A 72,089-nucleotide genomic window follows, 5' to 3' on the forward strand; every position below is an offset into this window, starting at 1 on the left:
AAATATTAGATGAAACTGATATTAAAAAAGACTATTGTAATGTTACTATTTCGATACTGTTACACTAATTTGATTAAGCATGATGATAGACTTAGAAAAATGTATAATAGTGGTATTCTTCAGGTGAAGGAGAAGGTGAGCTGGAGAAAGGAGGGAAGTAGAGGAAGAGAAGGGCAAAAAGCGGGAATGAATAGACAGAAGGGAAAGGGAAGAAGTTTCTGTTGTAACAGAAATCTCCTCAACTTTTGCCCTGGGCCTGTAATCAGCCCTGAAGGGCCAAAGCCACTGCTAGTGGTGATACCATTGGCCTGTGTTTCATGTGGGTACCGGCTCATTTACGGCTGTGGTGTTGACATGGTATGAGGTACATGATTTATTGCTACTGCAGGGTAAGTGATCTTTCTGTAAATAGGAATTTAAGTATAAGCAGTGTGTGCACTACATACACAGGCACGCTTGCACATGTGCTCCTGTTGCACACGTGACAACATACAAGAAAATCTGTCTGCACAGAAATCGATGCGAGTGTAGCCATTGATCCACACGGGACCACAGTTTCAGTCTGCTGAGCACATGTGGATGTACATTACGTACACACGTAGGTACATATGTATGTAATTTACTGTAGTCCTTTGCATCGCTGTAGAGGCACAGGGTGATATAGAAAGCGTCTTCAGTCTTTGCTTTGTTTGTATCATTCAGATTGTGTTTGCTTGTGGTAGCTGGTGATTTTAAATCTCTAGTACAGGGGAAATACTGCTGGCGTAGCTGTGGACAATGGACGAAGAGGCATGGCTGAGTTCTGGTGGCCACCCGTTGGTCTCAAAACTGGCTTTAAAACTGGCTTTAGGCATAGGCGGTGGTTAAAGACGCTGGTGGCTTCCCTTGCTAAAGGCAGGTGCTGTTCCCACGGCCACCGCACACCTCCCGGGAGGAGGCGGGGGTTGGGAAGTGAGCAGAGGTCGTCCGAGTCCCGCCGGGGCTCTCTAATCCTCCTTTCCACCCACGGCCCCTTGAAACGCCTCTGGTTCCTCCCAGCGCAGTGTCTGGGGGAGTTGCTCTACGGCTGCGGAGCTGGATGTGTTTTGTTTGCTTCCAAAGATGCTTCTGCGGAGTCTCAAGTCAGCTTTGTCTCAGCTGCTGTAGAGCAATAGGCAGGGGAAGAGATACAGTTCTATCGTACTGATTTGTTTTTCTTTTCTTGCCTTCTTTTTTTCACCCCCCATCCCTTCTTATTTACTGCTTTTGACAGGAAAATCTTGCTGCTTTTTTCTCTTGCGCATGCATGAAGTAACCCTATCAAAATAAATAAGGTAACTTGGGGTTTATGTGAGTAAAACTAAAAGGACAGTTTTGCTAATCAAGTTAGTTCTTGCTAATCTGAAGACTAGAGCTGTGTAAAGAATTTATTTATTTGTGTTTGTGTGCTGGCCAAACCAAAAAATCAACAACAATAAAAACATTTCTTTTGGTCTACCCAGAATTAAAATTTATCAGTTTTCTTGCCAAACAACAACAAACACACAGATTTGAAAGAAATGTCATTTCAGGCCAGAAGACATTTCAGTTAGGCTTTTCGTTAAAACTGAATATAGGTAAATCTCAAAAGAAACCCTTATTGCAAAATAAGAAGTGGAAAGTTTTTGTTTTGAAAACATCAATATGAACCTTCTTGATCTTTCAAAGTCTTTGTTTGGACTCAAGAATTTTTTTCTGCTCTAGTAAATATTGTCTTACGTGAGGAAATAAGTACTCTTTTTGGTACTGATGATGCTTCTTTAGAGAGGACTGGGAAGGTTAAAAAATGGTTAACTAGCAATCTTCTTAGATATAGCTGGAGAACGTACTCTTTATTTTTGGCTTTATCCAAAGCATCTAGGCATTAAACCAAATTAAAATATATAGACTACAGTGTCAAGGGAAACTTTTATCCAAACAAAATTTAAATAAATTCTTGCATCTCACTAGGTTAAAAAAAATCAAATAAACAAATAATCTTGCACATACGTAATTGTCTCAACATTTTGTCATTCCTCTTCCACTTTTAAAACAATAAGACCCAAATGTGGATAAAATCATCTTACTCTTCCCACTCAAAGTGAACAACTTTTTCCAAGTTCTTATGCTGAAAAAATGTGCTTCTTAGGAATTAATGATTAAAACTATATAGAATAAGTGTTTTAGTGCTCTAGTTAAGGAAAAATAAACAACTGCATTAGCTAATCTGAGTTCAAATAAACAGATGCATAAGCTAGGCTATTTCAAAGCAATGCAGAGTTGAACAGAGACCATTAACACTCCAAACATTTCATAAGGTTCAGCAGTGGTTAACCTCTTCAAAACAAAATGTGCCTAGATCTTGTGTTGGGTGCACTGAATGAGTGAGGAGTAACACCCCTGTGTAGTGGCAAGCTGTAACTGCAAATGTTCTGAGCACATACGCTGGTACGGAAAGAAGGCTCACATGAACTTAATTTTAAAGATGAAGAGAGCAAAAAATATGGTCTCATTTATTGCTCACTGCAGCCAGCAGAGCTGACCAGACATAGCAGTGTCCATTGCTCTCTTGAATCTCAGCAAAGAATTTAAATTTTGCAGGAACTTTAACTCCCATGTGCCAGAGAAGGCCGCTTTGAGATATTCCCAAATTTCTGTGACATGGTATTGACCCTTGCTTACTTATGGCTGTGCTTAAATGATATAAAAGGATCCATGGTTTGCTGTAAAATCTTGGCTATCTATGCACAGCTGATAACAGAGGTAGAAAACACAGAGTCTGTGCTTTGGTGCATCGTGGATTTTAAAACAGACCTCTCCAGGTTGTCCCAAATCCATGGGCTGTCCCCACAACAAATATGGTAAATTTTCAGGCTGCAAAATATGAGTTCATATCCCAATGAATTTATTTTTTATTTAATAGAAAAACTATTTGAACTAGCAAAGGACTAAAAGAGTTGCATATAGGTCTCAAACCCTGCAATAAATAAAAGGGTCTCATTAGGGTGCACTGGTGCTGATATTCAAATTGGAAATAAAGGATCTGCCAAAGTCCTAATTCAGCCACTCTTTGGAAACATTTCAAATTCAGACCAGCGTCGATTTTTGTATGAATTTTTGGTTCGACCGGCTTTCTTCATAGCTTTATAAAACAATTCAGATTTCTTGTGAAACTTTTAAAATTTTAGTTTACTGAAGGGAAGAGGGAGACATTTAACGCTTTCTGAAAAGCAACCCAACAAGAATTTGTTCCTTAGGAGTCCATCCCAGATTTTGCACGGAGTTCAGTACCTGCCAGGATAGGATTTTGGTGTTTTAGTCAGCACTGTGTGATTACACATAGAGTGCAGACATGGTCAGTAAGGGTTCTACTTGCAGAGGTCACTGTTAAAACCTTTACAATTGCCATTTGCACATTATAAACCACACGGTTTACAGTACTCCTCACACCATGAATGCTGCAGTAAAGATAATTAGGTAAAAGTCAGAATTGTAAAGATTTTAGCGTGCGTATTCCTTAATATGGAGTCTCAGTGCCGTGATTTAGGGAATTCGCAATAACTGCAGTGGTAAGAACTCCTGGCATTTCTTGTGGCTTAGGGCTTTTGAACTGGCTTCCACATTTGCCAGGTTTTAACAGACAATTTTAAAAATATGTCCTTGTATCAGAGAAGCCCAGCTGTGCTGAAGTGATAAAAGTGACCGGGGATACCTCAGATTTCGGGTGGCCTCTTTGAAGCACAGGAACGGGGCCTGGCCCTTCAGACAAGGAGAGAGTGGCACTTTTGGCAGACTGGGGACTCCCTGAGTTATTCTACGTAGGCGCTCACCTGCTTGCCCAAGGTGGGCCCTGGGTACAGCCCCACCGTACAATGAAATCCTGCGCTACCTCCACCTCGATGTGGTATGTCTGCATCGCCCTGCAGCCTGCAGTGAAGACAAGTCCTGAGTGTGTCTGAGCTGTATAAACATAACCACCATCTAAACAGTTCCATTGTTCAATACAGATTTCCACTGTGCTTGGAAGCTGATTTTTATAAAAACATCCTAAGGGTAATGGATGCCTAAAATACATCAGCTCCATTATCAAGGAGTAGATTATCCCAGCTGAATGCACAGTATCAGAGTTTCCTGATTTGTATATAATCCACATTCTTAACATTTTCCTGGAGTGCTGTTAGTTTGGGTTAGTAGGACTTATTGTACTCTCAGCGTTGAAAGATGAATAGGCCTATCGACCAAACAGCATAATAAATTTGTTAGGCTGCGTATGTCGTGCTCCACCTTTCCCTGTTTCTTCATTGTGCATAATGTAGCCTAATGCAATATGACAGCTATTAGCAGAAAAATGGTGCAGCAGCCATAAAAAAGTGATTTGTACCTTATTACCAAAACAGCTAAAATTAAGAGGCTGGTGTTCGGGAGGGCAGCAAACAAGTGAAACATGAAACACGGCACATATATATATATATATATATATATGTATACATATATGTTCATGAAACACAGGAAGCTGTGAAATGCTTAGACTGACAGTGAAATTTTCCCTGGGTATCCACCACAAGGTTGGACTAATAAAGGGGGTAATTGGTGGTGATAGTTGTGGATGTTCAGAATTGCCTACATGTCACAGCTGCTTATGCTAGAGTATCTGAAGTGTGTTAAATGCATCTCCTAACGTGAACCCAAAGATCCTTACTACCAGACAACATAAGAGAACCTAATTTAAGGTGGCAGCTGGCAGAAAGAACAACATACCAAACAAGAAAGTTATTGTTAGCAGCCACAGTGTAGAGTGTAGAGAGGAAGCAGTGGGATGGGAGAAATAATGTGGGCCATGGTTCCCTGTTTCATTTTTCTGCTGGTATAAATCCACTAGTTTAAGGGTGCAGTAATGGTTTAGGGAATTCTCCTTGGATGCTGCAACTATGAGCACCGGGGAAAACCACGTGCTTGGTTTACAATATACCTAGTGTAAGTAAACGTCATCGTGTAACATCTTGGCAGTTTTGCCAGTGAACGATGTAACACATTAATCTAAGACACGGTGAATTATAACCACCATGTCAGATCACTCCTTGGTTTCTGTTCAACATACACTGTGTATATATACTATAAACACATATGTCTATACACATATATACTCAGGCTGCTGCTAAGTGTGATGTTTTTGATTCAGTGGGTGACACTCTTCCTTCTGAGTCAGTGCTAAACTAGTCCTTCACACCACAGTGCTTAATGAATAGTGGAATAAGGTCAGGTCAGTGAGGTTAATAGCCCTACTTTTGTGAAAAGTGCCAGGGGATCTGGATCTCACAGCAAGCAGTGAGAACCTCGCATTAAATACCCTCTGCAAGGGAGCCTGTGCCCTGCGCAGAACCGTGGGCATGGGTGTTGCTGTACTGCAGAGAGAGGGGGTACTGCACCAGGTATTTGTGACTGAGTCTGCCCCCCCCATAAATATACTGGATATAGTGAAACTTCACTCTCGTGAGTGACAGGTATCATGATACTTTGGTATCATGATTTGAGGAACCATCAAAGGAGAAACCTTAGCCTGGTGGTGTGCACATGTTATCGGACAATTCAGATCTCTCAGCCCCTCTGCTGGTCTCCTCTGGGTGGGATAAGCAAGTACCGAGTGAGTCAGAGAAAGCGAGGCCTGTGGCAGGCATTATACCATTTTTAGTTCCCTTCCCTTGAACAGCAAGCTCCAGTCTGTTGCGGGAAGGGCTGTGAATCTGCAAGTCCTGGTTCCTGTGGATTTAGAAGTCCTGAGGGGCTTTCTAGCCAATGAGCAACTGGGAGAGAGATAATTTTGATAGGATCTTTTATGTTCCGATCATGTCCATGGCAAAGCGAAACAGCTAGGAAGGTTATTTTGTGAAGCCCTGCCGAGCTTTTGCCCTGTGCGACTCGGTGTGGCTGGAACCTCAGGAGTTGCACAGTGGTAGCTATATGGGCCCCTGTGAGACAGGTGCTAAAATATACATGTCAAAGGCAATTGGGTGACTACAGGATTCGGTACAGTTTTGCAAATGCCAGTGATGCATCAGTGTTGCACTAGAGAGGCATTTGCAACCACAGAAGGGAGAATGTGGATTTTTGCAGCACTGCCCTGTGCCTGGGGGAAGGAGCGTTGCCTTGCGCTGGGGCTGACTGACTCGCTGCGGCCTCGCGCTGAGGAGCTGACGCTGCTGCTGCCTCCATGGCTGGCTTTGGCTCTGCCCCAAGCCTCCCGCATAGCTGTAGCTGCTAAACGTGGCATAATTACTTCGGTCCACTGAAACCAGGGGTCAGAAGCCATGGAAAACCTCTACCTAACTCGGTTGGAATTCATAAGAAAAAGACTTTGCAAGGCCGGCAGGGTTCATCCCACTACATCTGTGGGATTGAAGTGCCTCATAAAAGTGTCTCTTTTTGCCATAACTACTTTCACAAGCTACATGGTTAGTCTATGGTGCAGTCAGGGTACTGTACTATTAAACATACCTTTTTCATCAGTTTCTGTGAAATCTCTGTATCAGAGGATGCAAAACACTACCTTTAAATCTTTGGCAAGTAACATTTGTAAATCCTTTTGTTAGTCAGTACTGAAAAAATATTTTTACATTTGTTTTAAACACTGTTCACTCACCAGTTGTCTCCTGAGAAGAGTGATCATTTCAGATGTCCGAACTAGATGGTCATAATAGTTCCAGGCACACAGGTTTTCTTGTCAGTATAATAAGATCTTACATTTATATGGCCTGTTACCTGAAGAGACTCCAGAAACCGAGCACAAACCATGTTAGCAATCACATCAGCTGTTATTAGTTAGTGGTATTTAAGGTGAAATGAGGCAACTTTTAAAAAGCACAAAGTAAGATTGCATAATAATTTAGGTCAAAAAGTGAATAACGTGTCACATAGCTGAGATGTTAGATGAGCAGAATATAGTGAGTGTGGAACAGCAAATACCATGTAATTTTCAAGAGCCTCAGTTGGTCAAATACCTACTCAAGCAAGAAAGGATCCAAAGCTCTTACATGACCACTGTCCCCTACAGGCATGACATAACTAGAAGGGCAAAAACACTTGATGTACTTGCCATTTAGAAGTAATCTAAATGTACTGGACTGTGATTGATTGTGATAAATCTCCTGGGTATTCCTTGCCCAAAGTATACCACCCCAGACTGGCAGTGTGCTCTTTTTTGCCTTCAGTTTAGATGCAAAGGAAGTGTATCCCCAGAAGAGGTGTTATTCAGTGAGTTTGCTGTATCACTGCCGTCATTCTAGATCCTTTTAGACCAGCAGTGTGTTGCAGCCAGATTAAAGGAAAATGTTAGCCCTGCTGCCAGAATCAACTTCTGTGGAGAGAAAGTTTGATGGCAAAGGACGCTATGCATTTTTATGGACACAGTTTAAAACATGTTTAGGGATACAAAGTAGAATGAGTGTATGTATATTGGAAAGCAGAAGAACTTTTTCTCTCACAAGCTGTAATAGCTTTAATAACTGCAATGGAAGAAATGATTCCTGCCCACTACAGACAGTTTTTTTGCCCAGTTTTAAAAGGTCATGTAGTATCGGAAATGGAAGCAGTGCAGGCAAATTAAAGCAGGCTGTACATCTTTGTTTATCTTTCCTTTTTGGAATGGCTGTGCAGCACATAGCAAAGAGTGGTGTGTGTGGCTACAGTCTCTGGCATTTCTTCTCTTATGCCAAATCACAGAAAAGTGTTCCAAAACCCAGCAAATTCTGCAAAATAGGCCTAATTGTAAGGAATTACAGTGAACTTGTTATGCTCTGTAATGGTTTTACTGAGCCATCATTTTTTAATTATATGCTATATTTCAGCTTAGTTAAGTGTGCTCCTGAAAGAGAATCCTGTCCTGAAGGATAGGATAGATTGTCACTAAAAGATTGGGAATAGGTATGTATCTGCTTAGACAAGCAGATCTTAGCAGATATATACCTATTATGCTTATCTAAGCAGATACATACCTATTCCCGATCTTTTAGTGGCAATCTATGCTTTGGTTCTGTGTCCTTCCAGATTTGCCCAGACCAGTAAAGGCACTAAATCCTTTACATTTCAGCAACTGCCTTAGTGGAGGCAAGGCTGCCTTTGAGGGAAGCATCACAGTTATCTTGTCTGTGACAACAAGACATAGGGCTACCTGTGTAATTTTGCATCTAAACAAATAAATATGAAGTTTCTGTCCATCTTCGGTTCCAACTCAGAATTGTTATACTGGTCATCCAAATCCTGCTCCGCTTGCTCCACTCTACATTACTTCCCTAGATCCTGCCTCTTCCCCCTCATGCCTGATAACTGCGCAGACAAGGATGGCCAGGATCAGCTTGAGAAGTGGCTTTAAGTGTTCCTCCAATCCCAGGGTTTTCTTCAGTATCACCCTGAACAGCCTTGCAGCAACACCCAATTAGGGAATTTCTTCAACAGAGCGAGCCGAATTCCAGTAGCTGTCTCCTTTGCTGGCTAGAAGGACCTGGGCTCAGATCCAGGCAGCAGAGAGCTTTTGGGGGAGTGCTGTGCCCACGCTCATTTATCTTCTCACTCAGTTTGTATGGTTTACAAGACTCGGAGCAAGAGTTGAGGTGCTTCGGTCTGCCCCTACTGCATAGGCATGCTTTTCAGTGGCTTTGAACACATCCTTTGGAGACACGACACCATCTGGAAATTGCTTTAAGGCAATAAACCTTCATCCCCTGCCCCTTCTATCCAAAGCGCTATATTGTGTGCCCAATGCCCTCAGCTCCACAGTTACACAAACTTTAGGTCACTGAGCAGTAACAAAGTGGTGTAATCACATAGCCAGCAACCTTCCAACTGTCTTCAGGTCTTCCTCAGTGAAGGATATTTCTATTTTTCTTTATTCTGTGATTTGCTAGATGCTGATTTCAGCTTTCCTTGCCTACATCAGAAAGAATCCTAATGCAATTACTCCAAATCTCCTCTGGTGTCACTAAGGTCAGGTCTGACTCACTTCTCTTATACCTAGTCTTTAAAATCAAATCTGTTCTTTTTCTCTTTAAAACTGTCATTATGTTCTACTGTACTTGAAAGTGTAGTATTACTTTGAAATGAGAGCATAAAAATGACATTTCAGGGTTCTATATTTGTCTGCCAATTATTTCTGTTGCAGAAGTGCTCATTTTATAAGTTAGAAAGCTGTCTTTTCTAACACCTAGCCCTGCAAAACTCACAGGATGTTATGGTTTGAGCTATCGGCACACCATCATCGGATTCTGCAGCCAGTGTGGTCTTATACTGTAAAGCCTCTGTCTGCTTTTGCTACCCTATTTCCTTCAAATCATGCCCTGGGTGACACTGCCAGGCCCTTTGCACTGCATGAGCGTGTTACAGGTCTAAGCAGTCGAAGTTATGCAAGGAGGACACACGCTGCAGAATAAAACCCAGCTCGGACTTTGTGTTGGATTGGCAGGGGTAACAAGTACTCATAATGTTAAAACTCCTCTTCTCTTGCTAGAGACAAATATAGACACATTTGAGGTCATTCTTCAGGGGCCAAGTTTGAGGCACAGCGCCTTTGGCGTGGAGATCTGGTCACCGTCTGCTAAATGCGCTGGGAAAGCCTTAATTTGATCTCAAAGGAGTGTCTCAGAAATTTAAAGCAGCACCTCTCAGTTTTGCAGAAGTGGCAATCCGTTCCACTGCTCTGGCAGGAAATGTCTTGCTAAGGGTGCACAGGCAGCAGCTAGTCGCTGAAGGGGTTAACTGAAGATGGTGGATGCAGCACATTATGGCACCAAGCAAACTTCCACATCTCCTTGCAGTCAAAGGTCTGTCTTTCATTTTCTTTTATAAAATGTATCAAACAATTTGGCATAAAAAGTACAACTTTTGTCATATTGAGAATAACAACGTGTTATAAGACAAAGGAACAAAGGCTGGAAGTTGAGGGAAATTAAAAAAAGGGAAGAAACAAAGAAAAAATGAAGATGTGAAACAGTTGTGTTTAGTTTGAAAAAAAATCCCTTCATCTTTCCCCTCCCTGCTTGTCTTTTTTTTCCTAATATACTTGAAAATGCAGCATTTGGAAAAATCTACATGTGTCTAAATTTAAGCTCTGTGTTACTTTACTCCGTGTTTCTTTATCACACTTTAGTCATCCATGTATCATTTTGTAGAAAGTGTATGTGGCAGGCTGATGCATGTCTTATTTTATAAATATTTATTACCCATTGGTGTGTTGCTATCTTTGAAGTTACATCCATTTCTCCTTTTCAGTCTATGTTCTCTCCTTTTCCCCATTAAAAAAAAACTCATCAAAAAATTTTGTTTATGTGGGAATAGTATAAGGATTATTTTAATTTATTTTTTAAGCCTCATCTTTGTTTTGGTTTGCGTTGTTGCTTTCCCCCTCCCTTTTCTTTTCTTCTTAGATAGAGTAGACCAGGAATAATAATGTAAACAACATAATCTCTGTTGCTGGTGTGTGAATGCAGCAGGGCAAACTTGGCCATTCATAAGCTGATTTACCCATAGGGCTCTCTCCCCCAGGATGTGTACAGCTTGTGCAACTGAAACAGGTAGGAAGAACTGCACTTGAGCTTGAAGGAAATACTGCCTAGCCTTTGAAGAAGGCTCAGAGATAATCATCACAGGCTGTAGTCACTCAGCCAGGAGGATTATACTGTTCTGTGATTTAAAAGGAAGGGATCTTAAAAACATATTAAAAAAAAAAGACTGGCTGCGTCAGAAGGATAACAAAGCTGTCTGATTTGCTGCAGAATAACCGTATTTTTGTCTTGTGGTATTCAGTGAATTCTCTCTATATGCATGGGATCAATGTCCACTCCTAACCTGATCCTCCATGTTGTTCTTCGAGAGAAAGTGTGGAATTACGCTCAGCTAAAAGTGACCTAAAGTAATGGAGAATCAGCAGTGAGCTTCTCCAATCAGCAGTTCAATGGCAGAAGAAGAAGGTCTTATTCTTCCCTCAGTCTGTTCCTTTAAGGGAATTGTGTGAGCAGGGTTTGAGTGAGCTGGACTTGTTCAGCCTGGAAGGGAGTGGGCGAAAGTGGGACCTAATTGCTGCCTTCAGCTACCTAACGAGAGTTTCTCTTTTACCCTCAAGTCTGCCATTCTCTTTCAGTACCCAAAACCAGGTCTGCATTTTCCAGCTACATCAACTGGTCGAATAAACCACACACCTTATCTCGCCTAGTAATTCCTAATGTTCTGCTGGCTTTCTTTACTGATGACGAGCATTTAGCTGACATGGTCATAAAACTGTCCATTTTAATGCCAAAGCCCCTTTCCTGAAGGGCAGTGGTTCAGAGCTTGCTGCTGTGCATGTGATGTTCGGATTGTTTTTTCCTACGTGTGTTACTCTACATTTATCTTCTGCAACTCCCTGCAATCTGTCATTGTCTTTACTATTTTGATTAACTTAATATTGTAAGGAAACTTTATCATCTGACTTTGGATCCCCCTTTTCAGGATTTTATGCTCATAGCACAGGTGTAATGCAGAGCCACACACTGATGACATCTCTCCATTTCTTTCATCCCTTTTGACTGCTAATTAAATATGAGAGTGCCGCCTTCTTTATCCCATGACAGCTTGGAAACTTTAACAGGAATCTCTGTAAATTCCTTTTGGAAAATCCAAGCCGACTGTATCAATGGGTTTTCCTTTCCACGTACTTGTTGATTCCTTCAAGAAAACGTAGCAGTTTCTGAAACAGGTTTTCCATCTACAAAACCCACGTTGACTCTTCCTGTGTTTATGTAATTTGACCTTTTAACTTGTTCTCGGTTATTATGGATTTTGCAAGGTACTCAGATATTTTTAACCTTCTGTATTATATTTTTAGAATTAACTTGCTGGAGTTTCTGTTCTTTTCTATTTTTCTCACTTACATAAGACTTTATTCTGCCGATTAACCATGTTGGCTTTTGGGGTCTTTTTACAGTAAATATGCATCTACTCTGTGCCTGTAATACAGTATCTTTAAATAGACTGCAAGCTGCTTTGAAATATTTTACCCTTTCAGCTGTCCTTTATAGTTCCTTGAAGTTTCTTATGTTGTTGCGGTGTCACCTTCTGAAATCAGACTGCTGCAGGGGAGGTGGATAGGCAGATGGATAGCTACAACTTTTATGGCCGCTCTAATAAACCTAAGTACAATGTAGTTACTGTTTCAGAATAATATTTTGATAATAAATTTTTGAGCCAGCTTCTGCATGGTAGTTTGCTTCTTCTCTAGTGGATTCCCTGCCTCGCTGCTCCCTGAAGAGGTAATTTGTGACAGCAAAAACAGTAGTCCCTGCATTACGCCCTGATGGGACATTTACTGCCTGGGTGTAATTGAAACCTCCTGTCCCAGTGTGCTGCAAGCCCTCTTGGTACCCTGGCTGGGCAGTTGGCAGGGCAGACCTAAAACTGGGCTTCTCCTGTTTAGGCCTGGAGTTTCTATCCATTGGGAATCTCTCTTATTTGTTGATATAATTAACTTATTTATCTGATCCCTCTCCTTCCTGCCCAGACGTGTGGGGGTGGTATAAAGCTCCTGGGCCTGAGAGAATTTTCTTAGGCTATGGAAATATGAATGGAGAAGCAAAGCTTGAAGCCTAAGCCTGGAGCCAATTTCGCCACAACAGCTGTGTACAAATGACCAGGCTGTCCACTGCAAGCGTGAGAAAGGAGTAGGATTTGCACTGAAAGGTATGCATTTGAAAGCATGACAAATATAAACCTGATTCATACCAAGGTAACTTGCCAGTGCTGGGGCAGGGTTGAATTGCTTTGGAGGGTTGTGTCATGTGCTAGAAATTTTAGAAAATTGAAATAGTTTGATTTGTCACTTGTTAACCAATCCATCTGCCAGGGCTTTAAGTAGGTTCGTGGCCTCTGTACACTGTCAGAGTGGCACAAAGGGTAAAAGTCTGGCGCCCGAACTTGGTGCTGTGTCATCTTCCTGCATTGCCCCACTTAGGAGGCTGGCGAGAAACAGTGCGATGGTGGGAAGCGCAGGGTCGGTGACCTGGACACCTGCAGCTCAGCTGAGAAGAACTAAGAGGATTTAGACCCTCAAATGGTCTCCTTAGGTGGAAAGACCTGGGAAACTGCATTCTGGAAGGGGGAGATTTTTCTACCTCTACCATAAGTTTGGGCTATCTTCCTGTTTTCCAAAGTTGCTCAACTTTGATCACTTTCAAATAGATTTGGAAAAGCACCCCTGTCATCTACTGCCTTACTCTTTGCTGTTTCATATTCAGTGATCTTCTTCAAAAAAATAGAACTTAATTTTATTTTCAGTTAAGCTAGCCCAGCTCTGTAATACCCTGCTGACTCCATTAAGATCAAGCTTAGGCCTGTAAACTGCATTCTCATGCAGCCGTAAGAGGCATTCTTGTATATGCATAACTTGTGGAGGAGCAGTCTGCTCACGAGCCCCTCTAGGGACCTCTGCTAGTATCTCTTGCCAACTTTCCTCGGAATGTTTTTCTTGTTTGAATAAAGCTGCTATGGTGTTTTTGTCTGCTGTTCTAGGAAATTCTGGAGGCCATAACTCTGGTGATATACACTTCTGCCTGTTCACAGACAGAGTAACTTTCTTATATAATAGAGACTGGATGATTCAGGCATATAAAATAATTGTTACGCTGTTTCCTGATGCGGAGTTGCAATGTTTATGCTGAATTTGCCATTGTGTCCATAAGTTATGGTGATGCTCTCCAAAGGAAAAATAAAGCTGGTAGGAAGGTGAGCTCCCCCTTTTCGGCTCCCTCTTACAGCCTGTGTAGGAAAAAGATATACTCTTTCTTCCAGGCCTTCCACTTTGGGTGCTTGGAGTTGCTGACTGCTGTCAGAGGGGAAAGGGAAACCTCACAGCTCCCTTGACCTCTCTGTCCTACGCGGAGGGTTTGGGATGCTCGAGCAGCTGACAATTTTGTGCACTATTTTTCCAGTCAATGTAAACCCAGCAAAGCTGATGAGAAGCAATAGTAGACAGAAGAAATGTGATTAAATGGTGAGGATGTGCGAGATAACTCTTCTGAAACTATGGAATGCCCAGAGGTCATAGAGGCTGGGTGGCAGGTATTTGCAAGCCATGGATTTGATCACAGTACTGTATTTCTCTCACCAGCGTAAGAGTATGGTCACTCTGAGCCCTAGGCAGTATTTTAAAATCAGTCTATGGTTGTATTTCAGGGAGACAAACTTGACTCGAGACTTGAGACAAACTCAAGAAAGAGATCACCGAGGGCAGCCACTGAGACTACCAAAACACTGACTCTCTTAGCCCTGTGACAAGCGTGGAAAAAAGTCACGATATACTCTGAAACTAGCACAGTGACTCAGTAGCCCAAGTAGCAGCGTGAAAACATTCCTCTGAGGTAGGAAATCCACACTGAGTGTAGAGGATCTGTTTTGCAACATCATTTGTTGTTATCTGCCTCTGTGTATTATTAATTTAGCCTAATTTGTTTGGGGCAGGGTTTTTTTTTTTTTTTTCAATTTTAACAGATTGTTCTGCCAGTGCAAAAGGCAGCTCTTAACTCTCTCCTGTTTTTTTGAGCTGCTGCACTTCAACAAGCCCATATAATAGCAACAGTTCTCAATAGCATTCTTAAAGAAAAATCAAACAGCTGGAGAAAATGGAAAAAATCTGCATTACCCCATGCAGTGCTACACTTAATGACATATCAGAGAAAGAGAACTCCCTGTTGTACACCTGAAGTATAAGTTTCATTTATATCAGGTTAATCAGTCATCATTTTGAATGAAATAGCGCTTCTAATTTTATTTTGCTAGTGCAACTTCCAAAGCCAGTTGGATTTGTCCTTTTTGGCAATAATAATAATAGTTATCATAACAAAGGAAAGAAAGCAAATATTCAGTCATGTCTTTAGTTTCTACTGAACTGTTAGGGACAAAGGCTTTCTCTAGCTAAGATTGCATTGATTTGTTGAAAACTTACTCTCGGTAAGAGGAATGCAAATCACTTTTCCAGCCTTTGCAGAAAGGCTTTCAAAGTCTGGTTATTGAAAGGGTAGCTAATAGCTGCTGTGGCCTCTGCTTGAGCGCCGTGCAAGTAATCCATTTAAAGATCAACCTCAAAATTCCTGTTCCCTGATTCTCCCTCCCCTGGAATGTAGCAGGAGCCCATTTATCACCATAGGAATGCAATGACTGGTGAAAACCCCTTGTAAGTACACTTTGCTTTCAAATACGAGGGTATTCAGATAATTTCTTGCTCAGATCAGGGATCAGCAGCCTCTGTAGGCCTCTTTGATCACTTCGTATGACAACTAATCAGTTTATAACCTCGTGTATGTGAACTGACAGCCCTGCAATTTTGTCTTGTTAATACAAATTATCTTTTTATCTGTGTGAGCATCTAATTCCTGCTAATTCAAGGGAATTGTGGTGATGGTAGTTGAAGACCCAACAGCCTGCAGGCAGAGAGGAGATGCAATTGGCTTTATCTTTTATACTCAATGCGTTTCACAAGGAGAAATGAACAACTTGAAATTCCATTACATGTAGGGCCATGAATGTGAATTTACGTTTGACACAGTCACACGAAAGAGGAAGGCATCATGCTGTCGATCCTAAGACGCCTCTACGTGTTTCTCCTCTAAGGTAAAACTTTTCTGTTATTTCCCCAGCTCCCCTATGTTTCCCAACCAGGAATGCATATTAAGGGACGATTACACAATGCTTGGTGAAACTCCCTTTATTTATTTCACTTGTGTTGTTGCTGTTGTTGTATAAGAAAGAGCAAGATAACAAAAAGAACAAAGTAAAATAAAATAGTAGCTGACCCAAACATTTTTAATACATTGAAATCCTCTTCCAAATGCAAAGACTCTTTCTTTCTTTCTTTCTTTCTTTCTGCCTTTTCTTTGCATTGATTTGCACAAGCGTTTTCTCTGTGAGCCAAATGCATCTCTGGTATAACTTCACTGAAGTCACTGGACTTACACCAGAGGTGTTTTTGGTCCTCTGTCCTAGGTAAATACAGTAGGAATAAATTGGTCACGCAGGCAGAGTATCTGGCAATAAGTGCGCTGAGTGGTCCTGGCAAACCAATAAGAAAGATCTAAAATAAAAATCCCAAACAGGTCTTTTATTTAACAAAGGGCCTAAAAATCTACTGGGAGCTGCTGAATACTGCCCACTAACTGTACAAAGTATAGGTAGCATGCCTTCCAAATATCAAAATATCAGACGGAATGCTGTGAAAATAAATAACTTCTAATATAAACAAATGAGAACATATCAAACTGTTACCTCTTTAAACATAATGTAAATAAAAAAAATACCAGTCCTTCTACACAATAAATATTAAGAAACCATTGACATAGTTGAAATGTACTCATATAAATTAACAACTTTAATTACATTAGCCAAACAGACATTGGTTAAAGCACTGCATGTAGTATGCAAAATAATAATAATAACAATAATAATAATAATAATAATAATAATATCAACAACAAAACAAAATGATAAAAACAAAATAGGCTTCATAATATCTTGGCTTTCATAATTTATATATATATGTATATACATATATATATTTGTTGTGTGTGTATATATATATTGTAGATATATATATAATATGTATATGTACATATACATATATATCTTCAATCCATCGTCAATGTACTGTTTTTGAAAGCATTTAAATAGAAAAAACCCATTGAGAATTAATACAAATTCACTGTATCTCAAGAAATAAATAGCTATATAACCCGGAAGTGTTGTTTTTTTCTGCCCATGAAAATGTTGCTTCTAATTGTTCATGAAAGGTCAAATTATGATGTTATTTATTCATATTGAGCAGCTTTTTACTCCACACGTGATGCAACGAGAGCACATGGAGAGTAAAGTTCTTCTCAGCCTAAGGAAAGTGATTAGCATCTGATTCTTATACTGATGCACAATTTTGACATGAGGTTTGAGTTAAAGAACTTAATAATTTCCACCACATCTCTTCTACCTACACTCCAGAAATAGATTCTGCTCACTTTGTTCCTACTTGCTAGGAAAGGAGACTCTCTGAAATCAACAGCATTGCTTACAGAGTAAGGCACTATTCCACATGAATAACTATAGTCCATAAAAATTTTCATTTTGCACGCAGACTTTACGGATGCCTGAAGTTCTCTAACTCAGAGATATTGCTGCTCACCTCTCCTTGGCCTTGTGGTGTTACAGTTAAATGAATCTGATTGCTTGAATCACAACTAAATACAAAGAAGCAGGTATTTATGATGGAGTACTGTTTTGCAATGATTGGTAAGAGACTGTTTCTACTGAAGTCAATGACAAAACTCCCACTTCGTTCAGTTCTGCAGTTTTGGGCCCTATATCAGTATTCTGCTGTGACATATAACTGCAGAATAATTATAAGCATCTGTAAGCATTTTGCTTTGCAAAACCCCAAGAATACAAATACATTCAGCCCTCCCAAAGAAACTTCTCAATGTGCATTTCTGCCAGTTCCTTAGGCCTTGTATGCAGTGAGCATCTGACCTGGGGAGGGGGAAAGACAACCAAATGTGGTCAACCATGAAGCAAGAAGATTGTGGAGGCACAGAACAGGTACATTTTGGTGATCAAATATATACTGAAAATATATTTCAATATTAACAGGAAATGGGTTATATGGAAAGGAATGTGTTAGTAGTTAAAGGCTTTTGGGGGGTATACTAATACCTGAAAGGAGAATTATTTCTGAGACTGCATGTCCTTGAAGAACTGGTCAAATATGGTAACAATTTCTAATGCTATTTTAAGTACATGCAGGTTTAATTAAACCAAATTATCAGGGGTGGGATGTTTTGCTGGAATCAGTCAGTCTTGATTAACATCCTGATTTCTTATTTTAATTTATCATATACTTTTTCATTTCCCCCTGCTTTAAATAATTCTGACCACAAATCAAAACCCCATGACTGAATCTAGAGATTGGAGGGAGAAACCTTTAAAATTTGAGAATGGTATACACACAAATGAAAGCTAAAAAGCAGGGCTTAGGAACAGTTACACCGAAAACAGAAGAAGGTTTTCAAATCAGCGAGTATCTATCATGTAACCCACTCACCACATCTAAAATCCTCTTTTCTTTCCTCACTCGGGAATTGTCTCATGCTAGTTTCATGTTTTCCAGGACCAGCCCCCATTCACCACATAAAAGCTTGCATCAAAATTAGCATCAGTATCAAACTCCTTTTTATAGGCTCTGTCTGCTTTGGCCAGGAAAACCATGAGCCACATCTTACTCCACTTGCTGCCTATGGGAGTTTTGCCATTGTCGCTTAGGGGAAGACACAGGAATTTCAGGTCTCCCATTCTCTCCAGCTAATCAAACTTGAGCATAATCTTTGCTGACGTGAGCCATCTCACCTGCTTCCCTCGCCACTAGAGTCAGAGACCAACCGTGATGCAAAACAGCTTTAACTAATCAAATCAGCCACTGCTGGCTAAGGTGCTGTTCATTCACAATCCTTCCTTTCCCCTCGCACTGTCTACAGTGAAACAAATCTGCGCCTCGATCTGGCTTACCTTTACTCCTGTGACTAGTTTTACTACTCTTGTAAGGAGACCAGGAGTGGTCAATGAGACTATTGACACCAGTAAGGGTTTTGCAATAACACACTTACAATTTTAAGGCCTGATGCAAAGCCCAGAGAAATAAAAGGTCCTCTTTTCAACAACCGTCATAGGCTATGTCTCTGCCCCTGCTGTTGCAGAGCCTGGCTCTGCTTCTAGAAAAATCAACAGCAATTCTGCCACTTGCTTCATGTGAAGCAGGGTCAGCAACTTGTTTTGTTTAAGTTATAAAGATAAATTAGTTGTGCATCTTCTTTTTTTATTTTATTTTTTTTCCTACTAGCATTTGGCATCCCTCCCTCCTTCTCCCCAGGAAGAAAATACAAAAAACCCAACAAACTTCTGTGAATAATTTAAATCAGAAAGCCTTGATATTTTACAGAATGCTTTAGTGACAAATTTAGTGTTTACCCAATTGTTACAATTTTTTTAAAGGGTTTTTTTTGCAAACTGCAAACAAGTCTGTAAAAAATGCATTGTATAAAAAGTACATAAATGTATAACCCATTAGCTGTACTATGCAATCTAAATACTGTGGAATAAATTAGATAGAAAACTCAGCTATAAGCATGTATGTTGATATTTATTCAACAGAGGAAAGGGCTTTTTTTTTTCTTTTCTGCCTTTTTTTTCTTTTTTTTTCTTTTTTTAAAAATCTCTATTAATACATACAAATATGGATGTGCGCCCACGCGCACATACATGTGCACACACACAGACATGGAGAACACACACATGCGCGCACACAAACAGTTTTGGCTGACAAAAATGAAGGCCCTGATTACACTGTTTAAACATGGTTCTCGCCATGAAGGTGCTAACATGCTATCCCTAGCCAATGTGACTGGGTTAAATTGTGCTATAGGGGTTTTTTTTTTTAATTTTTTCTTTTTTCACAAACCGTGCTCTCAACGAGGCGGGGAGCTGTGTTAGCGCTTCTTTCGGTGAGGGGTGTTTTGAAGCCCCCTCACCAGAAGGCACCTAACAAGGGCTCGGTCCTGCAAACCCGTGAGAGTCTGGAGCTTCAGGCTCAGGGTTATCGAATTCAGTGTAAACAGGGCCTCAAGGTTTCTCCCGTTCCCTCCTCTCATCTCCCCCTAGCCAAAGACAAATGTTGTAACTTTAACATTCTTTTAAATACGGCAGCGATAGAATTTTTTAACAACCTATCTACCTATGCCCTATGGGTTGGACCCTTCAGGTTAGGTGTTGACACTGAAAATTAGGTCTTAAACGCGCAACCCCCTTCAGAGTTGCCGTGCTAAAGGGTGGTGGTTGAGTCAGCCAGTCTTCCACTAAAGACGGCATTGAAAACAGAAATCCTACCACAACTTCCATTTTCGGTACATTTTGCCGGGGCGATGGTGGGCAGGGCCCAAAGCTGCTTGCAGTTTTACATCAGTACTTTCGAAGTGTACACCAGCACTTTAGGTTTCTCTCACACAGATACTATTTTGAACATGTCCCTCCCACATATTAGTAACAAACAGACAACCTTTTAATATACTGTGCTTTGCACACAAACATTCATTGTTTTAAGAACATTAAAGTGAAGCCAGAAGTGCTTATACCTTGTGTATACATACATATATACATACAGAAATATATACATATATATATATGTATATCGCTTGTATAAAGTTGTTTCCCAGCAATGCACAGGTGCTGTGCGGCAGGGATGAGTCTTAGTGTTGTACATGCAAAATGAGTACAATTATACCTAGATGGGCACTGGATCCAGGCACCTTGGATCCAAATCCCAGGGCTTTTCTGGGCTTTTGAAATCCAGAGCTAACTTCGAATTGCAATTTTCTGTTGAGGGCAGTATTTGAATTTATCTAGTTAACAGATATACTAGCCTGAATGTAATCAATCCACTGACCCTTAATTCAAACCCTAACTTATTACAGGTGAATGGTACCAACCACAAACAGACTTTTTAGAGGCTCGCACAAATGTCTTTGGTGTATGTGTCTATTCTTTTTAAGGTATAAAATAATAATAATAATTATAATAATAAAAATAGCTATTTTGTGTGCTGTAGCAGTTCTTGTATAGCTCACAATAAGTGCAGCTCTCAACCCTTCCCACACCCAACCACCCTCCCTTGCAAATGTTTGTTAAATAAGGATTAGACAGGTCAGACACCATTGTAGTGCAAATAGTAAACGATTAAAAATTTTTTTTACAAAATATAGAAATGTTTGGCTCCAGTAACTGGACAAACATGTTCCTTTCAAGTATCTCTCACTGAAGAATTTTGTTTTAAAACAAGTTACTTCCATTTAAAAAAAAAAGTCTTTCTGTTTTTTTTTTCTTTCTCTCACAGGTAAACAGTTTCAAACCAACTAGGTTGCATAGTTCTAATGTTGTAAGCACCTTTACAAAATGTAACTTTTATTCTTTCTTTCGTTCTTTTTATTTTTTATTTTGTTTTTTCTTCATTTTTCTTTTCTTTTTTTCCTTTTTTCCTTTTTTTTTTTTTTTTTTTTGTAAATGTAGTGCAGAAGATGAAGGTGTATACACCTGCACATTATTGTCCCTTTACCAATATAAGTAAGTATATGGATGTGTGTAGTGTATGTATGTATACAGATACGTATATAAATACATAGCCACATATATATCCATACAGACACTACACACGTACTCAGTTCCTTGGTAAATTGTGGGGGGAAAGTGCCAGTGAATGTAGTGTTCATACACATGGCTTTTCAAGGAATTTCAATGACATTTTGGACTTAGTCCAAATTGCTGCAGGTTAGATGAGCTGCTACCACGGCTTGAACTGATGGGTAACCAGGGGAGGGAACATAACTCCCCTTGTTACAGGTAATGTTTAATATACTATCTAATAAGATAAGGAGCATACTGAAAGGAAGGGGAAATCCCCGACCCATACCGCCATTCAAATGCATCTCACTCAAGCCCTGGTCATGAAGCTTTCTTTTTTCTTCCTTTGTATATCTTTAGTCTTTTCTGATCCTCCTCAGGTCAGCTTTTTTTTTCTCTCTTTTCTCTCTCTTTTTTTGTTTTTGCTTTTATTTCAGTTGATTGTTTCATTCAAAAAGGTTATACCATGTCAGGTCTTTCCTCTTCTTGGGCTTTTACAATATTTGCTTCTCAGGTTAACAGAGAAGGGTCTTGCGTGCACGTGTGCCTATGAACAGCCACACTCCTCCACAATCATATTCTGTATGTCTTTCTTAATGATGTTCTGGCCATCGTCGTAGTACAGCATGGACATGGGCCGCAGCTTGGTGGGCACACAGCACGACTTGAGGTTGGCAAAGGGGCTATGGCCCCGCATGCGGTAATGGTTGATGACAGTGGAGTGGAAAGACAACGATGAACCAGATGTGCCTGCTATATGGCTGGGGCACTCTCCTTCGCAGTAGTTGGCATGATAACCTGTAGGTGCAATGATCCAGTCACTCCACCCTATGTCCTTGAAGCTGACGAAGAACTGCTTCTTGCAGCAGATGTTGACTTTGCCGTCACACTCGAGGCCTCGTCTCCTCCGCCTGTGCTGGCGGTCCTCAGCGTGCCGGGCGACCATCATCAGGAAGGGCCTATGTGATTGCTCCTTTTCCTCTTCCCCAGTGAGTTCTCCGGCTTCCTTTTCTTTTCCTTCTCCGTCATCTTCCCTTTTCTTCTTCTTGCCCAGTAGCACCAGGCTGGCTCCAGTCTCTTGGCACAGGTCGCAGGCAATCCGCACATCCAGGGAGCTCTTCCCTTGATCCAGGAGTCGCTGCACACTGCTGGAGACAGGGAAGATGTGCCAAGTGCTCTTACGCGTGTCCACTGCCTTCTCTGAAATCAGAGTCTCGCCCCTTTCACCTTTCAGCCCTCCATCCTCCATCTCTTCTGCTCCTTCAGAGTTGCCTTTTGGCTGCCGCTGCTGTTGGAACAGGCGGATGGTCACTTTTGTCCTGCTCCGGTTGGCCTTGGAGACCTTCAGGAAGAGCCACACTTCAGCGTGTTCCACCACCGATAATTCACTGCCTTCCTTGGAAATCTCAAAGTGCAACATTTTCTTGGGTGTGCCTAATTTGGTAAATGAAAACAGACAGGGAGAACTAGTTAGTATGTCTGCTTGCATTCTGTTAGGGAGATTTTGTTGTCACCACAGGCATGAAGTTCCCTAGGTTTCCTACTTTGCTATTTTTAATTTTTTTCCGATTTTTCTATTCTAACCCTCCTTCACCCATTCCTCTCCTCAGTTTTTCTGCCAAGTTTACCTTTCTCTTTTGGGAAAATTTCCTCTTTGGAAAAGTATGTGTTTGCCTGTTGTTTTCCAGTATAGTATTTTAACTGAAGCATTTTGTTATAGTAATGATGATACCTGTATGTTGGTTTATGTAAAACATTTCATGGCAAATAAGCATTAGAAGCTGCTAAGAGTTCATTTGCCTGAGCTGTCTTTGTGATTGCTGTTAGTCGAAATGCAAAAATGTTTCTGTGAAGACAGTCCATGAGCATATATCATACACATACAGATCTGTGCCTAATAGCAAAAGTTGGGGAGCAAGTGCCAGTCCTACCAGTTCTTTGGCAATTCTTTGGGAATGATGTGGGAACAAGATCTGTCCTTTCTCCCTCTGTAAAACACCATTCTTCATGTGGGTCGTAAAATGAGTTGTAAATGTCAATTGTTACAAAAACAAAGAAATGCTAAAATATAGGCCTCAATTTTGAGAGGTTTACAGAATTATTTTGTAAAGAATTGCAGAATTACAGCAGGCAGGCTCTTCATTCTGTGAGATTTAACTGTAGATCCTGTTCTTAATTTAACACACTGTACTCGCTGTGATTATAGTAATGGTGAATATACTGAGAAATGAGCTAAAGAAGAACTGTATAATTATGGGGATGGTTCTCTGGCATAATTGTATCAACTTGCTGAGATGTCATCATGCTGATTATGATGGTGAGGGGGAGTTTCTCTGATACAGAGCTCATATCTCTGGCAGAAGCTGGAATGAATAATGAGGGCTGTTCTATGATTTGATCACTAGAGCATGAAGAAGTTAAGAGAGAATGAATTAGCTGGGGTTTTTTATTGTTTTTTTAAGAGAGGTACTTTTTTCTTAAAAAAGGAAAAAACCATGTTGGCATCTTTCTTTCTTTCTTTCTCTCTTTCTTTCTTTCTTTATTTGTCAGTATGGAGGCCAGGATGGCCTGGGATCACAGATTTGAAATACAGAGATACCTGACCTTAATTAGATAGAAATATTTGTAGTTTTCAGTTGATCCTGTTATTGAATCTACCCACGGCTCCTAATCTGTTTCCCTGTGCAATAAGTTTGTTTCTCAGGGAACCAGAATTTTGCACTGTAAAAGGGGCAAGTGGTGATCAAAACTGAAGTGGTAGAAGCACACCGAAAAAAATCACGCTTGTGGCAGCAACGCTATCATCCTTGCTTTCTGTTATCAGAGACCTACACAAAGTACAAGCTCCCTAATTGTCTCCTGGCTCCCCCCGTTCCTAAGATGAGACAGAAGTGGGTTAAGGTTACAGGAGACATCTATCCTGCATTCGCTTGAGAATTCAAGAGTCCCTGGTGTCTAAAGTCTGTACGCAGGCTACGCTGCTCCTTGAGCTACCTGTTGCTTTCCTTCTCTGTGGAGTCCTGGCACTGACATATTCAGCTTTCCCTGGTGGCACTCTCAGGTCAAAGAGACAGACGTTTCTGAATTAGAGTGGCCAAAGGGCACAGCGTTTTGTTTTTGTTTTCCCTCTAAGTGAGAGTGTGAAATTGTAGACTTTAACTGTCACTGAGATAGGAAAACACATGGTTTGTGTTAACTGCTTCTCACAGACTTCGCTGATACCTGTCTCCAGAGCGGGTTACATGAATTTCTCAGGGAGCTAAGCGAACCAGCGGGGCTGGGCCTTAGAAGAGGACAGAGTGTTACAGAAAAGACAGAGCGAGCTGATCGATACTGTGGGATGGTGTGGAGGTTTTTATTTATTTCTTTTTCTTAAATGAGAGTCATTAAGTAATGATTCAAAGGTAAGTACTTAGCCCTTATGGGCTAACACCAGTGTTTCCATTCTAGAAATTAAACTATGGCAAAGCTGGCAGCTGTGTTAGAGCAGAAGGTGTGTGACTGGCACTAATCCCCCCTCCTTGCTGGAGATGCAGTGCATAAAGAGGTGTACAACGAGCGTCCTCAAATGCAAAGGAAGCCTGATTCAAGAGCCTGGCGGTATAATAAGAGATGTTATAAAGTTTATGCTATATTAGATACTTTCATGGCCTGTGAGGACCATTCATCCCCAAAGGCAGGGTACTGGCTAGGAGCAGGCTGCTGCCACCAGGACTCTCCCTCCAGCCCTTTTCTGCTTACTGTCCTCCCCTAGGAAGGCCCTGGGGAAAAAGAGCTTGTTCAGACTGAGCTGCTACACATGGACAACAGGCCTGGTTGTGTGCTCGGAGGAGAGCGGCTGGGGTGTGCTGCCCTTCCTCAAAAGAGGAAGAAGCTGTGTGGCCCGTCTGATCAGAAAGGTTGGACAGCCCTGGATTACAGAATAACTTAATGCTGCTAAGTGCTAATGCGTGATATTTTACATTCTGTTATTTCCATTCTAGTGGGAACTGAAAATAGTTGCGAAGTGACATACCTCCAGCAGTAAGTATTCATATTGCCTTATGCACTGGCCCAGAAGTGTAGCAATGTAACCACTCTTTGACAGATATTACATGAAAGAAACAAGATCTCAAGAACTCTGCTAATTCGTTTTTCATATGCTCCTGTATGTGTGAAAGTTGAATTCTTTCTCCTTACTAGAAATATTAGAATAGTATGGAGAGAGTGTCTGAATATGTTTGCATCGCTTTTTCCTTGCCCTGCTCCCGAGTTTGAGCAAGCTAGCATAAGACATGTTCTACTAGCATAACAGCCTCCGTGTATGTTGTTAGCTACGTTTTCACACACAAATGGTTGATTCAGATTCTAAGGAAAGAAGATGCAGAAAGCTTACATGAGCCTAATATTTCTGCACAAAACAAAACATTTAGTCCTCAAACCTGCATAATTAATAAAAGGTTTTATAACAATTAAGAGACTCTTTCCCTTTCTCAGACCCTTATAGAGCAAGGCTGGGGATGCTGCAATTGCTCTCACGTTAGGAAAAAAATGAAGCTTTTCTGAATTCTCTCCACGTTCAGAATTCATGTGTTACGATCACACAGCACAAATGGTATGAATCCTGCCATCTTTATAAGGTCACTGTGCTCAGACAAGCTCATTTTGAAATCAGTTTGGCCTGTGCTGAAACTGAATTAAGACCCCTGGGTCTGGCTTAGTATGAGTGCACATTCGCGTTAGAGCAGGATCTGTATTTCTGAAAGTTTCTGTGACTACGAGAAAATGATTTCTTCAAGTGTTCCAGGATAAAAATTATGCTGTATTTCATGTTCCCCAAATTTTGCTTGGAGATTTAGCAGTCTTTCCTTTTTGGTCCAAGTTAATGACCTTGTCCAAATCTTTGGAAATACTTGCTATTCATCTAACTGAAAGTGAAAAGCAGACCTTACTGAAAGTTAGGGATGACATCTCTGCATAATTATACTTCATTTCTCCTTTTGTCCTGACTTTTCATCTGCCACGGCTGATCCGCAAGGGTCTTTTTCCATTTCTAATCATCCTGCTCCTCCTGCCTGACTCATGTGGAAAGACCCACAGCCCAACAGTGGTAATGCCTTCATCACTTCAACGCTCATATAAACTGCAGTGTCAACATCCTGGATTGTTAGCATAGTAGAAAGCAGCTGGAAAAGGAGACAAGGGACTACTCCAAGCCCGGTTTGATTGCTTTTCCTCCTCTCCCCTTCCCAAAACCTTGGAGAGGCCACCTCTCAACTTCACTGCTGGGAGAGGCAAGAGGCCATGATTGCAGGGGAACCGCATAGCAGCGCTAGCTGCCCTGGTCAGTACTGTGAAAAATGGTGAAAAATGCCAAGCCCTAAGAAGTCAGGCATATATGATAACGGGTTTAATGGCAGGAGTTACTGAATGGAAAGAAAGCCTGGCATCAGTATGTATGGCATGAGAGTTTGCTCATGTCGGTTTTGATCTCCAGCGGCACTCACGTGGCTTTTTGGGACAGACACCTGACGGGGAAGCGGAGAGGCGCCTGCCCGGGTGCCCTTCTCTCCGGCGGGAGCTGGCTGCTAACGCGCACTCAGCTGCCGAGGCTTGCGACCCGCCTGCAGTACTGCTGCTTTTAAGTGAGCAGTCAAAGCCTCTTGATGTGAGACTTACAGGGTACTTCCCAATCGGACCCCGTTAGTTTAATCTATATACATGTACTAGGGAGGGTCTAAGCTGTAGAACTAAAAGGAGCTTTTTTTGAATAAAATGCTAGGATAGATAAAATGATTTTTTTTCCATAACCATATGCTCTTAAGTGCTTATGGCTGCTTTTCTCACAATGAAAGTGCGTTATACTTCCTGACATTATAATATGACTTATTCTTAATTTATCTTAATACACAATATTTAAATTTCACATAGAAAATGCTCACTGTATAAGAAGGTGCTGTTACTTTAAATTTCCATTCTTCACTGCTGCTTAATTTTGAGCTGTTTTTACGTTATACTGTAAGTGAGCTGTTTTTCCATACAAAGCAAGCTTTTTTTTCCTTTTTTAGTTGCTAACTTTACTACAGCCTATGTTTAGATTTGGGGGAATTTGTACTGCGTGCCAATCTGTAATTACATTCAAAAGCATCCTTCTCTTCACTTCTCATTTCCGTTCCCCAGGAAACAGAAAAAAAATAGGTTACTAGAAAGGTTCCTCTAAAGAGAGTGAAGAGAAGAGCATGGTTATTGAAAGATAATTGCTCAAAATGTTTACTAATGAGTGACCACTAGAGTTTGCATGAATTGTTCACAGTGTAGAATTTATTCCGTGAATTTAGCACTCTTATCGTCTAGCAATTATCCCTTAGGCAGACTGATTATTACAAATGTGTTATTACTGTGATTAGGCAGTGGCCATTTATGTGAATGCGTTTCAGCCTGTGGATCACTGACAAATGATTTATTCTAATTATTCATTACCCCTCGTATGTGACTGGTCATCTAAGTTGCCTAGTTTTGTTTCGCCTCCCTGGCTGGGTGACTGTTGCCGCTTACAAAGGGAGGAGCAGTTATGACACAAATAACGAGCACCAAATCTTTATGCTCCCATACCCTTTGCTGCAAGCAAAAGGGGATTTCTACTGCAAGAAAAAATAAACCAAAAATGAAAAATAAGAAAAACGACTAGTCCCCAAACATTTGTGGGGGGAAAAGCAGCAGCAACCTTATTTAAACACTTTTTTTTTGGAAAATGATCCCAAAGGGGCATTGGCAAGGTCATTTAAAATGTGAAATAATTCAGTTCGGGTGAACCTTGACTCTCCTCTGGTATTTTGTCAAGAGGGAAGCACTTTACATCCACAACTTAGAGTTCTTTCCAAATTGAAAGCCCTTCCCCCACATGGCTTTAAATATTTAAAAACAAAAAAGGTGTTTGTTTGGTTGGCTTTTTGTTACCTGCCTTTGCATTTACATCTAAAACAGCTCCAAGAAAGTTTAGGGCCAATTGCACCAATAACATATTTAGAGGTTAAAGTAATATTGAGTCTTCATTTTTCTTAAAAGAGAGAGTAATTTCTTTGTACAAACTCATAATACATTTTTAAAATTCTAACAAAAAGTGGATCAGAAGCTGCCACTCACTTTTCACTAGAATGTTTAATTTCTGTGCACTAGGGCCCAAATCCTAAGTGCACTGAACTGAATAGCAAAACTTGCAATTGCTTCCAGTAGACTTAACTACCTTTTGTACAGCTCTGTTGCATTAAACAAGACTGACTTTTCATACACATATAGACATATCTAGGCATAAGAATTCCTCGGCATGAATCCACGCATGAATTTACACATATGCTGTGTAAAAATGTATCCTGCACACACAGGCAGGCACCTGAATGCACATATTTATATGCAGGAATCTATTCGCATCACAGCGCTGCAGGTACAGCTATATCAGTACATAAGTATGCGAGCCTTGGCATACCCATATGTATGAACATACACGCGCTTACACACACATATGGGCAAATGCATATTCACATATACCTAGCTGCATTATCATACAAAACTGTACGCATGACTATACACAGAGATGGACACACAGAGTACTTTCTGTCTCTCTCTCTCGGGTATGTTTTTCGAAACTGGTTCCCACCTTCTCAGATTCGTCTGTGCTTTCTCAAATTGTTCTCAGACCAGCCAGCCTCAGAGAATTCTCATATTTTGATACAATGAAACAGATTAATACAGAATGGCTTTCTTCTTCTGGAAGTAACTTGCTTTCATTTGTTAAACTTGAAATCTTTGATAAAGTATGTCAAAGCAAAAAGCAAAATCAAGGGGAAAAGAGGCTTGTTTTCTAAAAGCCAAGGAGACTACATTAAAAAAAGATGTGAGAAAATCAGCTCAGCTGATGATTCATGGTCACATTTCTCAATATCTTGTAAAAAATAATAATAATCATTTTTGATGTCTCTAGATTCCCAGAACTTCAGCACCCTGCAGTTTTTCAGCTTTATCTTTCTCCCCTTTGCCTGTTTCCTTCCACTGCTTTATTTTACTTGCAGTCTTCTCCACCCCAGTGAATCTCTGCCTTTTAAATAAAGTAGAAGAGCGAAACGAGAGCTCCACTCAGAAAAGCTACAGATAAGCATAAAGTTCTCTGGGATTCAGGATCCAATTAGGTAAAATAGGGGCTTGCAGGGACGTTGCTTTGCATGGAGCAAAAAGCCTTTGGAGTGTGCCCTCTCGTGGCCATTCGTTATTCAGCACAGACATCCCTGCCATTGAGTAGATTTCCTTGAGAAAGAAAATTGATGATATGAGGCAGAAATGACCCGTCCTTTTCCCCCTCCTGAACTGCTCGCTTTTCCATATAGGACTAGGTATTTTCCTAGGAAAAGATGCGAGTGTGTATGTGCGTGTATGCACACAGGAGTGGAGGTATCAAATGATAAGTTCACCGTGAATTCAGTACGGAGCGATACAAAAAGGGAGAAGCTGTGTAAATAGCTGTCACACTTCTCATTTCTTCCTGACAGTTCTCTTAATTATAAGCTTTTGGATTTCAGTATTTCCTCCCAGTAACTCCCATCACCCTCTCGGGGGCTGATGTTAGCAACCCATTTCATTGGTAGTTCAGTTGCCAGGATCAAATTCACTTGGCAAAATCCCAGGTCTGCCTAATAAGCTATCTGCTTAAAATAATGAAAGAGTTAGTAGCCAACTGTATTTTATGAGCGTTGGCTATCATCTCAGAACCTGCTGGATTTGCTTGTCAAGAGCGTATATGATCCCTCTCCTCAAAAGACAATTTTTAAGACCTTGAAGTAAGCCACAGAGCTCTGGCACAGCTACACTTGTAGCAGAACTAATCGAGGTTAGTAATCTTAGTCTGATATGCAAGTAGAAAATCACTTTTGTGTTTTACTTGTAAGAGTGCCAAAGGACAGTAGGGTGCATTTGTAAACTTTTGCCCAATACTTGAGGTCATTAGGTTTGCAAAGATCTGCCTGGATTTGTTAGCTGTGAAAACTACCTGCCAACTATTTTGCTGATTTCCTGCACATAACTACACCTGTGCTTCAGACAAATTCACGGCATTTAGTTTCCCCTCCAGTTGTCCGAAGCCTATGCCTGTTTGAATTTTAGTCCATTTTATAAAATAGTAGTCTCAAGCCAAAGCCACATGCACAGGGCACTGTTTGTTCATTCACTTCATTTCATTGTATGTCTGAGGATATGGCTGATGAAAGATGGAAATACTACTTTTTTTAATGAAAGCAAGTAGTAAATGCGGCTTCTGAAAGGTATGGGGCGAATGGCTGGCTTGTGTCAAATCATACCCAAAGGAACAAAACCCCTAATTTCTTATTTCTCTTTCCATGGATATTTATTTGATACCATGTGAGATGTTTCCATTCATTTTCATTGATTTCCTATTCCCCTCATTTTAGATGGTGGGAGTTTCACATTACAAGCAGGAAGAACATTAATTTCACTGAAAGAGTAACACGTTTATTCTCCCGCTTGGCGCTTAAAACTTTTCCCCGCTCTTTTCGGTTCTTGCAGACAGTGGGGACTGTCCATGTAGCTGTAGTCTATTCCTGTCTTTTTTCCTCATACTGCCTATGTGACTTGTCACTCGACTTCTTTTTGCCTCGCTTCCCTCAACAGGACAAATCATACTCTTTTAATATTTGACACTTAACCCTCTTGGTGCATGAGTGGAAGGGATCCCAGGTAAAGTTTACTCACGCTGTTACAGCGTTAGCACCTGGAAGGCACGGTGGGTTATTGATGTTAGAGAGATGCCAGATATGAATAGCTACGGATGAAAGAGGTGTTTCAGTAGCTTGCAGAAACTCCAGAAAGTGGAGTTAACATTTCCATTACAAGCCAAATGCCTAGAACTTGGTTTCTAGGTTTTTAAGTGCTCCTCCCAAAGAAAAGTCTAGCAGGTAGGGGAACCAGGGCCAGAGCAGCCTGCCGGAGGCTCCTGCCCTGGCTCCCCGATGGGGTTAGTACAAAGCAGGGAGCAGCAGCACGGAAGGAAAGCTGTGAGAATACAGAGTGTGCCCAAGATGTTCAGCAGGGCAGCTCTATAGAATAAGGCTTAGTAAATTAATTTGGCTGGCAGTGGTAAGACAGTGGTATGTAAACCAAACTAACTGACGTGTTAGCGTTGGGTAGTTTGCAATGTGGGGGATTGGTGGCTGGACTGTTGGCCCGTGTGCGGGCAATGGCACGATTTTCACTGCTCACGTGACCCCGCGAGCCAATGGCTTCAGGAGCTGCTGTTGGAGGGTGTCGTACTGAGTAGGCATATATCAAATTCCAAATTCCTTTGTGTCAGAGCTCAGGAGAGACAATAATGTGTTTACAAATGATTGGGACTCACACAGTGAAGAGAAACCACTGTTCATGCCATATGTGTTTCACTGTGCTCAGAGCGAACTGCTGAAAACCAGGTGGGGAATCCAACTCGTAGATAGCCTAGAGATTTCATTGCTTTTAGAAACTTGTTTCGAAACTACGGTCGAGCCACCCCGGCTTCTAATGATCACTTGCATTGACATCTTCTGTCTGCTTACTGAGGTGGAGGGAATGAAAGAAAGGAAAAGCCTGAGCTTTCCTAGTGAAAGAACTGATAACGCGTGTATTGACAAGGACGCCAAAGGCAAGGGCTCCTTGTACAGTTGGAAGTCGGACAGCCAGCAGGAATGTCTGCTCTTAAAAGCATGCACACTTCTTGTGCATGGCTTTCCTGCAAACAGAACATCTGAGTCAACAGGTTTTCAGGACTGGAAACTCTGAGTGTTGTCTTAATTGTTTATACTGCTGCAGCAAACTTTTAAACAAAAATGCTTGGAGTTCCTTTGCATACTTTGCCTACCATATGCTGCACCAAACAAAACAATGACATTCTTTTAAAACCGTCTTGGCAACAGGAAAAATGCTTTGGCTAGACAGCATCATAAAAAGTTGCTGTTAGTTAGATGGCAAAGATATTGCAAAATATTGATATCAATGCATGTATAAGCGTAGTCACGTATACTAACATATACATATACCTAGACTTAAAATGAGTTCCGGTCATATTCATTTAGGAGCAAGACATTAAAATAGAACTTTAGAGTTGTTTCCTATAGGCAGATGATTTGGGTTTGAGCTATTAGTTAGTGAATATCTATATTCTGAACTCTTAATATATAAGAATCAGAGAAAACAGATCTGTGAAATAGTTCAAAATACACCCTATGAAGGTTACATTTTTTTGGCAGGAGTGATTTAGGGACAAAACCTTTTTTTTCCCAGTATGCAGAAGTCTGTATTACAAATTGGATCAGCTACAGCAACTTGTCCAGTTCTATGGAAGTCATCTGACAGTCCCTGCAACTCTTTATTGCCGAAGATGCTGTGTTAAATTAAAAAAACAGAATTGCCCCCTCACTTCCACAAGTTAAAGCTGCTTCATCTGATTTTGTAGCTTCCACTATAATTTTTACACGAAAGGGTTGTTTCTCAAAGAGTACAAAGCTCACTTTCTGTCTTTAGAAACTCTCCAAAAGGTTTCAGTCCTTTTTCTTTCACCATCAGCCCTGCAATCCAGTACTTTAATGCAAGTACTCTGGCTTCACAAGCACAGTTTGGAGGACCGCTTTGCAGCCTGACTTTCTGCTCGAGATTGGTTAGAGAGCTTCCTCACTGTGTGGCTGTCTGTGTTTAGCAAGTGTAATCTGTAGCCAAGACTAAGTCAGAAAAATCAAATTCCTTCTCAGTCCCCCCCCCACCCCAATGCCATTCCTCCTTCTCCCTCCCCCCAAGCCCTCTCCTGTAACCTTGCAGAAAACATTATTGTTGAGGAGAAGAAAAGAAGTTAACTGCAGTTCTGGCAAAAAGGATATTTTACAGTTTTGTTTTTTTAAGCACTCACCTGATTCCGCAAAAGTGATGATTTCTGAGGTTTGCTCCACAGCTTCATTCATTTCGGCTCTTCTTCCAACATCATCCTCTATTTCCACATAGCCATCCTCTCCCACCTTTCCCACGTGGAGTTTCTTGATGGCATTTAAAAGTGCTGCCTTGGGCACCGGCTGGGTGATATTAGGTCTGTCCCTCAAGTGCAACATATTCAGTATGTGCTTCTTTACTGCTTCCACCATCTCAGGCTGTGAGCTGGGCACATCCTTGGAGAGCGTGGCAAGGGCACATGATGGACAGTCAGTGACTGAACTGTGCCCTTCGGATCCTGGGGTTGGGGAACTCCTCACTATAATCCAGCAAAGCACCAACAAAAATCCTCTCTTCAAAAGCAAAGGCATCCTGGCAGCAAAAGTTGTTGTGATTCCCTTTTTAAAAGGCCCTGCTTTTCCTCCCCCTTCACGCACAGTTTTTTTTTTGTTGTTGTTTTGTTTTGTTTTTTGGGCTGGTTTGTTTTGTTTGTTTGTTTGTTTGTTTTTCCTTCTCTTCAGCAAATTCTCTGGAAAAAGAACCAAAAGTTTTCTGTGAAGTTTTGTTTGCAGGTTCCCTCTCTGCATGCAATGAGTGCTGTAGATGTTTGTGGCTGTCAGGGAGAAGAGTTCTGACTCTGTCTCAGAGTAGGAGAGAGACACAGGGAGAGAGGGAGAGAGAGAGAGAGGACGGATTGGCCTAAAGTGAGTGAGTGAATGAGAGAGGGAGGGAGTTTTGTCTGTGAGTAAAGGCTATGATTAGGAAGGGGGAGGAACAGGCAGGCTGGCTTCCTTATGCTCATTGCTCCCCTAACACACACCTCTCTTCAAATATCCCTACTCATATTTTCTGCCCTCCCCCCTTTCTAAAATCTCTTTTCTTTCCTGTAAATTTACTCCTTTTCTTTTTTTCCTGTTTGACTCCTGGCTGTCATTCCCTCCCCCTCTTTTTTTCCTTCTTTCTTTTTTTTGTTTTGTTTGTTTTATTCCTTCAGCAGTATCACTGGCTTGACTAAACAGAGGAGACATGAATGAATGAAAACAGTGAAACCTTTTAATAATGAGCACCTTGCTCCAGGTCCTGTCTGGTATTGTTAGAGATAGCAAGAGATGTTAAATAGCTTGTGCATGAGAGGGGATGGAAGGCAGGGGCTCAAAGTATTTGGGGCAGAACATTATTCTGCCTCGAGTGTAAGAGAAAAGATCTTTTCTGCTCACTTTTAAATGCTGGAGGTTATCAACGCTGGCAAGAGATCTGACGGGAGCAAAAGAACGCTGTTGTTTGGTGGGCTATATAATACTTCATACACTCTCCAGCTGCAGGATGCAGCGAGGCATTGAAAGCCCGAGCGAGAGGTGGTGGTGCTCGTATCTGCGACATGCTTAGGTACAGCCCTTGCACCAGAAATATTCCTGCTTCTGCCCTAGCCTATGCCTAGAATTTCTCAAGCAGATATATTTAGGTTTGGGTTTAATCAAGTAATGCCTGAAAAATGCTTTGAAGATGAAAAGTGTAATGTCATCTGGCCAAATTATACTTGCTCCTGACTCAGGCAAATCCCTCATCAATGCCAATAATAATTTTGTCTGAGTGAAGGCTGAATAAGATCTTACACATTTGGCCCATTGTTGCTAGAAGGCACTTTTCATTTCATTCATTTAAACCACACAGAGCAATCATAATATTAGAGTAAGACTTTGCAAATGAAAAGCAATCTAAAATACTACCAGGAGCCAGAGTTTCAGCAAGTGTTGGTACATCCTTGCCAGTTTATGCCAGCGAGGGTTTTGCCCCTACACCGAGAAGGCATTCCCTGTGTCACTGTCGTGACTTCATTTTGCCTCTGTATTCTGCAGTGCCTCCCTTCTGTTCCTTATCTAGGAAGGACAAAGTTAGCAAATTCCCTTAAGTTTGGGCTTGGTAATGCAGGAGGAGAGAACTACGGCTTACGGAGCCAAACTTCTGAGGTTTTTCCACACTGCACTTTAACTTTTATAGCTTTTCTTAGAGCAGCTTCTGCTTTTTTAGTGTTCACCCTCTTTCTTTCCCTTTCTTTCAGTCTCTCTCTTGCACACCTCTGTCTTCTCAGGTGTGCTTACCTCCTACCCAGCCAGTATGCCACTTCCACTGTATTACTGTCAACCATTGTATTTTAGTGGAAAGGAGTAACTAATAAATATAAGCATTGAAAGTTCTCTGGTTTCTGTGAGATGACTACAGGCACATGGTCTGAGAGACAGGCAAGGAATTATAGTTACAGTAAATGAAACATACAGAAGTAACTGAACAATCAACCAAAGTTTTACAAATGTTACATATTGCAAGTCCTTTTCAATTAAGCTTTTTTATAAGTCTTTCACTGTTATAAGGCATCTACAGCACACCGTCATCTGTGTTTTACTGACCTCAGTTACTATACTGTTATATACTGTTACACTTACGGGTCTGTCAGCATTATAAACGCCGCAGCCATTCTTATAAACACATCTTTGTAACACAAACCTCACTATAATACATCTAAATTTCTTGGATCTCATGAACAGCCCAAAGTCTGTTGTAATTATATGAAGTCTGAAAGTCAGCTTGAAATAGAAGTAAAAGTTTAATTGGATGAAAAAATAATTTGAGATGAAAATATGCATTCATGATTAGATGTATTAACAGATGACATAATTAGAGCAGTTATTTATAGTTCTCATATAGCACCTATCCCAACAGTGTCTGATGAAAAGTAAGGGATAGGCATATAGCAACATAAAATATAGATATGTATATTTGGTTTCTTGATGCGGGGTATGCATTGCTTGCCATATATGTTAGGTACACTTACACTTACACATAATTTCTATTGCTTATAGATATAGCATATTATACTTGCATGCCATGATGATTATAGCTTTAACATTAAAGCAGAACTTTACATAAAACATTATTTTCTAAAAGCGAGTCTACTAATTGTACCTATATATAGTTCGTTCATACTTACATACGTACATGTATATATGTTCATGCTTAAAAATATAGAAATGATGGTTCAGACTCTTTCTATAAAATTTCATGAGCTGCCAAGCTCTGTGTATGCATTCATTCCATACATCCATGACAATATGCAACAACATGCACCTTAATTAAAAGTTCTAGTTTTAAAAGAAAAAAACTGATTTAAAGTTTTTACCTCTCCAGTCCTCACTCTCAGAAGGAGACTGCTGTATTGTGCATTAAGAACTGCTCAAGTTCCTCTTTGTATTATTCATAATGCGAAGCTTTATACTGTACTTCTCATGTCTACAGTCACAAAATTATGTCTGTCAAAAGTAAGGGGGCCGGATCACTGCACTGGATTGGTTAATCCAGTTACATCAGCAATTGACTGTTTTTCCTGTATGAGACATACTTCTGGTAATTATCTAATGGAAACTCCTAATTGTCTAGCATGACAAAATATCGTGGATTCAACTTCTGGTGGTGATCTGTGTACCCATTTAAAGAACAGAACTTCAGATCAGACTGAAAGCAAACATTATGAGTCAGGAAGACACACTCCAACTTGTTTTATTGCATAGCTAGATATAGATATTATTAGATGTAGATATCACTGATTTAGTTCAGATACAGTATTTGCCAGATACTTAATTACTAGTTAGCAAATTGTTTTATTCTTCTCTCATACCAAAGAAATATCAGGTAATCTATGTGCAAATTTTTTTTTTCAAATTTAGGAAAATGCATTTGATTCAGAATCCTTTTGTGGAGGATACAGTTCTTAATTCAATCTCTGTGAGAGCTCTTGGAATCTCTTTCTGTTAACTTAGGGATACCTCTAAAGCTCTTCACAAATGAATCATATTGCTGTTGTCCAACTCCCATAGCTTCTTTATGTGCAGAGTGTATCACACTTTTAAAAACTGTTGGGACTTCTAAAAATAAGTTACAATGAATGACACATCATCTTTTCTGCAAGTGCGGTATTAACACATATGAAACAAAATAAAATTCCATTTTGATTTCAGTTTACATTAGTGAAAATCAGAAATAATTCGGTGTCAATTAGGCAGTACAAAAGCAATATATAGAAGGTCAAAAGTATATCCAAAATCCATCCCCTTTCTTAAACACACATAATAACTGGATTTATTTGGTATCGTTTATGACAAATGGCATGATCATGCAGTCTTTACTCATTCAAAACACCCACTGATTACCAGAAAATCCCCATCCTTCAGATTTTTTTTTGGCCTGAATCGTACTTATAATTGTATTTTTATGTCCTGTTGGTAATGTAAATCTAATCTGTCTTGGAATATGGCTGATCTGAATCAGGAAAGAAGGATTTTAAATTTTCAACTTGCAGTGGTACCAGGGAGTGCTTGTAGCAGCACTGATTGCAGCTGAAGTATGTGCTGAATTCACACAGCAACTTCGGTAAAATGAGCAGAAAATTAAGAGCTAATGGGAAACAAATGACCAGATAGGTTGTTTTGTTTGCAGGTCTAATATGCATATAATAAGTTTTCAGGCAGTGACATGCTGTAGATTGAACCTCTTGAAACAGGTTTCAGTAGCTTTCCTGCAGTCTGACATTCATTCACAATTCCAGTTGTTACGAAGAACAGTTTGGGGTTGTTTTTTTTTTCCTTCAGGGACAGTGAGAGACAGACTGAGAGGAACAAATAGTTCCACTCCAGATGAACACGCACATACTTAGTAACTTGCGGGACAGTATCTTTAACTGGGATCCTAAAACAAAGTTTTGGCAAGGAACTTTTCCAGCAGGGAATTCCGTGTTCCCAGGACCAAACTGCATTTGGTTTTAACTGGCATCCTAAAACTCTTTGCAATTAGTTACATACTGGTAGTGCAGTGGCTACTGTAATTTGGCAGCAGACATGTACTCAGCAAGAGATCTTGTACTACACTGGTTTTACGGAGAGTGGAAAAATTGTCCTGAAAGTAACAGAGTTACCTTCTCCTTGGAGTCAAAGTGTGAGATGCTCCATTCCCACCAGCTGGTACAACTGCTGCTGACCACCTTATCCATGCCGATACAGCATCCGCGGGTTTAGTATCTTCTTCCACAGCTGTAGCAGATCACAACATCCCCGGTAAGAAAGTGTGTGGTCTGTAACAAAAAAAGAAGGCTACTGAGCGAAGCACAGCAAACATGTATATGATTTATAGTGCAGGATAATTTTTGAAAGGAGATTAGGAGAAGTGAAAAGCATTATTCATTTCAGAGCATGCTCCTTATTGCCTCAGGGAATTTGTGTATAGCTTTACCAAAGGCCTAATGAAAGCTTTACTCAGTGACTAATTTTTTTTCACACCTATTTCTCTCTTTATAAATATTTTTCTCCCCACCCCTCCGCTTCTTTTCATTTTGTTGAACACAGCAACACCTGCTGGCAGTGGTCCGGGAGTACTGCTGGAAAGACCCAAGGATCTAACTCTTCAGACCAGCTGCCATTAAGCACTGCCAAGCCATATTAATGAGCTGCCTCTATTTTTACCCCTTCCTGCCAGAAAGGGCAATTGCTCTTGGGAAAGACTGTAGCGTGTTTTGTTTTGTTTTTTTTCCCCTCTCTTCTTTCTTTCTTTCTTTTTTCCTGGAAGCTTCAGAATCCAGATAATCATTGTTCATTTCGTGAAGTTGGGATTTCTACCTTAAATTCTGATGCCAGTGACTGAGGCCACATAAAACTTCAGAGTGATGCTAAGCCTATTGAGTTGGCTTGCAGGCATATGTTAGTTCCCTGCCGGGTCAAAAATAACTAAAGGAAAGGGACTGAGAGGGTAATATACCAGCCGCCTGTCTCTTTTTCCTTTTTGTGGATTTTATCTTCCAAACCATTAAAAAATGGCCCATTGCCACCTCATTATTTACCTAGTGGAGGTTGTATGATTTGCTGGCTATTTTGAAATCCGGCATGGTACACAACGGTATTTGTGTGTCTTCCTTCTTGCTTTGAAGAGCAGTCACTAGAAAACACATTGGCACAGGTTTCTGTGCAAATCAGCTGGAATCTCGCTCTGTTGTACCTTATTTTACTGTAATAGCAAAAAACGATGTGCCAGAAACTCATATTTAGAAGTTTTGTGTTTCCTCATTTTGTGTAAATGGTCCAATTAGGGCTGGTCTTGCTGTTGCTGCTAACTCTGAAGCCTATGCGTTGTGTAGAGGGGCCAATGTTTTCAATCGTAATTAGTGAGATGGTCAAAAAATAAAGTTCGTTTAAGGATAAGAACTCTGTCTGGAGGGTGGGGTAAAGAATAGCTTTCAAGTTCTTGCCTTTTTTCATATTAATGCATGACACTTTTCTCAGGGGGGCAGGATAAGTATAAATATTCTGTTTTAGGAGGATCTGTCCTCATATAAAGTCAGTCTGACTAACAAATGAAAGTATGTCCTTTTTCTTTCTAAACTATACCTCCATCTTCTGCCATGCTATTCATTGATCTTCTTTGTTTGCAATTCACTGTTTCTTTAAAAGGAATATTTTTATGTCCATGTTATTTTAGCATATGCATTGCTGTTTTCCACTTAAAAATAAAAAGCAGGAGATATGAATGCATAAGCCAGGTGACACAGATGATGTTATTAGTGTGAAATGAAATGGCACAAATGTGTTCTATAATCAGTGCTTGCCTAAAACATTGCATGTGGGGGAAAATCTATTTACAAAGACAATTTCCTTGAATTTATAGAAAGTATAGAGGTAAATTATGACTATAGAGGGTAGTCCAAAGAACCAAAGCCATTCACACAAACTACTGTCCTTCGTTGTTCTTATGGCGGGAAGATTTTCAGTACAGTACTGAACTAATCATTTTTTTCTTGAGAAACAGCTCTGCAGTGTGTAAAATGTCTTGAGTGATACTAGCTTCAAAGATATTTCCAGAGGTTGTGATTAGAGTCATGTCAAATGATTTAAACCACACAGGGAGGGAGCCCCAGACTACAGATCCTATTTGGTTCCAAGTTGGATGAATAATTTATAGCTAAAGTTGGAGCAGCGTTTAACATTTATAGGTGAATTAAAGCTATTATTGAAAAAAAAGAGGATTACACTAAATTAATTTGCATGGTGTTTAAAACTTCAACTGTTACACAAAGCATACATCAAAATCATTCCTCATGTAATTGTGGATCAGTGGAGTTTTATCAAGGATACATTTGGGCCAGCTGCAAAATAATGGGTAATGGCTTTATTTCTCTGGCAAGTCCAGAGCTCTCTGTTTTGTGTTCCTTTTACTACAGTTTATCAAATCACAGCATATACAACCATTAAGTACAGGCTCCTGCTATATTTTAGCTTTTAGGGCCAGTTCGCAGTGCCACTGAAGTTAGTGCTGTTTGTGGGACCAGAATTCAGTTGAATCCAGCTTTGACTCTGAAAGTTAATATTAACCAACAGTGTATGGAAAGAGAAACTAGAAATCAGGTCTTACATAAAAGCTGTTCAGATTATTCACTGATATATTTCCCAAGGTAATATTGCTTGTGGATTTTAAAGACTTATGACTCTGTTTGTAGAGAAGGGCTGGACCATTTGTTAATATAAATTGGTGTAGCTCTCCTGACTTCAGAGATGAGGTTACATCAGCAGAAGATCTGGTATAAAGTCTATTTTTATATTATTTCTAAGCATTAATGTCTATTTTTTGGCTTTTCCTTTTAAAAATAGGTCCCTGTTCTCATATTTTAAGAAAGGTCCAATTTCATCTTGCTTGAGCTCCCTTGATGATGGGGATACATTTTGCCTATTATGTTTTGAGTACTTCTAAATCTGCTGACGTGTGGGAGGGAATTGAATGAAGCTCGTAAGCTTGCCACTTTCTTTGAGCTGAACTCAACGAGAGGTTATGCTGGCAAACCTTCCAAGGTAGTCATCATGCACAGGCCATTGGGAAAAGCTGCGGTGTCACACATTGACGGATATTCCCTCTCTGTAAGAGTGGCCAGCAAAGAATTGACATAAATGAAATACTGAGGACACCAACAAGTGGCTTACAAAGGACATGCTGATTTAGTGCATCACTGCTGCTTTGTCCATTGTGAATTCCCTGTGGAACAAATCACTGAGGAAAAGTATATATATCCTGCAGTGAAAACAGTACGGGGAAGCTTGTTTGCTTGCTACTGCCGACTGAATAGAGTAGTAGATGGAGACTTAGGAAATCTGGATTCCTTGGCTCTGCCTCGATTGCTGGATGTCTTGTTTCCCCATCTCTAAAATGGAAACAATCAAACTGACAAGGTTTAAAGGAATTCTGAGATCCGTGGATCAGAAATGACGAGTAGGAAGTTGTTGTTGTGTAGTTCCTCGTTGCCATTTGGGACCTGAAGGAAAGACATCATAAGCAGAGGTAGGGTGTGGGTAAGGGCACAGACTCCACCAGTTATAGCTTGTCTGATGCAGAACAAAGGGTCAGAAAAAGGGTTTTCTGCCTTTTCTTGGTGCTTTTTGAAGTAGCCATCAAAGTTACTTTCTGAGACACCAGTGATCTTCTAGGAGAGCCAGTTTCTAGCACAAGAGCAGTTTTGTTGTGATACTCCAATTCTGACATCTCAATGCATTGTAAATTACTATTGTTATATTCCTTCAGTTCCTTTAATGACTAATTCTATTAATCCATCGTTTCATATGTTTTCAATTGGATGTGTTCAACAAATGGCAGAGCGGAGGCCTTTGGAAGCGTTCCTCCTTCTATCTGAAATTGCATTCCCTGGCCGTCCAGCCCTGAGTCGCACAGGAGGAGCTTGCCGGGGCTCCCCAGGGATGAACACACACAAATGCCTGGGTCTGCACTGAAAAGCTAGCTCATTCTTGCCATTATCCACCCAGCGCAGAAGCTTCTTCATGTGACATGATAACCAGCTAAAGCGCTTAATGTGCAGTGAGCAACACTGGACTGTATTCGTCGTGCCAGCCCTGGCTTTATTTTTGATTATGTAAAATCACTTTCAGATTCATTGTCCAACTCAGATGCATGTTACCTATGAAGGATGGGTTGGGGTACAATAACTATTTTCAGGGGAACATGAGAGACTTCTGAGAGCATTTCATACTGGGGAGGTGAGGAGAGTAAAAAAAAAAAAAGAACTTAGCATTTGTCTATGTAAGGAAGGTGCACACAGACACACACTCGTTTAAACAGGCACTGGATATGTCCCCGAGTTTCCAGGATCAAATTCAAACCTGCCAAAGTTTTGAGAATTTATCTCATGATTTTCCCCAAATCTGGGGTTGTAACACTTGTGATTTTACTCGGTAGTGCTGTGGTTAAACTTTCAGTATGGATATATGGTCCTCAAATCTGGATTTAATTCAGTAATCCACTTCTGCTAATTTTTCTCATGTGACTTCATATTTTATGGTTAAAATATTATGCTTGTAGTTCAGTGCAGGTGAGAAGTGTAACAAGCAGATTAAATACCTACTTGTCTTTTGTCTCTGCCTAAAGACTACAATGTGCATCCACAATAAAGTGTAAACATGTTTATCAGTGAGCGCAAAATTGTACCTGCCAAGCTCAGAGGTCTTGTAAAAGTCCTTTTAAAATCAGCTTTAAAAACACCCTGTAACAGTTGGGGGAAGAGAGGATTGGTAGACAGCAATGATGGCCAGTTGCCTAGAATATCAGTTCCTCTTCAATAACTTTTGTATGCCAACTATGAACTTAAAAACAGTTATTTTCATTATTCATTGTCTGCTTATTTGTGTCATGCCCTCGTGATGACTCCTGCTAAAAGGGGTGACATAAGGTAGCTCAGAATAAAGTTTTTGTATGCAAACAGGGCTCATCTGTGTATCCATGCACACATTTTTTAATTGCTCCTTTGAAACTGCCCATTCAGGAACAGTAACGAAGCATCTAGGATGTATAAAACCAACAAAGAAGTGTTCAGATGTTTCTCATGAAGCAGATTTTTTGGGGGGGTGGGGAGTCAGTTCTGCTTCCTTTTTTTCTCCCCTTAAACTGAATTTAGCTTCTCTGATCAGAGCCAAATTGACAGCTTTGAATCTAATGTAATCTGCTTGCTCACAAGAGGTACAGCAGGGACAGCCACAGGACAACCCGCCTTCTTGAGTGTGTGAGAGGCTAGTTCATCCTCTCGCTCCAGCGAGCTCTTGGGACAGTCAGCAAAGCCGCCTACTGTGGCTTCTTGATTTGAACACATGCTCTTTGGGAGCTGAACTGGGAGAAGGGAGTCATTTCCTACAAATCAGCAAAAAGCCGACCTGGAAGTGACATTCAGGGATATATTCCTGAAGGGTATCTGCAGCCCAATGGGAGAGGGGATCTTGGAGGCACGATGAAGAGGTCTCCAAAATTAGCAGTTTAAGGTGCAGCAGCAGTCAAAGAAGCCAACAAAATGTTGGGCATTATTAGGAAAGGTGCTAAGAACAAGGCAATGGGCACCATTTTGCCAGTATATGAAGCCTTGGTGCACCCACAGCTTGGGTGTTGTGTACAGTTCTGATCTCACATCTCAAGAAGCACTTAGTAAGTTAGAGAAGAACTGCTAACATGATTAAGGTGATGGAGCAGCTGCCTAATAAGAAGAGCTTAAAGGGGAGATACTCTTCAGTGTGGAGAGGAGAAGGCTGAAAGAAGATGTGCTTGGGTTTAGAAAATTGTGAAGATGGCAGATAAGATGAATACAGAACTGTTTTTCACCGAATCCTGCAGCATTAAAACCAAGGGGAACTCGTTGAAACTAGCAGGAGAAGATTTAAAACAGACACAGGGCTTACACAATGGAGACTGAACTTCTGGGATTTGTTGCTTAGGAGGCTGTGGAGGCAGACAGTATCAGCAGACTCAAAAAGGTCTACCAGAGGGAATAGGCAGGGACATACCTTTAACATCCTTAATATAACAATTATGGATGCTGGGGAGTTTGAAGGGAATGGCCTGTGGAAAGCGGCCAGGCTCACAGTCTCTGTCTAAACAGCATCTGCCAGTGCCACTGTTAGAGCGAGAATTTGGGGTTATAGGGGCTGCGTCTGCCATGTCTCTTTGTGGTGGCTACGGTCCCATCCCACGGGCCCCTGGGTGCTCTGTGGAGAGAGGGAGAAACCTCCTGAAGGTGATTCAGAGCAGGACCTAACTGTTCCTGCCCTGACTCACCCCTTGGAAAAGCCTATCTCTTGCCATCAGTTGCAAAGGAAATCTTCCCCAGACAAAGGTTAGCCTGGTGAATAACCATGTTAGTCACAACTGACACAGGTTGAGGTTGAACGGCTGATCTAAAGCTTTAAAGAAGTGTCATGTAAAAAAGCTCATTTCCCCCCGCCACCTCACCTGCATGGCAGTCATTTTGGTGAGTTTTTACAATGAAAAACATTTTTATCGGAGCTCAGTATTATTATAATGGTTATTGGTTAACTTTCATCACAGGCAATTGGAAACATTTCCTCAGCCAGGAATATTGAAGAAGTGTGTCAAGCTCTGGTTAAGATGAAACGTTAAGAGAATGTCTTTTGTATATGTTAGACTGCTTTCTCATAGTCTCAAAGCTGAATCACTGGGAAAGACTGCCTCTGCTGTCTAGCTGCAAAGCAGTCCTGAATTGTCCAGGTATGGCTGGGTGTCCTAATGTTTACGGGAAGCCTGCTGCATGTCACAGGCTGGAAATAGAAACAGGCTGTGAGGCTGGTATTGCAGAATGACATTTGGATCTGAAAGAAGAGCGAAAGTTAGAAGGTGATTCTTTTATCTGAAGCTATTCCAGTAGCTTCCTTTGACCGCTGCAGCTTCTAGGAATGAAATAACTGCTTAAGTGAGAGTTTGGTATTTCATTGCCTGATCTCCACATACAATCAGCTATTTAGATGTGCAAATATAGCCTTTTTTAAAGTTGTGAGACATTTTTAGGCATCTGCTGAAAATCTGGTCCTTCCTGGAAAAAAAAATACTCTTCAGAAGCATATTCTGAGATTCATGAATGGACTAAAATACAGTAAGAACTGCACAGAATACAAACTCATCTTTTAACTGTGTTCTGACCATGATGTTAAGTATAAGGGATAAAAAGACTGATCACTGCTAGCATGAATACTTGACGGGGCTTGACAGGTAAAAAACTATTCAGAAATTAAGTGATTAATCTCTGCTATATCCTTGTGAGGTAGGTATGGGTCTTTCTTTTTCAAGCTGGAAGACAGAAGGTGTGAGTTTGCACACAGCGCTTGTTCAGCTGTCTAGGGCTACCAAAGAAGTCAGAGTGAGAATGGAAATGGGAACCTGTCGTGGTTCCCAAGCCTTTCTTTGCTACTTGAGCAAATATGTTGCTGCCTGCTTATGAACGGTAAAACTGTTCCAGGCTGCACAAAGCCTCCAGCAGAAAATCTTTAGGATACAGTTAGCTGGTCTGTGACTGAACAATTCAGTATCTGTAATACTCCTCAGCTCATCTTCTGGCTGAGTCCAGATATTACCATCGGGACCGTTATTCACTGATTCAGCTCAGAAAATTCTTTTTCTTGCCCTCACAAGATGCCTTTGTGAAAATAAGAAGCATAATGTTACTAGTGTTTGGACAAGTAAATGGTTAGCTTGCACACTCCATCTTTTGTCTGCTTCCAGTTCAGAAAAGACATCTCCTGAATAGCACCTGCTCACATAACCTTTTAGTAATGTAACATCAAACCTCTGTAGCTTCCATTTGGAAATGTTTTCTTAGCAGTGCTTGCAGGACAGAGGAGGGGTTGGAATTAGTGCCATATGCCCTTTTTATTATCAGTGCAAATGCTGTCCACCTCACGTGAAAAAGTTAACCTGATAGAAAGTCCAAAGTATCTGACCTTCCCTCAGGGCACCTCATAGTTATGTATTGCAGGCTGCACAATGCAAGTGCTGTTACTCTACAGGGGTAAGAATTCAATTTACACTGGCAGTGCTTTCACAAGAGCATTTCAGTTCATTTGGTAAATAATTCCAGGTGGCCAGCTCTAATTTTAGGGAGGGCAAATTTGCAAAGGTTAAATAGCAGGCAGGATTTCTGTAAGTTTCTATCAGTTTGGAAAAAGAAAATGTAATTAAACGCAGCATTCTTCCAGAGATTAACTGGAGGCTCAGCATTCTACATTCCATGTCTAACTTTTTAGTAGTGTTGCTATTATAATCCATGCTCCAGAGATGCATAAGTTCCTCTTGCAAAGACAGTGTGGAATTAACAATGAAGAAAAAAGTTATTATAATGCCAGCAGATGAGGCAGAAAATGGAGATCATACAGCCTTATGTTGCAAAGGTAGTGGGGTAGTTTTTGACCTGTTTTGAGTATATGTGTGTGTGTTTCATGAATAGAGAAAGGCAAGAGCACGTTGTAGGCCAACCAAAACATCTTTCAACTGTAAAATTGAGCAGAAGAATTAAAATGGTGGCTCCTATTCAAAAGTTCCACCAGAAGCGTCCTCCCAGTTTCAAGGGCTCTTTGTGTTGTGAGATGCTGTTAGCCCCTTGTTAGTCATTACTGAAGAAAAAAACAACACACAACTAAGTTTGGTCAGTTTGCTCAGCTGCTGTTGATGTCACCGCTTGCCCACTAGAAGTAAGTTACTGTAATAATCCTCCACTTTTATTAATCATAACTTTGAAGAAAGCAAAAACTGAGCGACATCATTGTTCAAGAGGACTGGCTAACTCATGCTCAGCTTTAGTCAGCTTTACTATAACATCTCTCGTGTGTCATATGAAAATAATTACCAGCTCTCACTTTCCATGTCTGACCAATCATCTTCTTTTTCCCTCTTACATGAGTCTACAAGCCTCTGCCTGTTTCAAACACCTGTTGAAGGTGTAATCTATTCAGAGAGAGGAAAGAGAACATCTTTGACTGGAAGTTGTGACCTTCCATGGGATCGTCCTCGGATGACATCACTTGCCATAAAAAACATTAGTGATATTTACTATAGTGAAAACATTAAGTTCCACAGTATGATATGTTAAAATGCTTCAGATACAGGTTATCATCATACTCAGAAGGTGTTTTAAGTATTGGTGCATTCCTCTAGGTATTTTCTGCTCTCCCTTTGTTCTGGATAGCATAAAATGTTTGTCTGTCTGTCCATCTAGCTATATAAAACAGCAAATGTGCCAAATTTCAAGGGCAATTTTTTTATTGTTCATTTTAGATGAATTTTTAATTAGTGATTTGCTAAGAAGCCCATACCTTTCTAGTCTTGTGACTTTAATGCGTATTTTCTAAGACAAAGGAAAAAACAGAGTCTACCCTTCATTTTAATTCCACATTTCACTGATTTTGAGGCCAAAAGGTACCTTCTTACTTCAAGAGGAGGATAGCTGGGAAGAAGGTAGACAGCAAGGGCAGGTTTTTTTCAATAGAGCAAGCAATTCATGCCCACTGGGGAAGGAAACACAGGCAGGACTTTGAGTTAGATGTACCTGAGTCAGAACTGCAACTGTTAAGGGTCAGAGGAAAGAGAGAAAAAGTGGCCATGGCTGCATGAATGGGAAGGACGAGGCAGACATGTCAAACATAGAGGTAGGAGAATTTCTACAGAACACTTGGAAATCTGGAATAGATGTTTCCGTAGCTTTCAGTATTTCCATATTGTCTGTGTTTAAGAACGGGTATCTTTCACTTTGGACAGAATAGGTGGTTGGCGGGATTAGTCACAAATAGATACCTTTTTCTCTAAAGATCTAATTTCATTTATATCACAATCAATGGCAAAACTTACTTTGATTTCAGCTGAACTGGAGTAAGTCTTAAGCCGTGCTGACTATGGTCAACAGTCATTTCCATCTCTTCGGCTTTGTGGTGTTTGAGCTTACATGGTGTAATTATGATGGTCTCTGTCCCATTCCAAGTAGACTGGGGAGTTCCTCAAGAAAATATCACAATCTGATATAATTGTAGAAGAATAGATTTAACACCATATGATCCAGTCTCACCTCCTACAGGATACAGGATGTAGAATTCCACTCTCTAATGCCTGCATTGTCACCTCTGCAACATGACCACACAGTAACTTTTACAAATATAACCACTCTTGATAACAAAGATCCTAAGGACCAGGTTCAGCAACATACCAAGTTCCTAAATTCTCATGAACCTAATTTGTTGAATCTGGATAAAAGAAATGGAGAATGAGACACATCTCTTGGTAAATTACTCGAGTGATTAATTGCCATTATTAGTAGTAAAGTCTACCTTTGTTCCTGTTTACATTTAGCTAACTTCGCCTTCCAGCCACTCTACCTTGTCATGCCTTTGTCTGCTAGTTAGAGATGCCTTTAATATCTGATACCGTCTCTTCTTGTGGGGATTTGGAAGCTGTCATCAAAATGGAATCTAAATATACTTTTGAAAAGTTAATTGTTTGAGCTTCTTAAGTTTATTGTTGATGAACAGTCTTCTCAGGTTCAGTCATTCTTGTATGTTTCCTGAAACCTTTCTGATTTTGTTCTCTTGCTTAAAGAGCTCTTTTTTTTTATTTTTGAAGTGTGGTGTCATATACTTAGGTAACACTAGTTCCTTACTCCTTTATAAAACCAAGCAAAAAGCTTTGCTCATTTGGCTTATGTACTATGACCTCTTAGTTCCCACACTCCCAGGGTAAAATGCCACATCCCCTGAATATGGCATATATTCTTTGTTCGAAGGTGTATGGCATTGCTCTCCACTGTACCAAGATGCCTGCTGTGCACTTGAACAGAACTTATCAAGCTGGGTCACTACATAACACAGGTCATGTATATAGATCACTTTCAAATGAGCACTCTGTATAAATGATCTGTTGTTATTATTTACCATTGCACCAAACTTTCATTACTTTCATCTGTTGCCAGTAATGATTTAATATTCTATTCCATGTTGTGTATTCAGATCACTATACTAAGTAACACTGAGACACTAGAAGATTCACTGGAATGGAAATAAAATTTGTTTTCTTAAGCAGTTCCTCATGAATAGTTATGTTTAGGAACCTACTGTTAGTTAGGTATAAACCCTCTTGATGTTGTCAGCATTCCAAATACTAGATAGTATTCCATGAAACCTTGTGGACTGTGACTAATTATGTTACTATTTTTTTACTGAAGGAATCTAGAATCAGGTTTTTTGCCCTGGTTCAGTGTGAAGGTGTCCAATGTAAAATAACAATTCTCATCCTACATACCTGTTTTAAACTGAGGAAAAGCTTGAATTAATAGAATCTTTAAGAAACAGACAGACTGTAATGAAACTAAGTCTTTTTTCTAATAATCTGAAAATTTCCTTTATTTTACAAATATTAAAAATCAACACTCATAGGATAAGAGAGCACTGAAGCTAACTCCTTCAAAGTGCTTGGAGAAAAAGCATAAGACCTGGAGATGGTTAACACAAATAGATTCTGGTGAATAACTTCTGTAGTTATTGCTGGAATAGAAAGTAATCCATTATAAAACATACATGCCTTCTCCTATTTTCTTTTCTACAGAAAAATACAGAACAGAAATACTTATTGTATACATTTTCCTTTTTCTCTCATTATTGCTGACAGAAAAATTCTGAACAGAATTTGAATTGATGTACTGTTAATGTTCCTTTTCTGCCTGATTTATATGCTTGGTGGAACAAGAAGTATTTATTTTTGCAGTTAACCACCTATTGATCATGGAGTTTTATTCATATGTTTAGCTTCCCTTATCAGTTATTTTCATTCCTCGGTGTCTAATTTATATCCATTGAAAGAGCATGCTGGTCAATATTTCAGCAGAATCTATGATTTTAATAGGTATTTAGGGTTTTAGGAAAAGAAGAAAAGTGTATCACTAAAGAACACCTATAAAATAAGGTGATTTAGAGGAATAAACACTAGTATAGATAAGGACCACTTAACCTTGTGTCAGCTGATCATGCTTAATCTTACACTCTGCTTAGGTTAGCCACAAGCTGCCATAATGTTTAAATGGCAGTCCTCAAGGCTGAGTCTGACTCATATTTAACATCATGTTTGTTGTCATATATACTGTTTTCTAGTCCAATCTGTCTTGAGATATCCTATAACCCTTAAAAGAAGTTGTCCATGTCAGGTATGGAGTGTGTTACTGGAAGAATGCAGGGAACTTTTACTGCTACTGTCCATAAGGTACTTTGTTCTCGGCGTAAAGGGGATTTTGGTCTCCAGGTCATTAATCTGGCACCTTTCATGAGTGTTAAATTCACAGCCAAAAAAGGTTTAGCCTACAAAATAAAGAATTCTGTATCCATTTCAAATCTCAGGGCAAATATAGGCAGTCAGAAGTTAATTGCTCGGCTTAGAATTTGGCTGGAATTATTTAACATGCTTATTTATAAAATTCAATGTGCCTAGATTTGATAACTTGTCCCTGTATGAACCCACTCTATTATTTGCCTTCATTCATATGATAATGTACTGGAATGTGTATTAGCATTGTGTTGCAGGATATAAGGCACCACCAGGCAATATTATATAACTTCGTTGTGAGAATTTTTATTTTTTGCTAGTTTGTTTAAGTGAATTTGTGAACGTTCACATATGGTTACATCTACACACATATTTATACACATAATTAAATGAGTGTGATCAGGGTTTTGTGAAGTCAAGTGCTGAGGAGTTAGGAAGTAACAGAAAAGAGGTGGATCTTTTGAGGGTGTATCTACATGGATTGTCCTATGTGTTTGGGGGCGACATGCCAATTTTATGCCCATTAAGCACAGTTTCTTTGGGCTGTGTATGCACCTCAGATGTCCCATCTCATTCCCTCATACCAAAGAGCAATGGCAGACTTGGTGAATGTGCCCTAACAGCACTCTGCATCTTCTTAGTGATTGTGATAATGGGATAAAAAAGTAAGAAATGAAATATTGCATTATAGCATTCAAGTAGAAGAGATGCAGTGTTGATTTCTTAATTTCTTTTAGTCCTCTTACATAGTCATACATGACTGAGACTACCTTTTTTTACTTATGGTCCACCTGGCCAGTTCAATAGCCATTAATTTGTGTGGTGACTTGCTAAATTTTTTCTTTTTTGTCATGTTTCAATAAATTCAAAGGCGTTGGATCTTCTTTCATATTCAGTCTGTGACATTCATTTTAGATCGTTTTTGAGGGAGTCGCCACTGTGCTGTGTCTTCATCTGAGGTCCTTCTTTGAAAATAGGTTACTGCTTCTTCTTGAAACTGCTACAAGGCAGAGATTGTCCAGAGGGAACATCATGCTTCTACAGAGAGCTCAGAGGATGATTCTTCTTTGGGCTGTCATGGCTCCTGCAACCTCAGGCAGGAATGCAAGCAGACCAGTGAAAACACTAGGCACTAGTCACCATCCCTTGCATCAGTCAAGAAAGGGTTCTGGGACTGCTTTTTGGAGTGTACCAGACGCGTTGGTGTGAAGTGCAGCTGTCATCATGGGTCTGTGAGATCCACCAGCTGTGGTCATCCACCACATTATTTCCACTTCCGTGCGCGATGCCGTCAAAAGTGGCATATGTGGTACTGTGTAATGGGTAGATGACTCCTCCACTTGCTAAGCTGACCATTTCAGTCCTGTCTCTTTCGGGACAGAGTTCTGTAACTGTGGTTGCATTTGTAACATGTGCTGAGTTAGTCATCACTCCTGACTGGCATCTTTGTTCTTGGATTTTTCTTCTTTGTCTCTAGGGTCTGAAGTCTGTTCTGATCACAACTCAGGTTGCCATTTATAAAAATATAATTGTAAACATCATCTTTGCCTTTTGTAGCTGCCTTTCAAAGGATCTTTTCTAACTGCCCTTTTGCAAGTCGTAACTAATCACAGGTCCCATTTCCATCCGTTTGCATCATATTCTACTGGTGTTCCTGAACTCTTTCATTAAAATATCTTAATCTCCAGCTTTTGTTCCTGAGAGAATCAATATGGGGAGAAGTTTTGCTCGTCACAGAGGAGATGTGAGACTATCAGAAGTTCCCCGTACCACTTTTTGGGATATCATTGAGCATTATAGGACAATTCCTCTGGAAGTTGCTAGTAATTTCCCTTGTAACATCATAGCAAATGTTTTACTGGAATCCAAACTGTCTTACTTTTCTAGAAAATTGGTATTTAATATCAAAGAAAGATTATGTGGCTACTCTGGCACAAGGTACGTCTGATAAAATCCTGTCCCTCTTTTATCTGTTTTCTACCTAGCTGCATGCCCTTGATTATTCCTTTATTCAAAGTACTCCTGAACCCAGTCAAATGCCTTTTGTTGCCTGGATCACACTTCTCTCCCTTAATTCTGGCTGCCACATTCAAAATTTGCCAGTAATTCCATGCTCCCACAGCTTGACAGATTTACTAATAGATTGTTACCAGGCTTACTGTTTAATAGGCCAATTTTTTTTAGAATTTTGGGGTGGCAGTTACACTGTGATTTGAGCATACTTAGCTCTTTCAGTTTTGTTTTCACTTCAGATGTGTTCATTCCATTTCCAAATTCTCCTTTGCATTTACTATATAACCCTTTCTTTTTTGGCTCAACATCCACAACTTTACTGAAAATTGAGGAAAAAGAGAGAGAGATCATTTTTGGAGCCATATCTTGATTTTTATCTCACTATTTCTGCACAACATTAATTCTTGTTATTTTATTATTTCTATTCAACAAGGACCCTTTTTTGTCTGCTTTAAGAAAAGTCACAAAATTCACCAAGTTTGTGTGACTCAGTATGACTTTTGGCAACTTCTTGACCTCCAAAATGCAGTCTTATTCATGCATACTTAGTTCCTTTCCACAAAAAGGTTTCTGTGTAAACCTAGTGTTCTTTCGAGATCCTTATCCTCCCAGTTAGGTCTGGAGCCCTTCTTCAGAAGTCTTTTTGCCTTTTAGGGAATACAAGCGCAATCCTAAAGAAAAGTAAATTTTGTATCCATTGGAGTCCTTAAGGTTGGCGGGAAAAGGTATGGCACGAAAACTGTTAGAATTTTTTAACATTTCTAAAACTGCAACAAATGAAAAATCAAAATGTAAATTTCAAAAAAAGTGAATAAAATACTTAGTTTATGTCAAATGAGACATGATCTGCCCACTTCAACCATTTTTAATTTTTTTAATGTTCGTAATATTATTATTTTAAAATGTTATTTGAAAAGTGCTTCAAACCCCATTTGTCAATTTTAGAGTGACTGAGACTTTTGCTAGAACAGAATCATTAGAAACTGTAGGTACTCTTTCAGTTTTTAATTCACAGTGAAGAAATTCAGCAAATTGCCTTTTTCTACCAAGTTTTAGACAAATCAGCTTTTTCTTTTCAAGAAAAACCTTGCTTGTGAGCAAAAAATTCTCATCCAAATAATTTCTCCTGAGCTTTATTGCCCAGACATGTATTATAATGCAGTGTCATATTAAGCTGCTACCTTCTGTCACTTGGCTGTCCCCTTCATTTGACAAGATGCCAGTTCATTATATGCTGTAGCATTCTGATTCTGGTGGATATAATTGTATAAACTAAGGTGTAAGAATTGTAGCTATTTGGCTTCTGACTGTCCCACTACTCTGCAGTGTATGTAATTAAAGTGGTGTGGATGGGTCAACACTGGATGAAAGTTACCTGTGTGAATGGAGGAGGCTGATGAAGGACAGGTGCTACTGATCCACCATATTGCATTCTTTCTCTCGAGACAGCATGTACTAGTATGTCAGGTGCTAAAAGGATTCATACTGAGATAATGTCTTTGGAAGTGAAGCAAGACCAAATTTCTGGCCAGTTGCGGTCTCAGCTGAATGGCACTTCTTACCAGTGATCCCATTCAGTCTCACTTCTTAGACCAGTGCTAACTTGATAATTACATCTCACTAATCTAACTTTCCATCATAGTTTTGCCTGGTTTGGTATGCTTCCCAAAGTCTTTGTGCTTTGAAAAAGTATGATGTTTAGAAGTTGTCATACTTCACTTCTGAGCTAATTGTATCCAACTAGTGCAAAAAAAATTGTGCACAGTCAATGAAATGTGTAATGCTCAGCTTCACTTGCAAGTAGCTGCAGAAGGATCAACCTGCTTCACACCTGTCCTAATAATCTGGATGAGTCTGAGTTCTTAATGCCTGATTTTAGTATATGGATTTCTAATGTCTGCCTGCTCCATCTCACCTTTTGCACGGTAGGCAAAAAACTTGCTTATATGTAACTCAAAGTGAAATTTGAAATGTGTCCTTTTTCTGCATGCTTCATAGAACAAATGATCAACACACTACAGGAATTCTTATAAAGTATGTAGTCAAAACACTTAATTGATTTTGAATTGATTATGTTGTGCAATGTTACAAAGTTCTTCCAGAGCTTCAAAATGGAAGCTGAAAGTCTCCTGAGAACAGCGGCTTAGCAGATGCAGCACCAGTCTTTTACTACAGTTCAACTCCTAAATAAAATCAGTTTATAATTCTTGCTTCCTGTCAGACAGTAATTTGTATCTTGAAACCTAAGACTGCTAACTCAAAATTTGTGTCAGTTGACCATTTCTGCTCAGGAAAGTCTCCAGTGTGAGCTCACACAGAGCCTGAATTATCTCTAGCTCCATGAGAAATAGTCCCTTCAGGTCACAGTTGAGGTCATTATTAGAGTGTTTTCTAAAAACTTGTCAGTATTAGGAGCATGTTGTTTCCTTGTTCTTGGAGGATTTAACCCTGCAAAGTGCTGAGCACTTCTGATGGATACTGAGCACCATCAGCTTCCATTTGGATTAAGATAAAATTGAGGACACTCAATCTGTTTTGTTTAAAACGTTTAGTTTTTTGTAAGATTGAACCCTCCCTGACTTTTTTTTTTTCACTTTATGGTCCCTAAAGAATCTTAAATTTAATTACAAAAATTCTGTTGAAACTCAGGCAGAATGGACACTGGTACACGCCAATAGTATTTAAAACTATCTGTCAATGGAGTATTGAATTGCTCAGTCTGGATTTTAATAGTTTTTTCTAAATCAGTAAAAATAAATTATTTAAATCCCATGCAATGTAAATGTAATTAAAATGTACTTTTAATGCAAGACAGTGCATCCAGAAATTGTTGGATGTCTCTTCTGTACTCAGGGAAAAAAAGCCATTGGGCTTAGGAGCTCTTTTAAAAAGTCTAGTGAGGGCTTAACATTTCTCTGTGCACTCCTTGAAATCAGAGATAACCAAATGATGAGATAAGTGGATAGCCCTTTTTGTTGTTTTTAATTCAGTGAAGGCCTCCCAGTGCATATTCCTGTTGGAGTTGATGAATAGCTCCTTTGGGATGCTGTAAGCTCCACTCAATATATTTATGGAATACCTTCCATTTACACAGACCACATTTTTCTTGATCAGCCCATGAGAATCAGCGGAAAGAAAAAAGCCGGTCGGCTCCCCTTTTTCACTTCGGCACAGTTGTTTTATGCTATATTTCGTGATTAGGGCAAACTGAAACTGCTTATATTCAGTCTGGACATAAACCTAAAAGATAAAGTCCCCCCAAACCCTAAAGCCATCCTATAAAGGGTCCATTAGTTATTACTTTTCATTTTTAGATGAGGTAGTCACACTGTGTAAGGAGGAGTTTCTGAGCATGGATAGGAAGAAAAGCCTTCTTTCAGCTCACTTCACAAAACAGCAGCATTTTCTATGCCATTTTTTTTTTCAGCTTCACCTTTAACATAGCCTGTAATGCTTCTTATGTTTTCTATGCAAGGCCAGCAGCAGCAATCAGTGCACTACAATGACACCCCTAAATCTCAGCAGCACATACTCAGATTGTACAAGCTGGCCAGGGATGAACTTTTCCTGCATGGATTTCTCTAGCTTTTCCAGACCTGCTCCACACCTGAAAAACAGTGGTTCTGAGGAGAAAGTCAGCTGCAGCTGGTGAAAAGGGATGTAAGCTGGGCCTAGCTAAATAGGAGGTGCTTTTTGTTACCCTCCCTTCGCCTTCTCCAATGACAGTGCTGTTACACTGGGTGAATGTTGATCACTGCACGTCAAATGGTCTCTGGGGTCTGATTCTGTAGACCTTCATACATTTGCTGCCTACTGAAAGATATCCTTCTATAAAGCATTGCAAGATGAAACCATATAGCATTTGCTACTGTAAAATTAAAGAGGAATTGAAAAAAGTTGTCTTTTTTGCTTAGACCATATTCAGAAAATCTGAAGTTGTCAAACATTTCACTTGGGGATCAAGATATATTTCCTGTAAAAATGAGCCTATTTCTGAGCTTAAAAGATCCAGCTCCCCCAAACTCAGATTGTCTACACACATTTTGATTGTGTATGTTCTAAATAAAATAATATTGTTCTTCTATGGACTATCTAAAGTATTATTCCTACTTTCTTACCTCAGTTACCTGCTGACTAAATTTGGGTTTCTTTCATTACTTGCTAGTGATTACAAAATAGGAACTCCCCTCTTGTCATTTCTGGGTATCTGGAGGCCAAATCAAATGGCCAGATTTTGTCCACTGTCATGAAGCTTTAAGATCTCCAAAGCACCTGCACAGGAGCTGTGCAGTGTCTGTCCAAAGTATAGACAGTGGCTTGCACACAGAGCACTTGTCTCTGATCATCTATCAAAATTTATTCAAAATAAAAGATGATTCTTCTATGCTGTGACTTCAAAGCATTCCTTAAACTTCATCTGTCACATGATATAGTTCAACAGTGGTATCTCCATTTTACAGTTGGAGATACTGATTCATTATAACAGATAACCAAGCAGTACTTTTGTGTTAGAATCTCAAAGCATGTTGCTCAGCGATCTTTGGGTGTTGTACTGTTGATAGGGGAAAATAGGAAGGAGCTGAATTTTGGTCAAGAACTCATGCTTCCATTAAGTACTTCTCTCCTGTAAGTGAATGGGCAGTGGATCTGGTTCACACACTCCAAGCTAAATGGATTGCAAGGTTTGAGGTAAGGAAGAAATCTTCCTCTGGGTCAGACCAGCAGAGACTGTTTTTTTGGTTTTGCCTTCCACCATAGCAAAATCTATGGTTTATTTCTTAAAATCATTTTAGCTTAAATTTATGATATTCTCCAGTTCTTAGATGCTGATGCTGCTTGATACCGTGTTATTTTTGTGGCACACTACAGTTCTGGATGCTCTGTTTTATTCATCATTTTTCTTAATTTTGTTACATAGGAACAGTTTTATGATGTGTGGCATGTGGAGTAGATGTTCTACGCACTGTTTGCAATTAAACATCTAATTCATAGTAGCCTACGGTGTGAAGAACAGCTCACAGATTGTTCCAGATGATCCTTCTACAGTTCTATGTTCTTATATATATTAGAGTTGAAGGGCAGCAGCAGCAAAAGGTAAGTGGCAATCTCTGTAAGATCTCTTCTGTGGATTAACAATACTCTTTGATCTCCATTTCCTTTGAAAGAAAGAAGGAAAAATGTCTTATCTGAAATCAAATGCAGAAATGAAGAGTGAAATGCAAGGTCAAAAAGAAACAGCATAAGAAGGAAAGAAATAATTTTGTCATGGTTGGTGAGAAGGTTCTCACTCTTCTATTTTTATCCTTTTGCTTTGGATTGCAGCGCTTTCTTAGGCTACCAAATCAAGAGCTCACCAAATGTTTTCAGCCTTCAAACAACATCTAAGAACAATGTATTATCTCTTCTCTAGTATTAATACATGTAAATTGTATTACCTAACACTTAGGAAAGTGTCAGTGTTTCCAGAACTGTACATATGTGCATTCTATATCTATATGTCTATCTGTAGCTATATACTTTGTTAATAGCTTGCAGCAGGAACCACTGCATATCTTACAAAGCAGACATATGACATATTTTCAGCTGCATAAATATTTCACATTGATGTTCCCACACTCTTTACTTACCATGCGACACGCACTCTGACGCAGAGGAGTGAAGCAACCTGGCAAGGGGAAGCCCGAGGCCAGCAGGGCTCACTGAAATGCAGAAGTTGATGAGCATCAGATCCGCTACAGGAAAGATCCCAGACCTTCTTTGCAACAAATAACTCGTGCGCAATTACAGGAATAATCAATTGTCCATGTACAGCTTGTACAGTTTGTCCATGTTGGACAGGCACACACAAAATGTATCCTAGCTAACAAGGCTAGGGTGGTACTGAAGAGCTCATTTTCCACATAGTGCATAACACTGAGTTTCATGCTCCTTGAGTCATTAGTTATGGGGATAAGGATCCAATTAAGCCCATATATGTTTGGAAGCCCTCACTTAGGGAAGTTAATATGTGTATGTTTCCTGTGACCGTGTTTCTGTAATTGTGATTCTTTGTATTAGAGTTGGGGCTGAACAAAGCTCTAAATCCAATATTAGGGAGAGGTGGGGTGAACTTTGGATTCTGACCAGAATCCTGTGGCTCAGGCCCATCTCTGCTGTAAGTGTTTGTGTGGCTATGGGTGAATAGTGAGGCTTATTTGTGCTGGTGCCTGCAATTGCATTTCTAAGAGTGTGAAACTAGAGAGCCAAGGGGGCAATAGGACAGATCTTGCACTTCTGCCAGATCAGAATTTATTTTTGATTGAAAGGTTCTGGTATATATTCCAGTCAGAATTTCCTGTGTGCCAGCATTTAGAAGGAAAATCTTGAGCCTGTGTGTTAAAAGCTAGAGTCAACCATGTCATTTAGCAATTTCAGGTACAAATCAGGGCAATGCTTCAGAATTGAGAGAGGGTAAATCATGCGACTGTTGTCTCCTGACACAGTATATGGTAAATGAGGGGCTGTGGTGCTATCAAGATTAACTGAATTTTCTCTGAACAGTGAACATTCTGGACCAAATCCATCCCTCAGACATGTTCCTCAAGGTGTTTTAGAGTGGGTAAATTTGACCTGCTATGTGTAAACCCATCTTCTTTTCATTCTCAGTGTTTCAGCCTGCAGGAGTATTCATCTGGAGATAAAATATTGGATGTTTTTTTCCTCATTCGAATAATGGAGAAAGAAGTTTTAATTTTTGTATCTTTTCTCTCTATGTGGACTTGGTTCTTTGGTTTTGTCCTCAGACTGCCGAAGTCTCAAAAGTGACCTCGACAAGTGATTTCTCTCACTTCTTTTGAGTGTGAATAATCACAGTTATTTCTGTGTTGATGGTTTGTTTTTATTATGGATTTCCTTGAGCCTAAGAAGCTTGAAATAGCAGCTTTTATCTTAAAATGTTTAAACTTGATTAAGTCGCAGTAAGTCTGTAGCTGTCTGGATATGTAGATACATATCTGTTCTTGGCACCTATATGGCCCTCACTGATGCAGTCTTTGAGCATCTTGCAATCCTAAGCTTTATTCACACACTGCCCCTGTCAGGCAGGGAAGTAGTAGCTACATTTTGCAGAGGGGAGACCGAAGTGCAGCATAGGCTGAGTGGCCTGTTCAAGGTCTCCCAAGAAGTCCAAAGTGCAAGTTCACAGCACTGTCCAGTAGGTTATCCTTCAGGCTTGCCTCCTCTCACCATATAATCAGAACAGCTGCAGGAACAAAGTAAAACAGAACTGGTATAGCATATGTTAACCCACTTCTGAGTTAAATTTGGCCCCTGTTAACACTGACAGTGGCTTAAAAAAGAAGTTTAAGGATGGAGAATGTTCTTCTTGAAAATACACCTATGCAATCAAATAAGTTTAATAGTTAAGGGCCAGTTCTCTACCAGGTTGTAATAGTAGGCTGAATAAGCCTCAAAGACTTAAGTAAAGCAATTCTGGATTTATGGTGGTGTAACTTAAAGGAGTGACTAACACAACAGAGGCACATCAGTGAGCAGCTGCAAAGGAAAATAATTACAATCTTTTGCCTGCTAGCATTGAGAGAAACTTCTTGATCATTTCAAATGAGACATTTTTGTAGTTGGCACATGAGTGAATGCTATGTTTTACTATGAAATAGATACACATCATCAAGTTGTTGGTGTTCATATGTATAGTGGATCCAGGAGTTCAACCCATATGTAATCCAACATAATCCACCCTCCTCCTGTTTACAGAGTTTTTGAAAGTAGGGGCAGGACCTGCAAAATAGTGTAGGGAGGAAGGCCATGATTTGTTTGGGCTATTGGCTTACAGGAGATTTAGGTTCTGTTATGGTTGGTTCCACCTGAATCTTCCATTGTCTTGCTTATGTGATCTAGCCCAAATCATCTTATCTCTCTGTGCCTTTTGTTTCTGAGGTGTGAAATGGGGATAATGATGTTTTATGCATACGTCCACAGCACTAGGAATCATAGAACGATTTAGTTTGGGAGGGACCTTTGGAGGTCACGTGGCCCAACCTCCTGCCCAGAGCAGGGTCAACCTAGAAGTTAGGTTCAGCTTCAGATCAGGTCACTTGGGTCTCTGAGACCTCTGGAAGTCAAGGAGGTACCAGCCACCTGAGCACCATTGTGCCGAAAGGCCCAAGGATATCCTCACTTCTGCCTATCACTAATTCAGGCTGGCAAGAAGAGATCTCCTGTGTTTCTTCTTCCCCAGTATGTGAGACCTCATGCACCAGATTGCGGGACAGAGCGAGAGCCCATGGGACAGGGTCTTCTACACGGTAGTCCCCGATACAGGCGTTTGGGGGATGCAGCTGGTGAGGTCTCTGCGCTGCAAGTAGGTGGGATGTGGGCTCAGGCGCACGGGGTGCTGGGAGCCGCTTCTCTGTCTGCTCTCCCTCCACGCATGAGACATGCCAGGCCACAGGGAGAGGAGGGATGTGGCTGAATCTCAGCAGGGTGGCAGCAGAAGCAGCTCTGGCCTCCCAGGACATCTGTCCTGATAGCTACTGCACACTGGGAAAGGAGGCAGAAAGAGATTTGGTAAGGAAAGTCTGGGCCCCGAAGAATAAAACAGTGTGTGAAATATCCTTATTGTTCCCCTGCCTGAGTCATGTTTTTAAATTCCTGCCTTGGGGAAGACAGACATTTCCCTTTGGCAAAAAATTTGGCCTGTGGAGAAAAAAAAAAAAAAAGGAAAGTAAAAAGAAGCTACTGCTAATAAACTGTAGTTTCTCCAGTCTGACATTTCTGAAACCTGTGTCCTGTCTACCTCTTTTCTGTCTGCACGTGCCTGTGAATGAGAAAGCGAGCGAGCTAATCCCCAGAAAGTGACACCCTTTAATCGGAGCTTTAATTAACTGGAAATGCTGATTAATACAATTCTGTGTATTTATTTAATGTTTGAGCGCCCTCTCCTGGAGCAGGGTCACACGAGAGCCCAGGAGGAGCCCTGGCCAGAGCCCTGCGGCACAGGCTTTCGCACCAGGCACAGCCTTTGTTCCAGGCTGGAGCCCAGATCTTTCATTAATAAGAAAAAGGAGTGTGGAGAAAAGGGGATGATGTCACTGTGACGTTGGAAAAGAGGGTTGTGTTTATTCTTAACTTTGGTTTATTTGGGTAGAATCCCATATTGCATGTAGAATATTACCGAACACAGGAAACTTGACCTAGTCAAGTTTCCCAGTCTTCCCCCCTCCTCTCTCCCTCCCCGCTCTACACAAGCTGAAAATCTTTGCTCTTTTTTGCTATGTTGTTTAGTGTCCAGGAGAAAGGTTGAATTATCCCACATCTTTTCCGTTGCTGACTTCTCTGATGGTGCTCAGAGATAGGCGTTAGTCTGGGTTTGCCCCTAAGTCTTGCTAAATCTCTGTCGCTGTGAGGGAGGTATTTTTCTGAACTGTCATTTCTTATCTTTTTCAAGTACCTTATCCTAACAGTCTGTAGTGCTTCAAAAAGGCCTCAGACCAGTTAATTTGAGGAATTTAATGTGGGTTATATTTTGGCATATATGGAGATTCTTCAGGAATAGCATTATAATTTATTTCTTTGCTGAGAGGAAATAATCTATATATCTCACTGTTTTGACACCATGACCATTATTAGAAGACGCATACCTTATAAATACATGATAGGTAGAGTAATGATCTTATAGACAGAGCAATGATCTTGCAGAACAGTCGTGGGATAAATATAATTTTCATCCATTTAAAGATTTTCTGTTTGGTTCAGTGAGATGCAATCTGGTGAGTATTCTTTTTTTATTTTTTTTTATTTTTATTTTTATTTTTTTTTTTTCTTAAAGCCGTCAATGGATGAATTCCAGCAAGGTAGGAAATACATGAAGAACCAGAGTTATTTGCTGTAGGAACCAGCAAAGACTGAGAGCATCATGAAAAAGGAACGACTTCTGCACAGCTATGAAGGGAGAACCAGGATGGCCAGAAAAAGGGAATTACTTTGTTCTTGAACACAGATTGCTGTCATATGTGAAGGAGCTTGAAGGAAGCTGCATCCAATGAGACAGGAGAGTTCCTCAGTGTCAGAGCAGCCTCTGCCCTTGTCATTCAGCTCTTGGTTTGAATGTCTTACATGCTTTCTGCTAGAATCTGCAGTCTGGTTCCTGACTTGGTTTCACCCTCCCAAACATCCAGGAAGAAGTCAGTTAGTTGTGTAAGGCTGGAGATGCCATGTGGTATGCAAGGGAGTGGGAAAAAAAGAAAACCTTTGGCTTACAGGCCACAGAGTTGACATAGACTGAGGTTGTGGGCCAGCCACAATTGTCTTGGGATTGCTGTTGTCTTCTGCTGGCACGTCATCCTGCCGGCAACAATGTGCTGACTGAGCTTGCTTGTCTATTGTAACTCTTATTCTACCATTCCTTTGCCCCATAGAGCATTTCTGCCTTTCAGTTGCGGGCTGTAGCTCCTAGTCTTGTTTCTGTCCCTGTGCATTCAGGGCATGAACAGAAGCAAACAGATTTTCTTTTGAGCACTCATACTACTCTAGGGTGTGGGTACGCACCCTTTGGGATTGTTGCTGAGTTTACCAACCTGTGAGTCTCTCCTTTGTATTCATCAAGTTTCTGTCAGCACAATATTTAAGCCTTGGTCATTGCATTTAATTACAGAGGAGGGTCACTTAAAAGCCCTCCTCTCCCAAGAGCCAGGCTATGCAATGTGTGTTGCTATGCGGTGGGTAGTATCTCACATACTCTAGAAACGTACAGAAGGTAGGAGTAATGTGTCTTCCTAGGAAAGGTGGGAAGTATACATTAGAGAGGAGTATCCTTTATTCAGCACGCTTTCTGAAAGCAGAGACTTTGTAATGGCTAGGAAGAGGCTTCCGTTGAGTAGGCTTCCCAAGTGCTTGTGGGACTGGCATGTACAGCTAGCAATCAATTTGCCTATGGCTAAAATTGTGTATGAGAAGGAAAACAAAAAGAATAGAAGAATTAAAGCCTTAGCTTCTCTTTTTATGCTTTCTTAGGAAAGGATATAAACAAGCAGCAAAATGTTCTCAGCATCAGCAAAAACGCTAGTACTGTCAGAAAGATCTGAGATGATGTGTTAAACTTCTGCAGATGCGAAATGAAGTGGTATCAGATCTGATCTCTCAAGGAGCTGTGTGCCCTGAAATTGTACATGAAACCACATACAGCATCTCCAAGGAAGGCCATCAGGACACAAGGTTCTACTCATGGTGCTAAATAGTGGGATTTGTAATCGTTCTTCTTTCAAAAGCGATTTTCCGTCGCTGCAGTGGATCCGGACAGTCCTTCACTGACAGTATGGGATAGTGAAGTGTAACAGTGCATGTAGCCCCTTAAAGGACCTGTGGGAATAGCTGGTCCTGCTGTGTAACAAAACAGTACCCAAATACTGGAAATTAGCCGAGAGCTCTGATTCCCAGCTGACAGCCCAGAAGGAACAGAGAGAACTAGAGGCACCTCTTTTAGAGGGACAAGCTTTCAGAAGGGCCAAGAGACTAAGAGACTGTTGCTAAGTGAAAGAGTTTTTTTCCCTCTAGATTATTATAAAGGGCATTTCTGTCCAGCTTACTGAAAAGAGGTTTATCTCACTGGCTTTGACTTTTGTTGTCCTTGGCTAACAGAAAGCAAAACCAACCTCTACTGGGTACTCAGAGAGCAAATTGTTTAACCTAAGTTACACAGTTTTTTAACCTAACCTCATCATCCCACTCCTGTTCCTCCAACCTGCTTTGGAAGGGGATTATCCAGAGGTGACATTAGATCATTTCATTGTCTGTCAAATACTTGACCTCCCTAAGTGTAGCAATAGTAATATAGGTTGCAATGGTGTTTTTAAGGAGATTTCTGTTCAGCAGGATTGCAGTCACTAAACTCACTTTACTCAGATCAGGGCACAGAAAGCAGATGGCAACAACTTCAAGTCATTAGTGTAATGTTTGACCCCATATGCTTTGTTTCATTGCACTGTTGTAGCTATTGCTTATTACTACACCTGAGACTGATTTTTCGTCAATGAGAGACTTTGGAAGAGCAAATAGATTTTACCAGGAAAATCCACAGCTTCTAAAAAAGAACCATATCACCACTGACAAGCCTCTTCCTCCTGGCATTTTGCCACTTCCACATGCAGAACTGAGAATTTCAATCAAAATTTAATGAAATAAATTAAAGGAACTTTTCAGATCTCAGCATTCCTATTTGAGTGTTTGGTAAAGATGTGAAAGGGTCTTATTTGTATGAGATGTTTCCTCCATCACTAGTCAAACCTAGAAACCAGTAACGGTCTTGACAGTTGCCAGCCATCTCTCCTTCTCCCCAGCAACTGAGCTCGGTGTACGAGGCAGGCACAGACCTGCGTGACACCCAGGGCAGAAAAGCGAGAATGTGTCAGCAACACATCTGCTGTTAGTGGTGCACATTTTCTCTCATTCTCTTTTTAGAGCTGGTATTGCCTGTTTTATAGCAGTAAATAGGGGTCTTGATGAAGTTCAGTGTTGCATTGTGCTTGTGCCTAAGTAGGGACCGAACTCCTTTCTATTGAGTAACAGTTTAATGCCTTAATCACAAACTCTATGCCCTGTTCTAGTGAGAGGCCAGTTTTCCTTGCCTCGTTTCGCATGGCCAGCTACCTGGGATGTCACTGGGGTCTCACACATGCAGCTGGAGTATCAGCAGCCACAGTCTACGGTTGTCCATGTAACCCGTCCTATCATTACTCTCTGACTTCAGCCAGTTCTGGCCCACTCACAGATGGGCGGGCTAACTTGGCTTGGTGGCTCCAACTGTCAGGCTGGAGGGTGGTTTTCTGTATATCATTCCACATGAAATTTTCTTTCACTTGATTTTTAACATAACCGTAAATGTTATTTAGGTTATTTGCTGTTTAGGTTTAACTGGGACCTTCTGAATAGCAAAGCCCACAGCATCAATGCTGAAGAAGCCAGTTCTGTTTGTTGGTGCCCTTTGAAGATCCAGTTGGGTCTAGCAACACATCTTCCCTGTGCTTTTGTGCTGTGTTTAAGGGAGTGTAATTGCTGAGGGCTTTCTCAGACATCTCATTACACTGTGGATGATTTGAGCAACTGATATACCTCACTGGGTGTTCAGTAATCTGAACTGCTGATATTCTTTGCCTTGCACATCATGATTTGATATGAATAAACATCGACACTGTACTAATTGTTTATTAGTTTTGGCTTCTCTTTGAATTTTAGAGTAGGAATCATATTCTAAGAAATAGGTTTTTAGGTCAAATTCTCTCTTGCTTTTCCCATAGTCTGTCATTTCATGAACTTAAATTAGTTTTTTTTCATTTGTGTTCTTTGGAACTATCATGTCTTTTATCTAAATATGTATCCCAGGCCATAACAAAACTTGTCTTGCCCTTTGCTAGCTTTTTTCAATACCTAGATGATGCTGTGTTTTATTAGGACTTTGTTTTTCTCAAACTGCTGAAACCATCACATTTTCCCTTCTAACAACATAAAAATCTTTTCATTCATTTCTTCCTAAAATGGCTAGGTTGTGAGGATTTGAATGCTCTTTCCTCACTCTGTCCTTATAATATGGTGGATTTGGGTTAATGCAAAACTAGAGGGGAGAAATACATCTCTGTGATAGTTTTCTGACTCTGCAGAATGAAAAGGAATGTGCTTTATTTTTAGCTAGTGTGGATCTGTTTATTGCCTTACTAAGCATATGACCTGTCCCAAAGCCAAATTATTTTCCATTTCTGTGTTCTAGGTGCTGCTAAAGACAAAAAAGATTGCAAAATAAATTCTCAAGTAGAAAGCAGTTAATTTAGATAAATAAAGTTTCGTACTATATTGGTAAAGCTTAAAACAACCTACCAAAATTCTCTGTTTCAATATGGGCGTAGTATTTGTGTTCCATTTAGGAGCAAATGATGCTTTCAGTGTCATTGAGAGGTCTTGGTATAAATAAAAGTCACTGCCCTTCCTGCATTAAATAAGTTCATGCTCCTTTGAAAGGTGTATATACGAGAAAGTAGCTTGGTCGAGCAAAAGTATTTCAAAATTAGTGGACAGAATTCTTAGCGGCTGAAATGTTTGTACGCACTCTCCTAAGGCTACAGAAATGGTGCTTTTAACAGGAATATCTTCCAAACTGTGTGATATACCTTGTCTTCAGCTGAAGCCACCCATATAGATCAATGAAAATTACTGTCATTCTCAAAGTGGTGTTATTGACTTCAGTGCTAGGAGAGCGCTAGGAGTTGCAGGGCAGAGAGCGCTGGGCAGCGATTTGTGAGCGTTTCAAGGGGGGATTGCATTAGGGAGCTACTTTACACTCCAGGAGCCAGGCCCAGGCCAGGGAAGAGGGGACAAGGCAGTCATGACTGTGGGGGAAAATTCCCCAGAAGGGCCTGCCATGGCCGGTGTTGCCGTGTTACTGCAGGAACGAGTTGCAGGAGTGCTACGGAGCGTGCTGAAGCAAGTAGATGCTGGGGCTAGTGAAAGGATTTGCTGCTGTAAATCAACTCTTTTTGCTTAGTTTCAGTTCCTGGTAGATAACCGCTATTTGACCGGACTTAAGTTCAGCATTATGTGTCTCTATTGTATGAAAAATTCATCTGTGTCTTTCAGTATGATCAAACCTCTTTGGTAAATCAAAGTGTCAGCCATTAGGAATCAATCACTTCCTTAATTCCTCCAGGATCTCCAGTACTGCTTTTTAGACTGTCTTAGGGGAAGAGTAATACTGACTTAACTCAGCAGACTGTTCTCATTGTCTTCTCATTTCAGAGAGCATAGCTATTTTTTCCTCAACAGGATTCATCAATGAGTTTTTTAAATGTATCTGCAGCAGGTCAGTGAGAGTGTATGAATGCTCTGTTTGGCTTTGGCTAGATAATCACCAAAATGGCACATGTATGTTGTTCCTCCTCTTCAGTAACGTGTGCAACATGTTGTGCTCTTTTAGCACCCAGACTACAAGTAGAGGTTTATGAATCTGCAGCTATTTTTGGTGTTAGGCTTCATCCCTGTTATCAAGCTGAATTTTTATATTAGCTGTTTAGCAAATGGAAATTCCTTTGGCAGCTATATTGTTAGAGATACTGATTTGCCCCTCTTTGTGTGGCATCTTTTCCCAATACCATAGATCTGAGGGTTGTGCTGGTTAGGCTCTCCATATGTGATCTATGACATTTACAGCAAGAATCTTTCTAACTAATTTCAAAGCTGAGCAAGTATTAATCCTAACATCAGAGATACAGCTGCATTTATGACCTAGAGGGCCATTGTTTTATTATGCCTGATTAACTACAGCATTATTCCGGTTTTGCTCTGGTGTGGATTTATATCAGTGTACAACTTCAGCAATGTGGTAAATTAAAACCAGTGTGCCAAAACCTGATTCAGCTGAAGTTGATAGCAGAAGTACTGTTGACCTCACGTAGCAGAGTGACCTCTTTTAAAGCAGTTGCAATGTCCTAGTATCTTAACTTCCTCGTGGCTTTTTGTGACTGAATGTGGGAAAAAGCCAAAACCATTTTCTTTTAGCTTTCTGGATGCTCTCAGCAACATGCTATTGCATTGCTTTTGCAAAATGCAATATGTATCTGTTACAGTGTCCAGTTCAAAGAATACAGCTCTGTTGCCATTGTCTGTGTTATTGTTTAGCCTGCATTCACTAGGCCAACAAAACGATCTGATTTACTGCCATACTGTTACCCAACCGTGGGACATTCTTGTGGCTTTAACTGTTTGGCATATCCTTAAGAATGGTTTTCATTTGATTTTTAAAGCATAATTGATCAAATGAGGGGAAGTTTACTGGCCCATATGCTTGACCCCTGTTTAATGAATAGGAGCTTTTCCCGCTCTGTAAACCATTTGTTCTTGTCTAGCTTGCTAGTTGGCTTTTCATACTTTAAAGTGTTTTTTGGATGATGTAACATGGACTGTCCCATTTGATAGTGGGGATTTAGCACCATTTACCTCAGTGGAGCTCTGACAGTTTTACCAGCTGAGGATTTGGCCCTGATCTGTGCTGCTTTAATTTCACACAGCCTGTCTTCCAGTATCTTTGGTCAAGGTTAAATCAGCTTTTCACGGCAGTCAGAATGAACATCAATTAATCATTCTATATTCTACATACGAGCCTGTATGTTATTCCTGTCTGCTCAGAGATGTGTCAAGTGCCAAGCAGCTATCTAAACACTGACTATCTCCTTGTAATAGAGTCACATGGTTCCCTTAAAATCACGTTCAAACTCCAAGTTTTAAGGTGGTAGTATATGAATCGGCTATATCATATTGACCACAGTGGCAAACAAAAGACAAATGTGACACACATGTGACATAGCTCTTGAGGTTACTCTGTCGCTCATATGCTTTCATAACCTCTGTTGCACCGTCATTATCCTTTCCTCATGCAAAGGTACTATGTACCTGCAGCAGGGCCATTACATGAAGAAATGTCATCATGTACGAGTTCTCTCTGAGGAAGGGTATATAAACTCTCACATTAAAGAGCTCCCATTTTCCTGCTTGAGTTCCTTGCAACTGTGTTGGATCTAGACTAGATTGTTGGCTCCAGCCTTGCTGGAATAAAATATCTGCCTCCTCAAAAAAGATAGGCAGTTTTGACTCAGAAAGAACACATCATGTTCTTTTGGGGTGTGAGCACTCTGCTCAAAGGCATTCGGCTCAGCTTGTGGGCACCTGCAGTGTATGCTGGGCGTACTTAGCAACTTTATGCAGGAACATTCACTCTCAGACATTTTTCATGTATTTAATACCGTAATAATTCCCATTCTAGTTTCATGGTACCTATATTTACAGGGTTCACATCATGCAACATGCATCATCTTCAGAGACATCCACTGAATATGGGAAACTCGGTAACTGCAGCTGTTGTTATTGCTTTTAACCCAGTGAGCTTTGGGGAGTTATTCCCACTGTCTCTTATGTTGTGATAGTGCAGTGCATAGTTTTGTAGGACATCTAGATTTTACTAGAGGTAATATGGAGTCCATAGTGTAGCAAAAGAAAGTTTGGATCAGAAATGTGAAAGAAAGAAAAGGAGGATAAAAAGAGGAGCAGAGAGAGAATGTTAACAATTTTAGAGATATTGAGATTCTTCAGCAACAGTGCCTGTAGACCTGTTCTACTCAGACCAGCCCCACGAGAAAATGAGATTGGCCTCACTATTACCCTGGTTTGTCTTGACTGACAGAGATCTCCAACTGACTCCCATTGATAGTTCCACCATGGGGAAATATTTTGATATCCTGCTAAACCATTTTTGCAATTCCTTTGTGCCAGCAGATTCATTTAAAAAAAAAACCCAACAACCATAGCCTGGGCCAAGATCTGGACTCACTTTCTAGTTTCCCATATGGGAAACTTTATCGTATGTGAAAAATAGAACAGACACCTGCTTATATACAAGTGCTTATGTTAAAGTACTGCTGCGCTTATGTGAAAAACAAATTGTTCGTTATTTCATCCAGGATTAGTCAAAAGGTGTCCTATATTAGTCCTTTAGTGTCCTGTTGCATAGTAGGAATGATAATCCAAGCACATTGTTTTTGATTGCTGTTGCTTTGTTTTCCACCTGCATTAAATCTACTTTGCTGCACACTCACATCTCAGCAAACGATCCGTTCCCAGGAGTCCTGTCTTCCAGCTTCCTGCCATAACCACCAAACCACACATGAAGTATTCTTCCCAGTACATGGTGTAGTCATTTGGCTTTGAATAATAAATGCTGTTGCACTGGATCATCTTCACACGAAGCCACTCAAGCGCCTGAGAGTCAAAGAGAGATTGGTAATGAAGAAAATTGCACCGTGTCCCTAAGTTTAAGTAAGTCCTGCGGGCAAACCAGGGCATACTGACCCTCTGCTCAGTGGCAAGGCAAGAAACATTTTCTTGCTGTTACCAATGCAGAACTCTCCACACTAGAAGAGCAGGCACCCTCTTTCTAAACGTTTTTCAGCCAGGGCTGAAGAGTTGTAGCTGATCCTAAATGACCAGAGTAAGCAGCAGGAACCCTTGTGTTCCCTTATGTGCCAAGGGTAAAGCTGGGCAGTCTGTCTCCCAGACCTGTCGTTGTGCAGAGTGTTAACGGTAACTGCTAGTTGAAATGTTCTGCACTGACGGTCATTTATTTCTTTGTGTTCTACTACCAATATTAAGGCCGCATATGTTTCTACAGTAGAATGCCTATGTTAAACCCATTTAATCCCAAACAAGCCATGGAAATCTGAATAACAGAAGTTGTTGGAACCTCTGGGAGGAAAAATAATTTTAGGATAACTTCACGATTGCTCAAAAATAATGCATTTTATCTCCATACCAAGTCTCTATTTTCATAAAGTGTTACTCTGAAACAAAGCATAGGGCAATTTTTTTTCTGTGAATCTGAATACTCTCAGTTCACAAGTTCCTGAACTTTAGTTGCTATGGCTATCAAAATCTGAGCCAAGCAGAAGGACGGCTCATTTTTATAATGATCAGAACAAAACCCTTGATCTCAAACATCTTGGCTCAACCCAGATCCAAACCCTGGCCCAAGCTTCACAGTTTTAGCCCATGTCTCATAGTGACACTCTACTTTTATCCAGAGGGTGCTACCAGGAAACCACTTGTAATGTCATTAATCCCAAGGTGTGTTTTTAATTCTAACAGAAGCTCAGTGTGGCCAGAGCCAAATAGAATATATCAGAAGGGATATTCTGGTGGAGTTTGTCATGTTTTTTCTAGACGTCATCTTTGACGCTCAGCTCCTGATGTAGGTTGCACAGCTGGTTCTCAGCAAAGAAGGGACATGTTGCACTAGCTTGCCACTGAGCAAAGAAAGTCGTTAACTTTGTGCATGTCTGCACTTCTATATCTGTGCAGTGTGCTCAGTGTTGGACTGGACAACTATCATGGAAAGACCACTGATTTTCTTCCCATGTTCTTTAACTGTAGTCACATGTGGCCAAGCTAAACCCCCGCAGTGCAACTGTTTTCTCCTATTTACACATGTTACTAAGAAACATCAGCTAAGAATATGTTATTACAAGTTTGGGAATGACCCCATTCTTGGCACAGGGCCAAGCCAAACATTTTATTTCATTTAAAAAAGCAAAACGTGATAGAGTCAGTAGTTATAATTATGATTGGCAAGCAGAGGTGGAGTGCTACTATGAAATAGAAAGACGGGAAATTCCAATAATCATAATTAATAAGCATAGTCACTAATTCCATTAGTGGGATTATAAAACAGAAATGTTGTTCTGTCTTAAGAGCATTTTACCCAGGAAAAAGCACAGGAGACAAACTTTTTGTAAAAAAGACTGATGCATTGATCAAGGCACCTTGATATGATAAAGATGTTAGCATTGGGATTTTATTGAAAAGCTTATTTTTCTTAGATTTATTAAGTTTCATGTCTGTAATCAAAAAAAAGGAAAACTAAAAAACAGAAATATGATTTAAGTAGCAATGAAAAAAACCTAGAGGGGGGAAAATGATGAAATAGTCTTACGAAATAGACAAAGATGGGTCTAAAACCATTTAATTGTCTGAAAGCACAACACAGAATGCTTTCTCTTTGTCACACCAGTACTATTGCAACCAATTTCTTAGTCCTTTCCTTCTCCTGTTTACATAGGCAAGAGGGAATATGCTGCTTTCTCTTTGACTGTCTCTTGTTAGAACATATGAACCACAACATTCTAGTAACAAAATTACCCTGTTTTTGTGGTTATTTTCTGAAGAAGGACAGTAATTCAGAAATG

The 72,089-nt window shown here is 40.3% G+C and overlaps 1 protein-coding gene across 2 annotated transcripts; it reads right to left on the reverse strand.

Annotated features, from left to right (window-relative positions):
* Positions 1-15,699: 15,699 nt before the first annotated feature.
* On the reverse strand, positions 15,700-36,448 carry INHBA (inhibin subunit beta A). Of its 2 annotated transcripts, XM_064506603.1 has the most exons (3): positions 36,320-36,448; positions 33,128-33,673; positions 15,700-22,647 (listed from the first exon to the last, which is right to left on the reverse strand). In XM_064506603.1, the coding sequence occupies exons 2-3, from the start codon at positions 33,513-33,515 to the stop codon at positions 21,761-21,763; spliced, it is 1,275 nt and encodes a 424-aa protein (XP_064362673.1). In that variant the 5' UTR covers positions 33,516-33,673; positions 36,320-36,448; the 3' UTR covers positions 15,700-21,760. The 2 variants fall into 2 exon arrangements, with proteins under 2 accessions (XP_064362673.1, XP_025977177.2); XM_026121392.2 differs by lacking the exon at positions 36,320-36,448 and having other exon boundaries at positions 33,128-33,888.
* Positions 36,449-72,089: the final 35,641 nt, after the last annotated feature.

The sequence above is a fragment of the Dromaius novaehollandiae genome, chromosome 2, assembly GCF_036370855.1.
Source record: "Dromaius novaehollandiae isolate bDroNov1 chromosome 2, bDroNov1.hap1, whole genome shotgun sequence".
Taxonomy (NCBI): Eukaryota; Metazoa; Chordata; class Aves; order Casuariiformes; family Dromaiidae; genus Dromaius; species Dromaius novaehollandiae.

Bases quoted from the DNA above. Each gene is read 5' to 3' on its own strand.
- INHBA (XM_026121392.2), bottom strand. From the start codon at position 33,731: ATGCAGAGAGGGAACCTGCAAACAAAACTTCACAGAAAACTTTTGGTT. The intron at 22,648-33,127 runs GTGAGTGCTTAA...TTACCAAATTAG, and splicing joins CATCACTTTTGCGGAATCAG to GCACACCCAAGAAAATGTTG.